The sequence below is a fragment of the Triticum aestivum genome, chromosome 5B (genome assembly GCF_018294505.1).
Source record: "Triticum aestivum cultivar Chinese Spring chromosome 5B, IWGSC CS RefSeq v2.1, whole genome shotgun sequence".
Classification (NCBI taxonomy): Eukaryota; Viridiplantae; Streptophyta; class Magnoliopsida; order Poales; family Poaceae; genus Triticum; species Triticum aestivum.
In genome coordinates this window covers 323,648,221-323,720,309 of record NC_057807.1, presented here as the reverse complement: position 1 = coordinate 323,720,309, position 72,089 = coordinate 323,648,221, and the positions used below count along the sequence as shown (strand labels likewise).

General features: G+C 45.2%; 2 protein-coding genes across 4 annotated transcripts; both read left to right on the top strand.

The window, feature by feature from the left end:
• The first annotated feature begins 25,308 nt into the window (after positions 1–25,308).
• On the top strand, positions 25,309–30,322 carry LOC123111641 (uncharacterized). 3 transcript variants are annotated; one of them, XM_044532466.1, is made up of 5 exons: positions 25,309–25,704; positions 25,779–25,889; positions 25,970–26,023; positions 26,260–26,328; positions 27,313–30,322. In XM_044532466.1, exon 5 carries the CDS (start codon positions 28,097–28,099, stop codon positions 29,078–29,080), a length of 984 nt encoding a protein of 327 aa, XP_044388401.1. In that variant the 5' UTR covers positions 25,309–25,704; positions 25,779–25,889; positions 25,970–26,023; positions 26,260–26,328; positions 27,313–28,096; the 3' UTR covers positions 29,081–30,322. The 3 variants fall into 3 exon arrangements, with proteins under 3 accessions (XP_044388401.1, XP_044388402.1, XP_044388403.1); XM_044532467.1 differs by having other exon boundaries at positions 26,257–26,328; XM_044532468.1 differs by having other exon boundaries at positions 25,309–25,889; positions 26,257–26,328.
• On the top strand, positions 30,129–35,132 carry LOC123111640 (uncharacterized). The gene is made up of 2 exons (XM_044532465.1): positions 30,129–33,851; positions 34,834–35,132. Exon 1 carries the CDS (start codon positions 30,129–30,131, stop codon positions 31,539–31,541), a length of 1,413 nt encoding a protein of 470 aa, XP_044388400.1. The 3' UTR covers positions 31,542–33,851; positions 34,834–35,132.
• The last annotated feature ends 36,957 nt before the right edge of the window (positions 35,133–72,089 follow it).

Here is a 72,089-nt window from a genome sequence, read left to right as displayed (position 1 = left end):
CAAGTGCCTAGAGCCTATATCAAGCATTAGAATTACTTGGAACCTCATAAATTTAACATGCAAGCTCAAAAACAGGGTCACCAAGATAGCAAGGATTTGCAATGAATAAAGCACTAGAACAAAAACTAATTGGACCAATGGAGGAGACACATACCAAGCAACAATCTCCCAAAGCAGTTTTGTGAATGGAGCTTTGAGCAAGGAGATCGAAAATCGCAGCAAAATGAGCTAGAACTCGTGCTTCAGCTAGATGGGGATTTTTTTTGGGTAGAAGATGGAGTGTGTGGGTGCTGACATAAGTGGAGGGGGTCCACCAGGGGCCCACAAGACAGGGGGCGCCCTATAGAGGGGGGCGCCCTCCACTCTCGTGGCCTGGTGCTTGCCCCTCCTGCAGTGTTTTCAGTGCCTAAAATCCTCAAATATTCCAGAAAAAATCATACTAAATTTGCAGGGAATTTGGAGCACTTTTATTTTCGGACTATTTTTTTATTGCACGGATAAGTTAGGAAACAGACGGATAATACTATTTTTGCTTTATTTATTCTAAATAACAGAAAGTAAAAAGAAAGTACAGAAGGTTGTGCCTTCTAGTTTCATCCATCTCATGATCGTCAAAATGAATCCACTAACAAGGTTGATCAAGTCTTGTTAATAACTCATTCCGAATAGCACGGAACCGGAGAAATTTCGAAGTGACACTAAGTTACCTCAACGGGGATATGAAAATCCCCAACAATAATAGTATCATACTTTTTCTTGACAGTAGGGAGTGGAAATTCAAAACCTCCAATAATAATTGATGGAATTTTCTCAATAGTATTTATGCTATGAACTTGGATTTGCTTCCTCGGAAAATGTACCGTATGCTCATTTCCATTAACATGAAAGGTGACATTGCCTTTGTTGCAATCAATAACAGCTCCTACAGTATTTAAAAGGGTCTACCAAGAATAATAGACATACTATCGTCCTCGGGAATATCAAGAATAACGAAGTCTGTTAAGATAGTAACATTCGCAACAACAACAGGCACGTCCTCACAAATGCCGACAGGTATAGCAGTTGATTTGTCAGCCATTTGCAAAGATATCTCAGTAGGTGTCAACTTACTTAATTCAAGTCTACGGTACAAGGAAAGAGGCATAACACTAACACCGGCTCCTAAATCACATAAAGCAGTTTTAACATAATTTCTTTTAATAGAGCAAGGTATAGTGAGTACTCCAGGATCACCAAGTTTCTTAGGTATTCCACCCTTAAAGGTATAGTTGTCAAGCATGGTGGAAATCTCAGTTTCAGGTATTTTCCTCTTATTAGTGATGATATCTTTCATATATTTAGCATAAGGGTTTGTTTTAAGCATATCAGTTAAGCGCATGCGTAAGAAAATAGGTCTAATCATTTCAGCAAAACGCTCAAAGTCCTCATCATCCTTTGACTTGGATGGTTTAGGAGGAAAGGGCATGGGTTTCTGAACCCATGGTTCTCTTTCTCTACCATGCTTCCTAGCAACAAAATCTCTCTTATCATAACGTTGGTTTCTTGATTGTGGGTTATCAAGACCAACCGCAGGTTCAATTTCTATATCATTGTTATTACTAGGTTGAGCATCTACATGAACATCATTATTAGCATTATCATCAGGTTCATGTTCATCTCCGGATTGTGTTTCAGCATCAGAGATAGAAGTATTATTAGGATTCTCAGGTATTTCTACATTAGGTTCACTAGAAGTTTGCAAAGTCCTATCATTCTTCTTTTTCTTCTTCTTAGAAGAACTAGGAGCATCTAGATTATTATTCTGAGAATCTTGTTCAATTCTTTTAGGGTGGCCTTCAGGATACAAAGGTTCCTGAGTCATTCTACCAGTTCTAGTAGCCACTCTAACAGCAAAGTCATTTTTATTATTTAATTCAGCAAGCAATTCATTCTGAGCCTTAAGTACTTGTTCAGCTTGAGTAGCAATCATGGAAGCATGTTTACTAGTGAGTTTAAGTTCACTTTAACTCTAGCTACATAATCATTCAAGCGTACTATCGTATAAGCATTATTCTTCAATTGTCTACCAACGTAATCATTGAAATTTGCTTGTCTATTCATGAAATCATCAAATTCATCTAAGCAAGGGCTATGAAATTTAGTAGATGGGATTTCATCTTTATCATATCTATAGAGAGAATTTACCTTTACTACCTGTGTCGGGTTATCAAGACAATGTGTTTCTTCAACAGGCGGTATATTAAGACCATGTATTTCTTCAATAGGAGGTAAATTCTTAACATCTTCAGCTTTAATACCTTTTTCTTTCATTGATTTCTTTGCCTCTTGCATATCTTCAGGACTGAGAAATAGAACACCTCTCTTCTTCGGAGTGGGTTTAGGAATAGGCTCAGGAGTTGGCTCAATTGGTTCAGGAATTTCCTCAGGAATTGGCTCAGGGAGAGTCCAATTATTTTCATTAGTCAACATATTATTCAATAGTAATTCAGCTTCGTCGACTGTTCTTTCCCTGAAAACACAACCAGCACAACTATCCAAGTAGTCCTTGGAAGCATCGGTTAGTCCATTATAGAAGATATCAAGTATTTCATTTTTCTTAAGTGGATGATCAGGCAAAGCATTAAGTAATCGGAGAAGCCTCCCCCAAGCTTGTGGGAGACTCTCTTCTTTGATTTGCACAAAATTATATATTTCCCGCAAGGCAGCTTGTTTCTTATGAGCAGGGAAATATTTAGCAGAGAAGTAACAAATCATATCCCGGGGACTACGCACACAACCAGGAGCAAGAGAATTATACCAAGTCTTAGCATCACCCTTTAGTGAGAACGGAAATATCTTAAGGATATAAAAGTAGCGAGACTTCTCATCATGAGTGAATAGGGTGGCTATATCATTCAACTTGGTAAGATGTGCCACAACAGTTTCAGATTCAAGGCCATAAAAAGGATCGGATTCTACCAAAGTAATAATTTTAGGATCAACAGAGAATTCATAATCCTTATCAGTAACATAGATAGGTGAAGTAGCAAAAGCGGGGTCAGGTTTCATTCTAGCATTAAGAGATTGCTGCTTCCATTTAGCTAATAGTTTCTTAAGATCATATCTATCTTTCCAAGCAAAAATAGCTTCAGCAGCTTCTTTATTCATAACATAACCCTCAGGAACAACAGGCAATACATAATCATTTGGAGAATTTTCATCATCACTATCATCAATAATAGCATCTTCAGTAATTTCATTCTCTCTAGCCCTAGCAAGTTGTTCATCAAGAAATTCACCTAATGGCACAGTAGTATCATGCACAGAAGTAGTTTCATCATGCATAGCAGAAGTGGCATCATCGATAACATGCGACATATAGGAATTCATAGCAGTAACAGGTTTAGGTGTCGCAAGCTTATTAATAACAGAAGGAGAATCTAGTGCAGAGCTAGATGGCAGTTCCTTACCTCCCCTCGTAGTTGAGGGATAGATCTTGGTTTTAGCGTCTTTCAAGTTCTTCATAGTGATCAACAGATATAAATCCCAAGTGACTCGGAGAATAGAGCTATGTTCCCCGGCAACGGCGCCAGAAATTAGTCTTGATAGCCCACAAGTGTAGGGGATCGCAACAGCTTTCAAGGGTAAAGTATTCAACCCAAATTTATTGATTCGACACAAGGGGAGCCAAAGAATATTCTTGAGTATTAGCAGTTGAGTTGTCAATTCAACCACACCTGGATAACTTAGTATCTGCAGCAAAGTATTTAGTAGCAAAGTAGTATGATAGTAATGGTAACGGTGGTAAAAGGTAAAGATAGTAATAGCAATATTTTTGGTGTTTTGTAGTGATTGTAACAGTAGCAACGGAAAAGTAAATAAGCCAAGCACAATATATGAAAAGCTCGTAGGCAATGGATCAGTGATGGATAATTATGTCGGATGCGATTCCTCGTGTAATAGCTATAACATAGGGTGACACAGAACTAGCTCCAGTTCATCAATGTAATGTAGGCATGTATTCCGTAAATAGTCATACGTGCTTATGGAAAAGAACTTGCATGACATCTTTTGTCCTACCCTCCCGTGGTAGCGGGGTCCTAGTGGAAACTAAGGGATATTAAGGCCTCCTTTTAATAGAGAACCGGACCAAAGCATTAACACATAGTGAATACATGAACTCCTCAAACTACGGTCATCACCGAGAAGTATCCCGATTATTGTCACTTCGGGGTTGTCGGATCATAACACATAATAGGTGACTATAGACTTGCAAGATAGGATCAAGAACACACATATATTCATGAAAACATAATAGGTTCAGATCTGAAATCATGGCACTCGGGCCCTAGTGACAAGCATTAAGCATAGCAAAGTCATAGCAACATCAATCTCAGAACATAGTGGATACTAGGGATCAAACCCTAACAAAACTAACTTGATTACATGGTAAATCTCATCCAACCCATCACCGTCCAGCAAGCCTACGATGGAATTACTCACGCACGGCGGTGAGCATCATGAAATTGGTGATGGAGGATGGTTGATGATGACGACGGCGACGAATCCCCCTCTCCGGAGCCCCGAACGGACTCCAGATCAGCCCTCCCGAGAGAGATTAGGGCTTGGCGGCGGCTCCGTATCGTAAAACGCGATGAAACTTTCTCTCTGATTTTTTCTCCCCGAGACGGAAGATATGAGTTGGAGTTGAGGTCGGTGGAGGTCCAGGGGGCCCACGAGATAGGGGGCGCGCCCTACAGGGGGGGGGCCCCCCTGTCTCGTGGACAGGCCCTGGGGCCCCTGGTGTATTTCTTTCGCCCAGAAATTCTTATTAATTCCAAAAAGTGCCTCCGTGGATTTCCAGGTCATTCCGAGAACTTTTCTTTTCTACACATAAAACAACATCATGGCAGTTCTGCTGAAAACAGCGTCGGTCCGGGTTAGTTTCATTCAAATCATGCAAGTTAGAGTCCAAAACAAGGGCAAAAGTGTTTGGAAAAGTAGATACGTTGGAGACGTGTCACTCATCAGCGCCGCAGAGGGCTCTCCTGGGCATCCCTATGGCTTCCTCACCCTCCGTCCTGCATGGGCGATGCAGCTCAGGGGGTGCCTCCGCCACCTCCTCCCCAAGAAGGCGCCTTGGCTCCAAAGCGCACAGCTCCTGGACGTGACCCACTGCATCCAGCGCCCGCACGGCAAGAAAGAAGTTGTCAAGAAATCCCTCGGCCTCAAGAAGGCGCTCACGTGCTCCCTGCACCAGCACGGCAAGACTGCATCCCTGCACCAGCACGCCAATACCTCGCGCTGCCTCTGGCGGCGGCGCGCGAGAACTATCAAGAGCAGGCCTCATGTCTGCAAAAAGCTCCGGTGGCCATGGCAGGCTATCGCGCCTTCACCACCAAGCTGCGTAGCGTCGCCTGGCCCAGCAAATTCAAGCCGGACCTGCATCCTCGCTGTGACGGCACTGCCGACCCTGCAGAGTTCTTGCAGCTCTACGAACTAGGCGTCGAGGCAACAAGCGGAGACAAAAAGGTCATGGCGAACTGGTTTCCCATGGCGCTCAAGGACGGTGCCCGCACCTGGCTCCTGAGCCTGCCTCCCGGCTCGATCTGCTCTTGGAACGAGATGCGCAGCTGTTTCATCGCCAACTTCCAGGGCACTCGCGACCGCCCTCCGGCCGTGGGTGACCTGTGCCGCATCAAGCAGCACCTTGAGAGACCCTGCAGAAGTACATCCAGCTCTTCAATGGCGCTCGCCTCAAGATTCCCAGGGTGACAGAGAGACCATCATCTCAGTGTTCTCTGATGGCGTCCGCGACGTCAAGATGAAGGAGGAGCTTGCCATCCACAAGGATCTGTGCACTTATCTGAAGTTATTCAACCTGGCGACCAAGTGCGCAAGGCTGAGGAGGGACACCTCTCCCTCCTCAAGCTTCCAGCTGCTGGCCCAGAAGAGAAGAAGGCTAAGGCCAAGGACGTGAAGCGCAAAGGATTAGTCGTGCTCACAGCAGAACCAGACATGAAGCACGGCAGGGACCAGCCGGAGTCATCCCAGGGTAGCCGATTATGCGCCTACCACAACCTCTACACCCACAACACCAACGAATACCAGGAGCTCAGAGCCGTTCGAGAGGGACACATCGGTCAGCGCCCCGAGCGCAACGACCGGGGCTACGGCCGAGGAGGAAGAGGCGGAGGACGATGGGACGACCTAGGCCCTCGCCAGGAGTGGCGTGATTGACCTCGCGAGGATTGCTGGCAGGACCAGCCTCGTGAGGGAGCCTAGAGGGATCAGCCTCGTGAGGACCACCCGCAGGGCAATGCAAGTCTTCCTCCGCTGCCACCGCCAAGAAGGAATGATGACCACCATCAGGACGAGGGGGTTGGGGGCTTCCAAGAGCCGCGTGCTATCGCTTGCATCTTGGGCGGTGCCCAGGCCCCATCCTCTCAGCGCATCTTCAAGCAGTTTTCTCGTGAGGTGAATGCAGTCCTACCCAAGCTTGAGGCAACGCGCCCGCTCAGATGGTCCATGCACGCCATCACTTTCAGCTCAGCAGATCAACTCAAGTGTGCGGCCATAGCTGGTGTCCTTCCAATGCTTTGTTCCCCAGTCATCAGCAACGTGCAGGTCACCAGGACCCTAATCGACAGCGGCGCAGGCCTCAACGTCCTGTCCGTCGAGATGTTCGACAACCTTCAAGTGCCATATGATCAACTCCAGCATACCAAGACTTTCTCCAAAGTTACCGACGGCTCCACCACCCCGATAGGGCAGGTCCGCCTCCCAGTCACTTTCAGACAGCGCAACAACTACCGTACCAAGCTCATCGACTTCGACGTCTCCCATATTGGCCTGCCATACAATGCCATCCTCAGGTATCCGGCCCTGGCCAAGTTCATGGCGGTGACCCACCATGGCTACAATGTCCTCAAGATGCCAGGAAGCGGCGGAGTCATCACAGTCCCCTGCGAAGAGAAGGATGCGGTATGCTCGTCGAGCGTGCCTTTCAAGCTGCATCAATTGAGGACCCAGACAACAAGAGCGAGAACCCTCCTGAGGTAGTTCCCAAGAAGAAGAAGAAGACATCGCCCGGCTCAGGCCCTCAGGAGATTGGCATCTCCGGAGGTGTCGCGTCAGGATCTGCGCCCGTGCAAGGGGCACCTCCCTCCATCGCATAGGAAGGCGCGCTCAGCGCCCTCCTCGGGCAGGGCTCGGGTGCTCTCTTCTGGAGGGCCTCGGACTTTGCCAAGATCATGAGGGAGGCGCTCGGGCACCACTTGGAGGCGTGCTTCGCAGCACGTTTCCCTCAGGAAGGCATGGGGCAAGGAAGGACCAACCCTTAGGAGTTCATCACCAAGGCCACTCAGGAGCTTCAGGAATCAAGAGTCATACGCGGCGATCGCCGCCTGCCTGGCGTAGCTCCCCATCCATGCAAGGATGGCGGGCTGTGCGTCTGCATTGACTTACCAGGGCTCAATTGGGCTGCATCTCAGGACCGCCACTGGCCTTCGCGTGCGGGGCGTTGTGAGGGTCCGTCGCACAGCTACGTTCGCATGCCTTTCGGCTTGCAGAACGCGGCTGCCACCCACCAGCGACACCTGCGAAGTATTCTGGCGGCTCAGGAGGCCAGGCATCACGCGGTCTTGGCGGAGATGGAAATGGTCCTCGAGGAACCGCCTGGGCCGCCAGAGCCTCCCGAGGCTCAGGGCTCCGGTGGCTCGTGAGGGCCGGTCTCTTCACCGCGCATCTTCGGCTACATCAACACCCCTCCCCCTCTACAACAGTGCCAGGTGACATCTTTCGAGTTCATTTCAGCTGGGAGCACCCTCAGGGCTGCATCATTCCCAGGTCGCGTGTGTCTGTCCCTGCGGCATGTATCCCTTTTGCTTATGTCTTTAGTTTACCTTGCTGGGGGGCGCCCCTCGGGCTGCATCATCCCCTAAGCTGCTCGGTCCTGACCCAGTGGCATGTACCCTTCCTGCTTTTATCTAAGCTGATTTGCCTTTCATGCTTAACCTGCCTGTGGTTATTGCCTGCTCGATTGACACCTACCTCTGCAGCTGCTTACGCTGGCATGGCGCTTGTGCATGGGTCCGTCTCTTCAACACCGACAAATCTGAGTTGTCGAGCTCTGGCCCGCGGCAACCCCACAACCGTCACCTCACCAGGCCCTCAGTGCCCTCACCGCTCTCTCGGAGCGACCAATGGCCGGCCAGCAATCATAATGGCAACTCGTGCTTCTCTCGTGTTGGTTTTACAGGAACCCCCTGAGGTCAACAGCGGGTGTCACCACGAGCTCTCCCTTTCTTTCCCATGTGATCCACTTGCACGTTAAAAGGGGGGCTCCTGAGCATCATGACTCGGGAGCTCTTACTGGCTCTCTTGCCCTCACCCCTGGCCTTATCCACGACATCGCGACCTGTCATACCAGCGGCGGCTGAGCTCGTTCGAGGGCCGGGACCTAAGGACGTAGAGCACTAAGGAGAGTGTGGGGAAGAGAGGAGAAGCTCGCTAGGGACTAACCCAGCTGCATCCCAGCTGCCGACGTCTAAGTCAAGCGCGGCACGATGGAACGACTCCATGCCTTCGAGATAAGTTTCGCGCCTACGATAGCTAATTGATGCGACACAGAATCTCCACCTAATGTGGCTCTATGGAGGAAACGTTGCCTTCCTTTTTCATCTCTCGGCGGCTGCTTATGCGCTCAAGCGGACCTCCTGAGCATCGCGCCTCAGGGGCTCTTACTGGACCTCAGGCCGCTCACCTCCTGGCCTTGACCACGGCACAGCGACGGCTGAAGCCTTCCTGGGGAGCGGGACCTGTCAGCGTAGAGCACCGAGTCGTCGCGATATTAGAAAGGGAGAACCAAGCCGGAACAGGACAAGCGTTCGCACTGTTTCCTAATAAGGATAATATCGAGAAAAGGCATCGCGGACCCTTTACATGCCCCCACGGGGTATTTTCTCGATTCCTCGCAGGGAACAAAAGACGCGAATCCTAAGGAGCCCTAACTGCACGCGCCTCCATGGCCGACGCCATCATCAACAGTGGGCCACGGGAGGCCGGCGCCAACCCCATCCAGATCAGCTACGCCGACGTCCTGATGCAGTCTCCTTGTTCCGGGCACGACGCGAGCTCGGGGGCACGTAGCTGTCATTGCTCGTCTTCGGAGTCATGAAGAGCTCGGGAGAGTCGTTGGACTCCCAAGCACTGCCGCTACTGCCAGAGGAGCCGTTGGGGAAGCGGGTGGCAGGCCTAGACCTTGCCACGTCGGTGTCCTAGCTGCCTCCTCTGGGGCAGCACTCTAGCCGGCGGCCTTCTGCGTCAAAGACCTTGAAGAGCATCAAGGAGGCGTCGTCGTATTCAAAGTGAATCACGAGGGCACCCCCTGTTCGGCAGACCCGGGCAATCTCGCCCCAGCCTCGGGTCATGAAGACCTTGCCCGAAGTGAAGACTTCAACCTCCGCTCCGGTCGCCGGGGCACCATAGTCGACGTGCTGCAGCCAAAGCTCTAGAGGACCCCTCGGCGGCATCTCAAAGGCGAAGAATGGAGGGAAGCGAATCCAGGTGCTTGGAGGCATCGCGGCGTGGAGCACAAGCGCGCGAGAGGAGTCCGTGGCGTGGACTCCGGGGGCAACGGCGCGTGCCGCCATGGCTCTTCGACCTCGCCTCCAGCGCGGGCAGCGGCGCTCGCCGTCTCCTTCTCCAGGGCCCTTGGCCCGGGCGTACAGGGGTAGCGGGAACCTAGGAGGCGGCCGCTCGCACCAAGGCCCCGTCATCTCCGGCCTCTCGACCCCATTGCGGTGGCCCGGGACTGGTCGTTCTTCGGCGAGAGTGGGTCAGGCCCCTCCCGGGGGGCCTTTCCTTTCTCTTCGGCAGAGAACCGGCGGATCGGTGCCATTGGCGCCAAGAGCAGAGGAGGAGCAAGAGAGAAGAAGCAGGCGGAGCAGGGAGAGATGGACAACGGGGGCTCACGCCTCTCCGTACTTATAGTCCAGGAGAGGCCAACTGACGGCCTCCACAATCACAGCTAATGATGACACTTTTTGCATGCGGCAGGGACTCGTCAAATCGGGCAGTTGCCGAGGCAGCGTGGGAAGCGGAGACGCCCACGTCCAATCAGTTGCCACGCGTCAACCAAGGCAGCAGGCTGTTTGGGCCCGCGGCACTCTGCACTTGCCGTTTGGCTTTGCTGCTAAACAAGTCCGAGCGCGCCTTGGGCCCGGGGGCTACTGTTGGCGTTCTGGGAATTGGGGTCCCCAGACTTGCCTGCTTGCGGCCTGCGGCGTGGCTCAGCAGTGGCCCAATATGGCCCTTCTTCATCAACCTAAGTTCAAGACCCTCGTGAGGGGCCAAGCCTCGTGGGGTGGATGATGCATGGCCTCCCCAGGGGCGGCCTCGTCAGGCAGGCTCGCGAGGAGGCGGAGAGATCAAGGCAAGGGGTACCTCGCGAGGTGCACCTGACGCAAGCCATGACGACCAAGACCAGGCGGGTGCCAGCCAGTGCAGTGTCCTCGTTTCCTCTTTGGTGCAAAGGGGGCAAGCACAGGAGCGGAGTACCGAGGCATCAAGCAAAGGTTTCCATATCGGTGCAACGAGACCAAGACCAGCAGGACAGCAAGACGGAGGTCACCATGGAGCTCAAGACGGCATCATCGCCAGTGCCTTTGGCAGTTGAAGACCACCTTTAGTCAGGATAGCTTGTACTAGCTGTCCCCTTTCAAAATGGTCGTTGTTAGCTCCCTTCCCGCTCAATATTTGGGAAGAGGACCAGGGCCTCTATAAATAGAGATAGCCACCACAGTAGAAAGAGGAGGAGGATCGGAACCAAGCTGATCCACACGTCACCACCACAAGAACACCTCTCCTCGCGAGGTTGTTCTTCCTCTGTACTGTCTATCATCAGCCAAAGAAGCAATCCACCACACCACACACAGGAGTAGGGTATTACACCACAATGGTGGCCCAAACCTGTATAAACCTTGTGTCCCTTGTGTTGTTCATCGTGTTAGCTTAGAATCGTGGCGAGGTTGTGGGCGTAGATCGGTAGGGAGAAGATCTTCGCGCGCAACCCAGAGTTAGAACCTTACAGGTTTTGCCAGAGCCTGATATCCGACAACATCCGTCGTACTCTTGATCCAATTGAGGAAGAGGGTGAGTTTTGTCAGCACGACGGCATGGCAATGGTGAAGATGATGTTACCGGCGCAGGGCTTCGCCTAAGCACTACGATGATATGATTGGTGTGTGTAACTATGGAGGGGGGCACCGCACATGGCTAAGGCAAAAATTGGTGTGTTCTAGGGTCCCCCCTGCCCCCATATATAAAGGAGGAAGGGGGAGGCCAGCCGGCCAAGCTGGGCGCGCTGGGAGAAGGGGAATCCTACTAGGACTCCAAGTCCTAGTAGGTTTCCACCTAAAGCAGAAGGGGGGATGAAGGGAGAGGGGGGCCGCACCCCCAACCCCTTGTCCAATTCGGACTGGGCTTGGGGGGGCGCCTCCGCATGGCTGCTGCCTCTCCTTCCGACTAAGGCCCACTAAGGCCCATCAACTCCCGGGGGGGGGGGAGGGTTCCGGTAACCTCCTGGTACACTAGAAAATACCCAAACTTCTTTGGAACCATTCTGATGTCCGAATATAGCCTGCCAATATATCAGTCTTTATGTCTCGACCATTTCAAGACTCCTTGTCATGTCCGAGATCTTATCCGGGACTCTAGACAAACTTCGGTCATCAAAAACACATAACTCATAATACAAATCGTCATCGAACGTTAAGCGTGCGGACCCTACAGGTTCAAGAACTATGTAGACATGATCAAGACACATCTCCGATCAATAACCAATAGCGGAACTTGGATGTTCATATTGGCTCCTACATATTCTACGAAGATCTTTATCGGTCAAACTGCATAATAACATACGTTGTTCCCTTTGTCATCGGTATGTTACTTGCCCGAGAATCGATCATCAGTATCTTCATACCTAGTTCAATCTCGTTACCAGCAAGTCTCTTTACTCGTTCTATAATGCTTCATCCCACAACTAACTCATTAGTCACATTTCTTGCATGGCTTATAGTGATGAGCATTACCGAGAGGGCCCAAAGATACCTCTCCGATACACGGAGTGACAAATCCTAATCTCGATCTATGCCAACCCAACAAACACCTTTGGAGACACCTATAGAGCATCTTTATATCACCCAGTAACGTTGTGATGTTTGATAGCACACAAGGTGTTCCTTCGGTATTCGGGAGTTGCATAATCTCATAGTCAGAGGAACATGTGTAAGTCATGAAGAAAGCAATAGCAATAAAACTTATCGATCATTATGCTAAGCTAACGGATGGGTCATGTCCATCACATCATTCTCTAATGATGTGATCCGGTTCATCAAATGACAACACATGTCTATGGTCTGGAAACATAACCAGCTTTGATTAACGAGCTAGTCAAGTAGAGGCATACTATGGACACTTTGTTTTGTCTATGTATTCACACATGTACTAAGTTTCCGGTTAATACAATTCTAGCATGAATAATAAACATTTATCATGAAATAAGGAAATATAAATAACAACTTTATTATTGCCTCTAGGGCATATTTCCTTTAGTCTCCCGCTTGCACTAGAGTCAATAATCTAGTTCACATCGCCATGTGATTTAACACCAATAGTTTACATCTGTATGTCATTAACACCCACAGTTCACATCGCCATGTGACCAACAACCAAAGGGTTTACTAGAGTCAATAATCTAGTTCACATCGCTATGTGATTAACACCCAAAGAGTACTAAGGTGTGATTTTGCTTGTGAGAGAAGTTTAGTCAATGGGTCTGCTAAATTCAGAGCCGTATGTATTTTGCAAATTTTCTATGTCTACAATGCTCTGGATGGAGCTACTCTAGCTAATTGCTCCCCCTTTCAATATGTATCCAGATTGAGACTCAGAGTCGTCTGGATTTTGTAAAGCTTACATCGATGTAACTCTTTACGACAAACTCTTTATCACATCCATAACCGAGAAATACTTCCTTAGTCCTCTTAGGTAACTAAGGATCACTTTGACCGCTATACAGTGACCCGCTCTTGGATCACCATCGTACCCCCTTGCCAAACTCATAGCAAGGCACATAAGTGGTCTGGTAAATAGCATGACATACTTTATAGAACCTATGACTTAGGCATAGGGAATGACTTTCATTCTCTTTCTATCTTCTATCGTGGTCGGTCTTTGAGTCTTACTCAACTTTACACCTTTTAATACAGGCAAGAACTCCTTCTTTGACTGATCCATTTTGAACTCTTTCAAAATCTTGTCAAGGTATGTACTCATTGAAAAATCTTACCAAGCGTCTTGATCTATCTCTATAGATCTTGATGCCCAATATGTAAGCTGCTTCACCGAGGTCTTTCTTTGAAAATCTCCTTTCAAACTCTTCTTTATGATTTCCAGAAAATTCTACATCATTTCTGATCAACAATATGTCATTCACACATACTTATCAGAAAGTCTGTAATGCTCCCACTCACTTTCTTGTAAATACAGGCTTCACCACAAGTCTGTATAAAACTATATGCTTTGATCAACTCATCAAAGCATATATTCCAACTGTGAGATGCTTGCACCAGTCCATATATGGATCGCTGGAGCTTGCACACCTTGTTAGTACCTTTAGGATCGACAAAACCTTCTAGTTGCATCATATACAACACTTCTTTAATAAATATCCATTTAAGGAATGTAGTTTTGACATCCATTTGCCAGATTTCATAAAATATGGCAATTGCTAACATGATTCGGACGGATTTAAGCATCGCTTCAGTTGAGAAAATCTCATTGTAGTCAACACCTTGAACTTGTCGAAAACCTTACCGTCAGTATCAGTCTTCTTCTTGAAGATCCATTTATTTTCTATGGCTTGTCGATCGTCGGGCAAGTCCACCAAAGTCCACACTTTGTTCTCATACATGGATCCCATCTCAGATTTCATGGCCTCAAGCCATTTCACGGAATCTGGGCTCATCATCGCTTCCTCATAGTTTGTAGGTTCATCATTGTCTAGTAATATGACTTCCAGAATAGGATTATCGTACCACTCTGGTGCGGACCGTACTCTGGTTGACCTACGAGGTTTGGTAGTAACTTGATCTGAAGTTTCATGATCATCATCATTAGCTTCTTCACTAATTGGTGTAGGAATCACCAGAACTGATTTCTGTGATCAACTACTTTCCAATTCGGGAGAAGGTACAATTACCTCATCAAGTTCTACTTTCCTCCCACTCACTTCTTTCAAGACAAACTCCTTCTCTAGAAAGGATCCATTCTTAGCAACGAATATCTTGCCTTCGGATCTGTGATAGAAGGTGTACCCAACAGTTTCTTTTGGGTATCCTATGAAGACACATTTCTCCGATTTGGGTTCGAGCTAATCAGGTTGAAGCTTTTTCACATAAGCATCGCAGCCCCAAACTTTAAGAAACGACAGCTTAGGTTTATTGCCAAACCACAGTTCATATGATTTCATCTCAACAGATTTTGACGGTGCCCTATTTAACGTGAATGCAACTGTCTCTAATGCATAATCCCAAAATGACAGTGGTAAATCAGTAAGAGACATCATATATCGCACCATTTCTAATAAAGTATGGTCACGACATTCAGACACACCATTACGTTGTGGCGTTCCAGGTGGCGTGATCTGTGAAACTATTCCACATTGTTTTAAATGAAGGCCAAACTCGTAACTCAAATATTCACCTCCACGATCAGATTGTAGAAATTTATTTTCTTGTTATAGTGATTCTCCACTTCACTCTGAAATTCTTTGAACTCTTCAAATGTTTCATACTTGTGTTTCATTAAGTAGATATACCCATATCTGCTCAAATCATCTGTGAAGATCAGAAAATAATGATACCTGCCACGAGCCTCAACACTCATCGGACCGCATACGTCGGTATGTATTATTTCCAATAAGTCATTAGTTCATTCCATTGTTCCGGAGAACGGAGTTTTAGTCAGCTTACCCATAAGGCAGGGTTCACAGGTATGAAATGATTCATAATCAAGTGATTCCAAAAGCCCATCAGCATGGAGTTTCTTCATGCGCTTTACACCAATATGACCTAAACGGTAGTGCCACAAGTGTGTTGCACTATCATTATCAACTTTGCATCCTTTGGCATCAATATTATGAATATGTGTATCACTAAGATCGAGATTCAATAAACCATCAACATTGGGTGTACGACCATTGAAGGTTTTATTCATGTAAATAGAATAACAATTATTCTCTGTCTTAAATGAATAACTGTATTGCAATAATCATGATCTAATCATATTCATACTTTAACACAAACACCAAATAACATTTATTTAGGTTCAACTCTAATACCGAAAGTATAGGGGGGGTGTGATGATGATCATATCAACCTTGGAACCACTTCCAACATACATCATCACTTCACCCTCAACTAGTCTCTATTTATTCTGTAACTCCTATTTCGAGTTAATAATCTTAGCAACCGAACAAGTATCAAATATCCAGGGGCTACTATGAATACTAGTAAGGTACACATCAATAACATGTATATCAAATATTGCCATCCTTCTTATCCGCCAAATGTTTGGGGCAGTTCTGCTTCTAGTGACAATTTCCTTTGCAGTAGAAGCACTCAGTTTCATGCTTGGGTCTAGCTTTGGGCTTCTTCCCTGGAGTGACAACTTGCTTGTCATTCTTCTTGAAGTTCCCTTTCTTTCCCTTTGCCCTTTTCTTGAAACTAGTGATCTTGTTTAATCATCAACACTTGATGTTTTTTCTTGATTTGTACCTTCGTTGATTTCAGCATCATGAAGAGCTCAGGAATCACTTTTGTCATCCCTTGCATATTATAGTTCATCATGAAGTTCCAGTAACTTGGTGATGGTGACTAGGGAACTCTATCAATCACTATTTTATCTGGAAGATTAACTCTCACTTGATTCAAGCGATTGTAGTACCCAGACATTCTAAGCACATGCTCACTAGCTGAGCAATTCTCCTCCATCTTTTAGGCGAAGTACTTGTCAGAGGTCTCATAACTCTTGGCACGGGCATGAATCTGAAATACCAATTTCAGCTCTTGGAACATCTCATATGTTCCGTGGTGTTCAAAATGTTTTTGAAGTCCCGGTTCTAAGCCATAAAGTATGGTGCACTAAACTATCAAGTAGTCATCATATTGAACTAGCCAAACGTTCATAACGTCTACATCTGCTCCTGCAATAGGTCTGTCACCTAGCGGTGCATCAAGGACATAATTCTTCTATGCGGCAATGAGGATAAACCTCAGATCACGGACCCAGTCCGCATTATTGTTGCTATCATCTTTAAACTTAGTTTTCTCTAGGAACATATAAAAAACATAGGGAAGTGCGAGCTATTGATCTACAACATAATTTGCAAAAACTATCAGGACTAAGTTCATGATAAATTAAAGTTCAATTAATCATATTACTTAAGAACTCCCACTTACATAGACATACCTCTAGTCATCTAAATGATCACGTGATCCAAATCAACTAAACCATGTCCGATCATCACATGAGATGGAGTAGTTTTCAATGGTGAACATCACTATGTTGATCATATCTACTATATGGTTCATGCTCGACCTTTCGGTCTCCAGTGTTCTGAGGCCATATCTGCATATGCTAGGCTCGTCAAGTTGAACCCGAGTATTCTGCGTGTGCAAAACTGGCTTGCACCCATTGTATGTGAACATAGAGCTTGTTACACCCGATCATCACATGGTGTCTCGGCACGACGAACTGTAGCAACGGTGCATACACAGGGAGAACACTTGTACCTTGAAATTTAGTAAGGGATCATCTTATAATGCTACCACCGTACTAAGCAAAATAAGATGCATAAAAGATAAGCATCGCATGCAACAAAAATATGTGACATGATATGGCCATCATCATGTTGTGCTCATGATATCCATCACCGAAGCATCGTCATGATATCCATCGTCACCGGCTTGACACCTTGATCTCCATCATAGTAGCATAGTCTTCTTGCCAACTATTGCTACTACGACTATCGCTACCGCTTAGTGACAAAGTAAAGCAATTACATGGTGATTGCATTTCATACAATAAAGCGACAACCATATGGCTCCTGCCAGTTGCCGATAACTCTGTTACTAAACATGATCATCTCATACAACAAATTATATCACATCATGTCTTGACCATATCACATCACAACAAGCCCTGCAAAAACAAGTTGGACGTCCTCTACTTTGTTGTTGCAAGTTTTACGTGGCTGCTACGGGCTTCTAGCAAGAACCTTTCTTACCTACGCATCAAAACCACAACGATTTTTCGTCAAGTGTGATGTTTTAACCTTCAACAAGGACCGGCCGTAGTCAAACTTGATTCAACTAAAGTTGGAGAAACAGACACCCGCCAGCCACCTATGTGCAAAAGCACGTCGGTAGAACCAGTCTCATGAACGTGGTCATGTAATGTCGGTCCGGACTGCTTCATCCAACAATACCGCCGAATCAAAGTAAGACATTGGTGGTAAGCATTATGACTATTATCGCCCACAACACTTTGTGTTCTACTCCTGCATATATCATCTATGCATAGACCTAGCTCGGAGGCCACTGTTGGGGAACGTAGTATTTCAAAAAAAATCCTACGATCACGCAAGATCTATCTAGGAGATGCATAGCAATGAGACGGGAGAGTCTGTCCACATACCCTCGTAGACCGGAAGCGAAAGTGTTTTAGTAACGCGGTTGATGTAGTCGAACGTCTTCGCGATCCAATCGATCCAAGTACTGAATGTACGACACCTCTGCGTTCAGCACACATTCAGCTTAATGACATCCCTCGTACTCTTGATCCAGTTGAGGATGAGGGTGAGTTCCGTCAGCACGACGGCATGGCGACGGTGATGATGATGTTACCGGCGTGGGGCTTTGCCTAAGCACTACGGTGATATGATCGAGGTGTGTAACTGTGGAGGGGGCACCGCACACGGCTATAGAAAAACTTGGTGTGTTCTAGCGTGCCCCCTGCCCTGTATATAAAGGAGGGAGGGGAGGCTGGCCGGCCATGCTAGGCGCGCCGGGAGAAGGGGAATCCTACTAGGACTCCAAGTCCTAGTAGGTTTCAATCTAAAGGAGAAGGGGGAAGGAAGGGAGAGGGGGCCGCGCCCCCAACCCCGTGTCCAATTCGGACTGGGCTTGGGGGGCGCGCCACCTCCTCGCTGCTGCCTCTCCTTCCCACTAAGGCCCAGCAAGGCCTATCAACTCCCCGAGGGGTTCCAGTAACCTCCCGGTACTCCAAAAAATACCGAACTTCTCCGGAACCATTTCGATGTCCGAATATAGCCTTCCAATATATCAATCTTTATGTCTCAACCATTTCAAGACTCCTTGTCATGTCTGCGATCTTATCCGGGACTCTGAACAAACTTCGGTCATCAAAAACACATAACTCATAATACAAATCATCATCAAACGTTAAGCGTGGGGACCCTATGGGTTTGAGAACTATGTAGACATGATCAAGACACATCTCCGATCAATAACCAATAGCGGAATCTGGATGCTCATATTGGATCCTACATATTCTATGAAAATCTTTATCGGTCAAACCGCATAACAATATACGTTGTTCCCTTTGTCATCGGTATGTTACTTTCCTGAGATTCGATTGTCGGTATCTTCATACCTAGTTCAATATCGTTACCGGCAAGTCTCTTTACTCGTTCTGTAATGCTTCATCCCACAACTAACTCATTAGTCACATTGCTTGTAAGGCTTATAGTGATGAGCATTACCGAGACTTCCCAGAGATACCTCTCCGATACACGGAGTGACAAATCCTAATCTCGATCTATGCCAACCCAACAAACACCTTTGGAAACACCTGTACAACATCTTTATAATCACCGAGTTACGTTGTGACGTTTGATAGCACACAAGGTGTTCCTCCGGTATTCGGGAGTTGCATAATCTCATAGTCAGAGGAACATGTATAAGTCATGAAGAAAGCAATAGCAATAGAACTTATCGATCATTATGCTAAGCTAATGGATGGGTTTTGTCCATCACATCATTCTCTAATGATGTGATCCCCTTCATCAAATGACAACACATGTTATGGTTAGTAAACATAACCATCTTTGATTAACAAGCTAGTCAAGTAGAGGCACACTAGGGACACTTTGTCTTGTCTGTGTATTCACACATGTACTAAGTTTCTGGTTAATACAATTCTAGCATGAATAATAAAGATTTATCAAGATATAAGAAAAATATAAATAACAACTTTATATTGCCTCTAGGGCATATTTCCTTCAGGGCGCACCATGGGGGGAGTCCTACTAGGACTCCACTCCTAGTAGGATTCGCCCCCCCCCCCCACCTTTTTCCTTTTTCCGGAGTACCAAAGGGGGAAAAGAGAGGGGGTAGGAGGCCGCCCCACCCCTTGTCCAATTCGGATTGGCAAGGAGGGCCGCGTGCCACCTCCTATGGCCGGCCCTCTCTTCTCCACTAAGTACCATGTTGGCCCATTACTTTCCTAGGGGGGGGGTCTGGTAACCTCCTGGTACTCCAAAACTTCGCAAAAGCATTCCGATGTCCGAATATAACCTTCCAATATATCAATCTTTACCTCTCGACCATTTTGAGACTCCTCGTCATGTTCATGATCTCACCGGGGCTCCGAACAAAACTTCGGTCACCATAACACATAACTCATAATACAAATCGTCATCGAACGTTAAGCGTGCGGACCCTACGGGTTCGAGAACTATGTAGACATGATTGAGACGCATCTCCGATCAATAACCAATAACGGAACCTGGATGCTCATATTGGTTCCTACATATTCTATGAAGATCTTTATCGGTCAAACCGCATAAAAACATACTGAAAGATCATGGATGTCGCCTAGAGGGGGGGTGAATAGGCGCTTTTAAAATAATTACGGTTTAGGCTTGAACAAATGTGGAATAAACCTAACATATAATTTTCAAGCACCAAACTTACAACAACAAGGCTCACCTATGTGCACCAACAACTTATGCTAAGCAATATAAACAACTAAGTGATAGCAAGATACATGACAAGAAATAATATGGCTATCACAAAGTAAAGTGCATAAGTAAAGGGCTCGTATAAGAGATAACTGAGGCACGTGGAGACTACGATGTATCTTGAAGTTCACACCCTTGCGGATGCTAATCTCCATTTGGAGTGGTGTGGAGGCACAATGCTTCCCAAGAAGCCACTAGGGCCACCGTAATCTCCTCACGCCCTTGCACAATGCAAGATGTCGTGATTCCACTAAGGGACCCTTGAGGTCGGTCACCGAACCCGTACAAATGGCAACCCTTGGGGGCGGTCACTGAACCCGTATACTTTGGCAACCCTTGGGGCAGTCACCGGTACCCGTCAAATTGCTCGGGCGATCTCCACGACCTAATTGGAGACCCCGACGCTTGTCCGGAGCTTTACACCATAATGATTGAGCTCTGAACAACACCAATTGTCTAGGGCGCCAAGGCACCCAAGAGGAACAGGCTCTATGGTGCCCAAACACCCAAGAGTAATAAGCTTCTCAAACTTCACTTCCACGTATCACCGTGGAGAACTCAAACCGATGCACCAAATGCAATGGCAAGGGCACATGGAGTGCCCAAGTCCGTCTCTCTCAAATCCCACCGAAGCAACTAATGCTAGGGAGGAAAATGAGAGGAAGAACAAGAAGGAGAACTCCAAGATCTAGATCCAAGGGGTTCCCCTCACATAGAGGAGAAAGTGAGTGGTGGGAATGTGGATATAGATCTCCTCTCTCTTTTCCCCCAAAAACTAGCAAGAATCCATGGAGGGATTGAGAGATAGCAAGCTCAAAGATGGTCAACAATGGGGGAAGAACACGAGCTCAAAGGATAAGGTTCAATGGAGAAGAAGACCCCCTTTTATAGGAGCTCCCGAATCCAACCGTTATGTGCTCAGTCCGTGCACGAGCGGTACTGCCGCTCAGGGGAGCGGTACTACCGCCCGGGCGGTAGAACACAGAGAGCGGAGCAAAACAGAGGGTGAGGCAGAGCCGTATGAGCGGCACTACCGCTGGAGCCAGCGGTACAACCGTTGGCCGCAGCGGTACTGCCGCTTGGCCTAGCGGTACTACCGCTAGGACCACGCACAGCGCCTCATGAGCACATGGAGAAGGGACAGGGAGGAGGGCCATTGAGCGGCACTAGGGGCGGTGGTAGCCGCGGTACTACCGCACATGAGCGGTACTACTGCTCCTACTGCAGCTACTACTGCCACTGAACCCGACACTTGAAACCACATCTCGAGTCGAGGCGGTACCAGCGTGGAACCGGATCCATACTACCGCGTATGGCCATGGGTGGTACTACCGCTGTGAGATAGCGGTACTACTGCTCGTGGCGATACGCAGTACTGCCGCTCCGGCCCAGCGGTACTACCGCTGGCGCCATCCTTATGCCATTTCCACGTAAACAAGTACACTCCAAGGAAAACCAAAACTGCCATAACTTCTGCAAATGAGCTCTGAATTGAGCAAACTCAAGCTTGTTGGACACAAGACAACGAGAGCATCAAAACAGCGACATAACCTCCAACATCGAAAACATCATAGAAGATGCATGTGAACTCCTTTTCAATGAACTCGAGCTTGTCATCAAGATGACCAAAAGTTATAAGACACGCAAAGAAAACCAAACAAGAACCAAGAAAGATGATGCAAGGATACAATGGTTTGATCTCTCTACGAATGATACGATCAAGCTACTCATCGAGAGCCCCCCTTGATAGTACGGCAATCGATCCTATAACCCGGTCTCCCAACTACCACCATGAGACTGGTAAAATAGAAAACCTATCTAGGGCAAACCTTTGCATTGCACATGGTCCACTTGAGTTAGATGATGATGATCTCAACTCCCTCAAGTTGGACCACCTTTCTTGATTGTGTTGGTTCGATGAAGATTAGTTGATTGCTCCCCCATACTCCACTATGGGTGAACCACTCTTTCGCACATCTTCACAAGTCCATTGTCGCCACAATGGATGGCAAGCTTCAAGTATTTGATCTCTTAGTGATGCTCCACTTGAACTTACACACCGCAACCTAACCCCACAATGAACTCTCACGAATACCATGGGTTAGCACACAAAGCTTAATGGACAATGCTTACCATACCATGGGATCACTTGATCCCTCGGTACATCTTGTATGCTTTTGTGTGTTGAAACTTTCCAACTCTCTTCATTTGGAAGATGTCTTGAAGGTAGACATGAATGATCACGCAATATTCTTCTTCAAGACATGCTTGCAATAAGCTCAACACTCACATGACCAATCTTTGTATAATTCCTTAATAGCACCTTGGTCAACTTATAAACTCCTTGAAACCAACACATGGACTTCAAGAAAAGCCTATGGACAAATCCTTCAAATATAACTCAATGCAACCATTAGTCCATAGAGAATGTCATCAATTACCAAAACCACACATGGGGGCACCGCATGTCCTTTCACATGTGTTGCTCCCTTTGTAATCGGTTTGTTACTTGCCGGAGATTCGATCGTCAGTATCTTCATACCTTGTTCAATCTTGCTACCTACAAGTCTCTTTACTCGTTCCGTAATGCATCATCCCGTAACTAACTCATTAGTCACATTGCTTTCAAGGCTTATAGTGATGAGCATTACCGAGAGGGCCCAGAGATACCTCTCTGATACACGGAGTGACAAATCCTAATCCTGATCTATGCCAACCCAACAAACACCTTTGGAGACACCTATCGAGCATGTTTATAATCACCCAGTTACGTTGTGACGTTTGATAGCTCACAAGGTGTTCCTTCAGTATTCGAGAGTTGCATAATCTCAAAGTCAGAGGAACATGTATAAGTCATGAAGAAAGCAATAGCAATAAAACTTAATGATCATTATGCTAAGCTAACGGATGGGTCTTGTCCATCACATCATTCCTTAATGATGTGATCCCGTTCATCAAATGACAACACATGTCTATGGTCAGGAACATAACCATCTTTGATTAACGAGCTAATCAAGTAGAGGCATACTTGGGACACTTTGTTTTGCCTATGTATTCACAAATGTATTAGTTTTCCGGTTAATACAGTTCTAGCATGAATAATAAACATTTATCATGATATAAGGAAATATAAATAACAACTTTATTATTGCCTCTAGGGCATATTTCCTTCAATTTGATTATAGGCATGAGATGAATTAAGCATGGAGTACAACAAGTAAATACAATCAATCAAAGAACAATTATCATAGTTAAAGTCCTTAAAACCCAAAAGAGTGGGCTCATCACTAGTTAAAGTTTTGACCTCGCAAATCCCACTTTTATCAAATTTTTTCATTAAGATCTTAACCCTCCAAATTATTGGGATGCCTTATAGCTAAAGTTGACTCATCTCTAGTCCCTTTGTTATCAAATTTTATATTAGCAAACAAATATTCAATAGGAGTCACACCAATCACTTTAAGATCTTCATCATCATTATCACAAAAATTAGAAGAACATACTTTTTTAGCCATTCTCTCTTAGCACGCATCCTATCGGTTCTCTCCCTACTTTCATTAATAGAAATTTGGATAGCTTTCGGAGACACATTAATATCAAGATTGGGTGGCATAGATCTAATCATAAAAGAATCAATCACATGAGAAATCATATCAACATTTCTAGCTAAATCATCAATCTTGAGCAATTTTTCTTCTACCATAGCATTGAAAATCTTTTGGGGGTTAATAAAATCTTTAATATTATTCTCAAGATCAGAGGATATCTTATTATAATTTCCATAAGAATTGCTATAGGGATTACCATAATTATTAGAGGAATTACTAGGAAACGGCCTAGGACTAAAATTGCCTCTATACGCGTTATTACCAAAATTGTTCCTACCAACAAAATTCACATCAATAAATTCGTTATTATTCTCAATCAAGATAGACAAAGGTATATCATTAGGATCAATATGAGCACTCTTTCTAGCAATCAATTTCATAAGTTCATCCATCTTTCCACTCAAAGTATTTATTTCTTTAATAGCATACACTTTTTTATTAGTAGAAGATCTTTCGGTATGCCATCAATAGTAATTTTCCATAATATCATCTAGGAGTTTACTAGCTTCTCCTAATGTGATTTCCATAAAAGTACACCCGCGGCAGAATCTAAAAAATTTCTAGATGCAAATTTGAATCCAGCATAACTTTTTGTATAGTCTTCCATAAACTTAAATCATGAGTAGGGCAATTTCTTATCATTAACTTCATCCGCTCCCATGACTGTGCAACATGTTCATGATCAAGTTGCTTAAAATTCATTATATCATTCCTAATGGAGATGATCTTAGCGGGAGAAAAATACTTGGAAATAAAAGCATCCTTATACTTATTCCATGAATCAATTCTAACATATAAGGTGGCTAGCCGACCCGCTCACTCGAGGCTCCCTAGATTTCGAAGCATTCTGCCCGTTCAATCTCGCCTGGTCGGATCAATGCTGTTGTGTTAGCCTTTGATTTTTTTACAGCGTATTTTGACTCAGCGGTGTGTTCGTGTCGGACGATGACTGGTGGGCTTGGGCAGACCTTCCATTGGCTGGGTTAGATTTGCTCGCGTGAGCCATTCCTACTGCATCGCGCGTCTCGTCATGCCCAGGCCGTGTCGTGCATCGGGGGAGACCCGCGGAAGGGCTAGCCGACACATATGCACCCGGATTCTGTGCACTCACCTGTGCTGTCACGATGACGGGTGGACCGGAGCGGCACCGGTCCCGCTGGTCGGCTGCACTGACTGGGCGACCCACCGTGTAGATTAGATTCGATCGGGTCAACCGCTCTTGGTGACCTCTTTTCGCGCGCTACGCGCGTCGTGGGTTGCAGGGAGTGGCTGCGAAGGGGTCAGCCGACGCATGTGCACCCGGCTTCTGCACCCGCGTTGGTGCTATTATGATGACGGGTGGGCCGACGCTGTTCTTGGTCCCGCTTATCAGCTGCATTGGATGCATGTCTCATCGGTTGCACTCGGGATAGGGCAATCGCGTGCGGGGTCCTTGCGTCATCAGTTGCGGGCTCGTGTGGGGTCCTCGCATGCAGAGTAGGTCGTTAGTTGCAGTCCTTTCAGCGCTCTCTCCCCTCATTGTGGCCATGCCCAATGGATGTGCAAGCACCATGCGGTGGGCCCCCATAGGGCGAGGCATGCCGCGTGCTCTTGCTGCGGCAGTGGAGAGAGAGACGCTTTGCTCTGCATTGTTTTCCTTTCTTTCTGCACCAGCCAACCTGCAAGTTGCAAAGTAGAAGAACAAACAGAGGAGAAAGAGAGAAAAGAGGGGAGACCAGCGTCCATATGTCGCTCCCGGTGATGACCCCACGCTCGACTGCACGCTGCCCGATCGTGGCATCCGCGCGCACGACCCTGGTGACGGCTGGAGGGAGGCCCTGGGAGCTGTCATTCGTGCTGCTGGCGGGGAAGGGGATTTGGGGGTGGGGCACCGCGGGACGGGTATGAATGTGGTGGGAGCGCCGCCGGGGGCGCGGGTCGTGGGCGGCGAGCGAGTGGGAGAACACGCTACTCTCGTTTGGCCATGCCGTCGAGCACGCGGTCATTGCCTTCGTCGAGTTTGACATCCAGGTATATACAGACACAAATGTAGCTAGCCTCTGCTTGAATTTCCTATCATTAGTTCGCATTTGATACACTACTAGCTTGTTTAAGCTTGGACTCTCCTCGTACGCTCGTCTCTGCTTCATTCGGCTGTACTCTGCTGCGATCCATTGTGATGGATCTTGTTTGGTCGATGGGTGACGCTGGTTCAGGTTTGTCCTGCTCGTCTTCTTGTGTTCTTCACCTCTCTTTTTTCTTTGCCCTTGCTTATGGTCGTTTCATCCACGTGCAGATTGTTTCGGCTTGCCTGCGTCGAACCGTGTGTCTTTCTGTCCTTCACATTCAGGTTTGTGCACGCCACTTCTACTTGCCTATAAGATGTTTGATGAAATGGACGCGTATTGTTTCAATGAAATGCGCCTGTGCTAACGTTTGTTCTATGGTTTAGGCTATTTTCTTTGTTTTCTTCATTGCTAGCTCTGGTAATTAGGTTCTTTTCTTTTTCTGAACCGCGAGTGTTTCTTGGTTGCATCTGCATCGTTGCATGTCGTGGTTGTGTTCTGACCGGTTCTTTTCTAGTAGGTTGTACGATCTCACCCGTTGCTGCGGCTCCATTCTGCTCATTGCTTCGTCTCCATTTTCCTCATCAAGGTTTGTTATTCTCTCTTGTGTCATACACCTTGATGTGTTGACATCAGCTATAATAGTTCTGTTCCTATCAAAAAAGAACTGTACAAATAATTAGTGATATATTTTGTATATACTGCTTCCATCTCCTAAATAGAAAGGTATAAAGGTTAATTTAGGTGTCCCAACACAAATAACTTGAATTTTTCTAGAATAATCCATGTAAATGTGAATCCTGCTCAGGGAACCATGGCAACTAAATCCCCTAACAAACATACTCTGAAACATCAACAAAAAATACATGAATTTTCCATACCGCGGCAGCTATTTAATTAAACTGTTTATCATGCTCATCAATCTCTGGTATAATAAGTGTTGCTTATGAAATATTGCTAGCTTGATGGGCCATTGTTAGGAAGACACCAAAATATATTCAAATGATTAGTAGGCTAAACAACCAATAGGATAGCCAAAGAGTTGGTTGTTTGTGTACATTAAACACCCAGCTAAAGAATGGGTTGACAGCACTGATTGACTCTATTGGCGCTTCAATGCTGTCCAGATTCATCATTTTTTACCATTGATTGTTTCGGATGGTATTTTAGAGGCTTCTTATTAGTGACTTTCAACTTCGTACAAAGCATGAGTGAATTTCTTGTTTGAAATATTGAAATGTTGATTATGGACACTAATTGGCACTGTGACCTTGATACTTTATAGAATTACATCAATGAATTTCTTGTTTTCTAGTTACTTGCTTTGCTCAATGTATATCTTGGTCTGTTATTGTGTGAATTTGCAAATGTAAAACTGAGCCTTTTCGTCCTTGGTAATTTTGATTCTTGTCATGTTCAGGATTCACACGGTTACAAAAACACATTTATAGTTTTTCTTGGTATTTAGGTTTGAGTTGCACAACAACAACAAAAATTGATGATTCCTTACTTATGGATGGCAATATATTTATTTTCGTTGGTTTTAATGGAAGCTGGGCCGATCTTTTCACAGGAGGAACAGGTAGCGAGAGAAGAGCTCCCCCCCTCGGCGGCGTCCACTCCGGAGCCGTCGCCCACTCCGGAGCCGTCGCCCACCAAATCACGCCGGCGGCCGCTCCGGCGCCGGCGTCCACCTTCTCCTCTCCGGTGCGCATGGCCTCTGGGTCGCGCAGCCCCCCGTCGGTGTCCTCGGCAATGCTTCGGGAGTGTCCGGTTGTGTCGGGCTTGGGTCTCTCAGGATCTCCGGGCTCGGCGAGCGCGTCTTCCGCGGCTGGTGGCCGGGGGCCGGGGGACATGCCGGCTCAATTGGAGGGCTGGCGTCGGCCGGGCCCTTCGCGTAAAGCCATGTGGCGCAGGCGCCGTGCTCTCCGGCAGCAGCAGGCGGGTGGTGCCCCGCCAAGGTCGTCGTCCCCGTCCTCGTTCGAGTTGTGCCAGATTCCGCCGGATCTGCACGGGCTGTGCTTCCGGTGTTTTGAGGAAGGACATCGGCGACAAGATTGCATCAACGAGCCGCTCTGCATCAGATGTGGTCGGGCGGGCCATGTCTCGTCTCAGTGCGCGGTGCCGCGGAGTCCTATTTCTGCGGCGGAGCTTCGCCGGGCGGTGATTGACAGGGTTGCCAGACGGGAGGTGGTGCCTTGACAGGCGCCGGCCATTAGGAGGAGGTTGTCGGAGCCTAGGCAGAGCACGCCGTCGGTGTCGCTCTCGCCAGTTGCGCCCAACCCCTTCCCTGGTTGGCCGGCGTCGCGCCTCCGTCTGCCCCATCGGAGATTTGCAGTCTGCAGAGGTCTGGGGACATGGATGATCTGGAACGCCGTCTGCAGCTTGCCGTGGTGATGTACGTCGGAGGGGCCAGACCGCTGGTGACCTGTGAGGATGCGGCTGTTGCGATCTCGGCGCAGCTCGGCATTCCAAGGTTTCGTTTTTCGATTCACAAGTTTCACCCGGAAGATTTCTTGGTGGTTTTCGCTGCTCATCAGTTCAGGAACATGGCGCTGGCGGTGCCTTCGATCGAGCACAGAGGTGTGAAGCTATTCATCAAGCCATGGTTGAGGCAAGCGCAGGCAACGTCAAGGCTGATGAGAGTCCAGGTGGACATCATGATTGAGGGCATGCCGTCGCATGTCTGGTCGCAGGCCACGGCAGCAGAGATTTTGGGCAGTGGTTGCTTGATTGAGAGCTTGGCGCCGGAGACGGCCAGCAAGGAGGATCTTTTGTTATTCAAACTACGGGCTTGGTGCGTAGACCCTGACGACGTCCCGGTGTTCCGCAGAATTTGGGTTCCGGAGCCGGACGGAGATTTGGCGAGCACGGCGGCGAGACGGCCATCCTTTCGCCAGTTGTTGGAGTACCCTGCGTACGTGCACATAGGGCGGATGCGTGACTGCACGCCGCCGGAGCTCTGGAGGAGGGGGTCCGGCTCGGATGACGCTAGCGGACAGAGTGGCCTCCCGGACAGCTCCAATGGCTCGTTCCATGGCGGAGAATGGGTGGTGCAGCCTTGGTCCCGCGGCGTCCGTGACAACAGGGGGCCGGCGAGCGGCGGAGCCGGTGGGGGTGCAGGACGATCCTACCGGGCGGTTCTGGAAGGCAGAGTGGGTCCGTCGGACTGGAGGCTGCCGCACATGGGCATGGGGCCCGCTGCCCCCAACGTGGCCTACGTTGCGGGTCAAGCCAAGGAGTCGGGGGTGGTCAACAGAAATTCAAACGGCCCAACAGGAGGTCAGGATAAGCTGGTGGAAAGCCAGGGCGCGGTGGGGTTGGCAGGCACGGAGAACTAGGTTGATGTGCGGTTGGCGAAGGATCCAATGCCGTCCAAGGGATTGGCCAGGGAGTTCAGCTCTAGGATCGAGGAGGATCGTCTGCCTGGCGCTGGTGGGGTGCTGCCGGTGCAGGATATGACACAGGAGGAGGGCCTGAGTGCTGCTGTGGTGGTGGGCCAGGAGAGGCCGGTGCCAGAGGGTCCCAGCGCAGCTGCGCAGGTGGCCTTGGTCGAATCGCAGGTCCCACATGATTCTCTACGGCAGGTGGGCGCGGTGGCTGGGGCCTGGCTGGAGGGTGACAAGTCCTGTTCGCCGCATGGAATCCTGGGCGGGGAACCATCGCAGGAGAATCTGTCGAATGGCTGGGCACCAGTGCCGGAGCTGATTGTCGCCAACCCAGAGAGGCTGGGGATCGGTGCGGACGGGACAGCTGCCTTGTCGGAGCCGGGCCATGTGGAGCCGACCCAGGGGGATTTGATGGAGGTAACCAAGACAGGTGCACATGCACTGGTGAAGGATGGCACGGAGGGAGATGTGACTACGTCCGATGCCCACGCAGACAAATCGGGGCAGGACGGCGTGATGGTTGTGCATGGCCAGCCTATCGGCATGCAGAGCGAGGGTTCGAACCTGACAGACAAGGAGGCGACTGCACTGGGCAACATAAAATCATTCTGTGCGGGTTTGCTCAAGAAACTGGCACCACCATTGCTGAGGGAAATCGAAGGGATCCGTGGGGTGCGTGCGGGACAAGACCCGTTCACCCCAGGGCGTAACACACGCTCGTCCGGGGCCATTGGCCAAAACAAGAAGAGCAAAGCGACGGCAGCCGAAACGGTTCTTCTCAAGGCGTTGGGGATCTCATGCGAGGATCTGGCAGTCATGGAGGACGCGCTAGGTCAACTAAGGGAGATGTTCGACTCCCCAGTCCAGGAGCAGCATTTGAGGGCGATAGCAGCGATTTTTGGCAAGGTTGTTCCTACAAACCTGGCCAGCGAGATGGAGCAGTGTGCATGGGTAGCCATCTAGGCGGCGGGCGCTGGTGACTCGGAGTTCATGTGTTCCGATGTCATACACAGCGATGGAGTTGGTCTGTTGGAATGTTAGGGGCCTCAACAGCCCGGCGAAGAAAAAAACGCTGAGGGAGTTTGTAGACACGGTGCACGTGGCTATCATATGTATCCTAGAGTCTAAACTGGAGAGGGTGGATCAATTCACAATTATGCAATGCTTAGGGCCATCTTATGATGGTTTCACGTACTTGCCGGCTTCGGAGACTAGGCATGGAATTATTGTTGGATGGGACTCATCCAGAGTGCAATTGTCGAATGTTGCGATTGACACAAACTTTCTCACGGGATTTGTGTCCCCTAGGGAGGGGCCAACGTGGTGGCTTTCGGTGGTATATGGACCACAATCAGATGTGCAAAAAATCGCGTTCTTGGAGGAGTTGGTTGATCGGAGAGCTCTTTGCCCGGGGCCTTGGTTGGTCATAGGTGACTTTAACCTAATCCTGCACGCCTCGGACAAGAGTAACAACAGGATCGATCGTAGAATGATGGGGATGTTGAAGAGATTCATTGATGACTGCGCTCTCAAAGAGCTGTTTCTCCATGGAAGGAAGTTCACTTGGAGTAACGAGAGGGAGGTGCCTACCCTGACCAAGATTGACAGGGCGTTCGTGTCGGTGGATTGGGAGCTTGACCATCCAGAGTGCTTGCTCCAGGCCATGTCTACGTCAGCGTCAGATCATTGCCCTCTTTTCCTGGCGCTGGAGGAGCATCTTCAACCGAGGAGGAGGTTCAGATTTGAACTATTCTGGACCAAACTGGACGGGTTTCTCGAGGCGGTGAAGGAGGCCTGGGTGTGTGATGGGGAAATAACCAACCCTTTTCATCGCCTGGACGTGTTGCTGAGGAACGCGGCTAAGTCCCTCACGGCTTGGGGTCAACGGAGAGCGGGAAACATCAAGCTCCAAATCGCATGCGCAAACTTGGTTATCTTGCGCTTTGATTGCGCTGTAGAGTCAAGGAGGCTGTCGGAGGGAGAGAGATGGCTCAGGGCTACGCTCAAGCAGCTGGTGCTCGGCTTGGCATCTTTGGAAAGAACGACCGCGCGGGGAAGATCCCGGATAAGATGGTTGCAAGAGGGAGACGCTAATACCACTATGTTTCACATGATTGCAAATGGTCGGAAGACCAAGAATTTCATACCAGCATTGTCAGTTCAGGGGCAGGTGATCACAGACCAACTGGGCAAAGAGAAGGCGTTCTTTGAGGAGTACAAGAATCTGCTTGGGAAGGACAGTGCGAGGGAGCACTCTATCGACCTGGAGTTTCTGAACTTGACCAGTGTGGACCTTGCCGATCAGGACTTGGTATTCCAGGAAGAGGAGATATGGGAGGTGATCAAAGACATGCCCGCGGATAGAGCGCCAGGGCCGGATGGATTCATCAGGATCTTCTTTCATAAGGCATGAGAGATTGTTAAGAAGGATGTGGTGGCGGCCATGAACAACCTGTTCTTGAACAATGGTCATGGGTTTGGCAAACTGAACCAGGCGCTGATTGCGCTTATTCCCAAGTCGCGGGAGGCCTGCAGGGTTAAAGACGTTTAGACCGATTTGTCTGCTTCACAGCGCGCCAAAAATTGCCTCCAAGTTGTTGGCTACGAGGTTGAGCAAATGGATGCCGGAGCTAGTAAATATAAACCAGTCGGCCTTCATTAGAGGGAGAAGTATACATGATAACTTCTTATTGGTTAGACAGATGGCGAGGAGGTTGCACAAGAGGAAGGTCAAAGGGGTGCTTCTCAAGCTCGACATCACCAGAGCGTTCGACTCGCTGTCTTGGCCCTTTCTTTTTGAAGTGTTGAGAGCTAAGGGGTTCTCGGAGAGGTGGAGATCTTGGGTGGCAACGTTGCTATACACGGCTACTTCCAGAGTGCTGGTGAACGGTTGTGCGGGGGAGAAGTTTTCCCATGCGTGCGGGCTCAGGCAGGGGGACTCGCTCTCGCCGCTTCTGTTTGTGATTGCAATGGAAGTGCTCACGGCTATCATCTGCAAGGCGCATGAGGATCAGGTGCTGGCGAAAATCAACGGATGTGGCCCGACGCAGCGGCTTTCGCTGTATGCCGACGACGTGGTTCTTTTCGTCAAGCCAACGAGATCGGACCTGGCTTTTGTGAAAGAGGTGCTCAACATTTTTGGAGAAGCATCAGGTCTGAGGGTGAACTTTGAGAAATCTTCAGCGATCTTGATCTGAGGGGAAGGGGTGGATGAGGAACGGTTGCGGGACACTTTGCCTTGGCAAATCGAGAAGTTTCCGTGCAAATACTTGGGGTTGCAATTGAGCATTAAAGGTCTAAAGAGATCGGACTGGCAACCCATCATTGATGCAGCTCTACGAATCCTGCCTGGTTGGCAAAGGGGTATGGTGACTAGGCTGGGTAGACTTATTCTGGTCAATCAGGTCATGCGAGCGCGTCCAACGCATCACATGATTATTGTTGAAGCTCCTAAATGGGCGGTGGAGAAAGTGAACAAAGGATGCCGGGCCTTCTTCTGGGCCGGATCTGAGGAGACACATGGAGGGAAATGTGTTGTGGCATGGGACAGGGTGTGCAAACTGAAGAACTTTGGCGGGTTGGGAGTGGTTGACCTGCACAAACATGGCATTGCGCTAATATTGAGATGGGAATGGCTGAAGAGAACTGATCCATCGCGGCCATGGCAGGGGCTGTGCAACATGGTCGACAAGCAGGCCCAGGAGGCATTCACGAGCTTGGTCAGCTGGCAGATCGGCGATGGATCACAGACGCTTTTTTGGAAAGATAGATGGCTTCATGGTTACACGGTAAAGGAGATTGCGCCGCTTCTAGCGAGGAAAGTCAGGACACAGGTGGCCAACAGGAGGTTGGTGAGAGAGGGGCTCTTTATGCACGAGTGGATCAATGACATTAGGGGAGAGCTGGACACAGAAAGCCTGGCACAATTCATTAGATTATGGGAGGCTTTGCTGGAGGTTCAGTTGGCACAGGAGGTGGAGGATAGACCAATCTGGGCTTGGAACACCTCTGGAACCTACACGGCGGCATCAGCTTATAAGATGATGTGCGAAGGGGGGATCAGGTTCTAGTCGGCGGCCGCAATTTGGAAGTGCTGGGCGCCGCTAGGATGCAAAATTTTCATGTGGCTCGCCATTCTGCATAGGCTCTGGACGTCTGACCGTCGCGTGCGGCATGGGCAGCAAGATGAGATATCTCATTGCCATCTTTGCGACCAAGAAGAGGACACAATTGAGCACATCCTGATGCAATGCGTGTTCGCTAGGCAGGTTTGGCATCTTTGCTTCATGGAGACGGAGACCAATTTGTCGCTCATGCCCACGGGACAGGATCCGCTCCAGGAATGGTGGAATTAGGCTAGGAAGCGGGTCACAAAAGCGCAGCGCAAGGACTTTGATGCTATGGTGATGCTCGTGTGCTGGTGCATTTGGAAGCAAAGGAACGAGCGAGTGTTCGGTACGAATGATATTTGTAATGAGCGAGGTACGTTTGAGGTAATCATGAGAGAGCGACACCTTTGGGCGATCGCTAGAAGGGGTGGAGTCCAACTGAATCGCGAGTAGTCAGATAGGCGGTGTGGAGTAGGGGTGGGTAGGCTCGCCGTGTGTGAGGCCTGCGATTGTAAATAAACTCTTGTAAATATCTCTCTGCCGTCTATAAAGCTAAGGTACGCCATTGGCGTACTCTCGAAAAAAAAATTCATTGGTTTTGAAGTCGGAAGAAGGTACCATCACAACTGATATTTAGGTTTAGTAGTTCCACTCATTTTTATTCTTAGAGATACTCCTCCAATGCGATTTTGATGCAGCAGTGGATACTTTCACAACTTTAACCTTATGTCAGATTTGCTTTGTCTTATTTCAGTGTGTTTGTTTGCCATCTTTATGTGCTCAAGCCCAAAAGAAATGCTAATCTTGCAGTTTTAATAAACATACATGCTACAACACGGGAAAAAACAAGGGAGCTTTTAACTTCTTGCATGTTAGAGTGGGTAAAAAAGAAAAGCAAGAGAACTTCTGAGTTCTAAACATTAGATCTAGCTTTTTATGTTGTTTGTCTAATTATTTTCTACTCCATATATTTTCAGGGGGTCTTGTAGATCACGGTATGTGACCGAACAGTGACAGTTGTCTCTAATTATGAAGTTTATATAGTATAATCTTCTTGGTTGATGATTTTGTAGCCTGCTCTTAGTTGTACCGTATTAATTCTTAAAACTGGATCTCGTTAAATTAGTTAAGTCTAATGAGTTCGAAAACAAATCTAGGATATTGAAGTTGTGTGTGGCACCCCCGAGAAAGATTCCTACTCCAGTCAGCCACTTACACGAGAATCTAGTGCCGCATGTGACTCATTCACACATGATTTTTTGTTATTTTTTCCCTTTTCTGCAATGATGGTAGTTCTCCGTTGAATTTACAAGCCGCAAAGGAGTGAAGGGTAGAAAATATTTCCATTGTCATTGAATTAGTGGGATTGTCACCAAGTTAGTGCTTCAGATTATTTCTACTTTAGCGTAAGAAGCCAAATCATGTTCATTTTAAATCTTGAAAAACTTGTTGTTTATTGTCACTTCTATATCTGTTATAAACTTTTGTTCCTGGTGTGATACTTGTCAATACTGGTTTGCCTTTCCATTGCAACATACCAATATTTTCTTGTTTCTTCAATTGATTTCTCATTTCATGTTTGCACTTCTATTACAGCATAACATGATGTCGTAAACATGGCGTTGGGCATTCATTGTCCAGTTCCCTTCAAAAAAGAAGAGATGGCTATAGAGAGTGGCTCCATCACTAAAAAGATGACAACCGTTGTGCAAGGCATTGATTGTTCAGCTCCTTCAAAAAATGAAGGAATTGTAGTGCATCTGACCTATAAAGGGGTTGTGAAGGACAAAATGTTATGGATCTAGAGGAGTGGGAGGGGAGAGTTTACCAAACGTATCAAGGACAAAAGCATGACCTAGAGTTTACCAAATGTATCAAGGATAAAAGCATGACCTGGATTCCCAAGTTCCAGATAACATAGCAAAATTGTAGAGAGAGAATGCATGTATTTTGAAAAATCTATTACATAGTTTGAGGCTATGTTTCTTCCACTTTTCATTATTAAATGGATCCTTATCATTGCCAAATTGTCAATAATTTGTTTTCAAATAACTCTTGGATTGAAATGGGACCTTGCATCATTTGGTGCAACCGGTAATGTTATTATACATCTTCTTATTGTAGACAGTAACCCTCCATTCATATTATAGAGATCAAGCTATATATGTGCTTGCCCACAACTAAACGAACTAAATCATGGATTTTCTTTTCAATGTGAACATGGATTCAGTAATCAAGCTATAAAACCAAATAAGGATGTGTATATATATCACTCATTGTACACAACAACACAGTATTTTTCTGGCTAAAGGATATTTCATTTATTATCATACGTGCTTGCCCAGACATATATGTTGTTTTAATGAGATTATGTACTATCAAATTAAAATGTGCATATTCATCTCATTGTACACAACAATCCACCATGTTTCCTATTAGAGGGGATTAAACCATGGAGTTTTTTTCATCGCGGACATGGTTTTAGCGTGCCTCTGCGCCATTTGGCGCAACGGGTCCACTAGTACTATTTATAGGCAAGGATGAATACCAAGTTTTAGCACAATCTCGTAGTGAGAACAGAAATAGCTTCAATTTAAAAATATCATTATCCACATCTTTTTTCTTTTGCATATCACACAATTCAATGAAAGTATTTAGATGGGATGCAACATCTTCATTAGGACTACCAGAAAATTGTTTTTTCATAACAAGATTCAGCAAAGCGGCATTAATTTCATAAGATTCCGCACTAGTGGCGGGATAAATCGTAGAACTGATAAAATCATTACTATTAGTGTTGAAAAAATCACACAACTTAGTATTTTCTTGTGACATCGTGGAAAAGCAAGCAATCTAGCACACAAGCAAGCAAAAAAAGCAAACGAAAAGACGAACGAAAAGAAGCAAAAAAGGCAAATATTTTTGTGTTTTCTGAAAATGTTTTAGACGTGGGGGATATGAAAATGAGAGGCAAATGGCGAATAATGTAAATGAAAGAGATGAGAGTTTATGATAGGTACCTGGTAGGCTTGACGTAGATCCTCCCCGACAACCGCGCGAGAAATTCTTCCTACTACTTCTTGAGCTTGCGTTGATTTTTTCCCTTGAAGAGGAAAGGGTGATGCTGCAAAGTAGAGATTAGTATTTCCCTTAGTTAAGAACCAATGTATTAGTCTAGTAGGAGGAACACACAAGTCTCCAATGATAGCACCTACATAAACAAACAAATACTTGCACCCAACGCGATAAAGGGGCTGTCAATCCCTTCATGGTTACTTATAAGGATGAGATCTGATAGAGATAGGTATAAAAGATAAATAAAAGTCCAAAATAAAGTAAAGGTAAATACATTGTATCAAGGTTTTTTTGTTTTTTGTTTTATAGATCTTAAAATAATATGATAAAAATATACCCGGGGGCCATAGTTTTCACTAGAGGCTTCTCTCTTGAAAAACGCATACAGTGGGTAAACAAATTACTGCTGAGCAACTGATAGAAAAGCGCAACTTTATGATGATATCTAAGGCAATGATCATGAATATAGGCATCACGCCTGTGACAAATAGGCCGAAACGATTCTGCATCTACTACTATTACTCCACACATCGACCGCTATCCAGCATGCATGTAGTGTTTTAAGTTAACAAGAACGGAGTAACACCTTAAGCAAGATACATGATGTAGAGGGATAGATCCAATCAATAAGAAATAAACCCCATATTTTTATCCTTGATGGCAACAGTACAAATATGTGCCTCACTACACCTTCTGTCACTGGGTGAGGATACCGCAAGATTGAACCCAAAACAAAGTACCTCTCCCATTGCAAGATAAATAAATCTAGTCAGCCAAACCAAATCAATAGATCGAAGAGAAATACAAAGCTATCTTAATCATGCATAAAGGAGTTCAGAGAAAACTCAAATAATATTCATAGATAATTTTCTCATAAATTCACAATTCATCGAATCTCAAGAAACACTCTGCAAAAGAAGATTACATCGCATAGATCTCAAAGGACATTGAGGAGAACATTGTATTGAATATCAAAGAGAGAGAAGAAGCCATCTACCTACTAGATATGGACCTGTAGGTCTGTGGTAAACTACTCACACATCATCGGAAGGGCAACAAGGTTGATGTAGAGGCCCTCCGTGATCGAATCCCCCTCCGACAGAGTGCCGGAAAAGGCCCTAAGATGGGATCTCATGAGGACATAAACTTGCAGCGGCAAAAAGTATTTTTGGTGTGCCCTCTGGTATATGGGGAATATTTGGGTATTTATAAAGCTGAGAATAGGGTTGGAAGAGCCACTAGGGCCCACAGGCTCATAGGGCGCCCCCTTAGGGCGCACCTGGTGAGCTTGTGGCTCACCTATGGGCCTTCTGGCCTCCTCCCGAAGCTTCCTAGGTGTCTTCTTGTCCAAGAAAAATCGTCAAAAAGTTTTGTTCCGTTTGGTATTGATTTTCTGTAAGGACAAAAACAAGGAAAAAATAGGAACTCGCACTAGGCACTAGGTTAATAGGTTAGTCCCAAAAAATGATATAAAATAGCATAATAATGCATATAAAACATCCAAGATGGATAATATAATAGCATGGAACAATAAAAAATTATAGATATGTTGGAGACGTATCATTGACTTCTTAAGGCAGACTTGTTTAACTTATGTCTGTACGCAGATATTGTTGCTTGATACGTCTCCAACGTATCTATAATTTTTGATTGTTTCATGCTATTATATTATCTGTTTTGGATGTTTAATGGGCTTTAATATGCTATTTTATATTATTTTTGGGACTAATCTATTAACCGGAGGCCCAGTGCCAGTTTCTGTTTTTTTGCCTATTTTGGAGTTTTGCAGAAAATGAATACCAAACACAGTCCAAACGAAATGAAACCTTCACGATGATCTTTGTTGGACCGAAAGCAAACTAAAAGACTTGGAGTTGAAGTCAGAAACGCCACGAGGTGTCCACGAGTCAGGAGGGCGCACCCCCACCCTCGTGGGCCCCTCGTAGCTCCACCGACGTACTTCTTTCACCTATATATACTCTTATACCCTAGAAACATCAGGGGGAGCCACGAAACCACTTTTCCATAGCCGCAACCTTCTGTACCTGTGAGATCCCATCTTGGGGCCTTTTCTGGCGATCTGCCGGAGGGGGAATCAATCACGGAGGGCTTCTATATCAACACCATTGCCTCTCCGATGAAGTGTGAGTAGTTTACCACAGACCTTCAGGCCCATAGTTATTAGCTAGATGGCTTCTTCTCTCGCTTTGATTCTCAATACAAAGTTCTCCTCGACATTCTTGGAGATCTATTCGATGTAATACTCTTTTGCGGTGTGTTTTCCGAGATCCGATGAATTGTGGATTTATGAACAAGATTATCTATGAATATTATTTGGTTCTTCTCTGAATTCTTATATGCATGATTTGATATATTTGCAAGTCTCTTCGAATTATCGGTATAGTTTGGCCTACTAGATTGATCTTTCTTGCAATGGGAGAAGTGCTTAGCTTTGGGTCCAATCTTGCAGTGTCCTTTCCCAGTGACAGTAGGGGCAGCAAGGCACGTATTGTATTGTTGCCATCGAGGATAAAAAGATGGGGTTTATATCATATTGCTTCAGTTTAGCCCTCTACATCATGTCATCTTGCTTAATGCGTTACTCCATTCTTATGAACTTAATACTCTAGATGCATGCTAGATAGCGGTCGATGTGTGGAGTAATAGTAGTAGATGCATAATCATTTCAGTCTACTTGACACAGACGTGATGCCTATGTTCATGATCATTGCCTTAGATGTCATCATAATTATGCACTTTTCTATCAATTGCTCGGCAGTAATTTGTTCACCAACCGTAATATATGCTATCTTGAGAGAAGCCACTAGTGAAACCTATGGCCCCCGGGTCTCTTTTCCATTATATTACATCTCTTTTCCATTATATTGCATCTCTTTAAATCTTGTTTACTATTTTGCAATCTTTACTTTCCAATCTATACAACAAAAATACCAAAAATATTTACTTTACTATCTCTATTAGATCTCACTTTTGCGAGTGACCGTGATGGGATTGACAACCCCTTTATCGCGTTGGTTGCAAGGTTCTTGATTGTTTGTGCAGGTACTAGGTGACTTGTGTGTTGTCTCCTACTGGATTAATACATTGGTTATCAAAACTGAGGGAAATAGTTACGCTACTTTGCTGCATCGCCCTTTCCTCTTCAAGGGAAAAACCAACGCAAGCTCAAGAGGTAGCAAGAAGGATTTCTGGGACCGTTGCCGGGGAGACCTACACCAAGTCAAGTCAAGACTTGATCTCCCGACAACTTGTTGATTTCTGGCGCTGTTGCCGAGGAGATCTACGTCAAGTCAAGCCATACCAAGTATCCATCATAAACTCTTCTCCTTCGCTTCACATTATTTTCCATTCCCCTCTCGTTTTCCGCTCCCCCACTTCTAAAACGATTTTCAAAAACCTTTGCCTTTTGTTAGCCCCTCTTCCGTTTGATCTTTTGCCCGCTTGTGTTACCATGTGCCTTCTTTTTTCTTGCATCTTCGCTTGCTAAAAGTTTATGGATCCCCATCCACTTGCTAATATTTTTAAGAGATCCAATTATGATAAAACAATTGCTAGTGAGTTGAGTGCACTAGATTATCTTTATGAGGTTTTGCTTGAAATTCGTGAATCGAAAAATTATGATGAAGTGCTTTATGAAGTGATTCAAGATAGATCTTTGAATAAAAAGCATGATTACAATGATGTTATTATAAATTCTGTTTATGTCAATTGTGCTAATGATATGCAAAACCCTAAGCTTGGGGATGCTAGTTTTGCTAGGTCCACTACTTGTTACAATGATCATGATTGGGGTGATTCTTCTTATGATCTTGAAAATTTATTTAAGCCCCATGATGAATATGAGATTGATAATGTTTGAAATATTGAAAGTGTGTTTGGAAGAGTGTAAAATTTACATCCCACGTATTTGGAGAATGTTCAATCTTATGAAATTTTTGATAAAACTGGGTTTGGAGAGGTCATGACTCTAGTTAATGTTAATGCCACTATTTGGAAGAGCGTCAACTTCGCATGCATGTGGATCATGTTGAGAATATGTTATGTGATAGATATATTGTTGAATTTGCTTATGATCCTACATGTAATTATTATGAGATAAGAAAATATGGTCGTAGAAATTTTCATGTTATCAAATTACCTCTTTTCATGTTGAAATTGCTATCGTCTCTTTCTTCTTCCTTGCACATGCTAGTTTTTGCTTGCCTTGATAATTTGTTTGCTTATAAAATGCCTATGCATAGGAAGTATGTTAGACTTAGATGTGTTTATCATGTGTTTCAGGATTCTCTCTTTGTGCTTCAATTCTTGTCCTTCATGTGAGCATCATTAAAATTATCAATGCCTAGCTAAGGGCGTTAAACGATAGCGCTTGTTAGGAGGCAACCCAATTTTATTTTTGTTCTTTGATTTTTGCTCCTGTTTAGTTGTAAATAATTCATCTATCCTCTGTTTATATGTGGTTTTATGTTTTAATTAGTGTTTGTGCCAAGTAGAACCTTTGGGAAGACTTGGGTGAAGTCTTTGCAATCTTGCTGTAAAAAACAGAAACTTTTGTGCTCACGAGAATAGCTATCATTTTTTACGGAAGAGTGCTTTTAGGTTGATTCATTTTTCAGATGATTAATAGAAAAATTCCTCACGCCCACCAATTTGTTTCATAATGTTTATAGTTACAAAAGTATTCGAAAGTTACAGATTGCTACAGACTATTCTGTTTTTGACAGATTCTGTTTTTCGTGTGTTGTTTTCTTATTTTGATGAATCTATGAGTAGTATCGGGGGGCATGAACCATAGAGAAGTTGGAATACAGTAGGTTCAACACCAATATAAATAAATAATGAGTTAATTACAGTACCTTAAAGTGGTGGTTTATTTTCTTATACTAACAGAGCTCATGAGATTTTCTGTTGAAGTTTTGTGTTGACAAGTTTTCAAGTTTTTGGGTAAAGATTTGATGGATTTTGGAATAAGGAGTGGCAAGAGCCTGAGATTGGGGATGCCCAAGGTAAAATTAAAGGACAACCAAAAGCCTAAGCTTGGGGATGCCCTGGAAGGCATCCCCTCTTTCGTTTTCGTCTATCGGTAACTTTACTTGAGGTATATTTTTATTCACCACATGATATATGTTTTGCTTGGAGCGTCTTGTATGATTTGAGTATTTGATTTTTATTTTACCAAAATCATCCTTTCTGTACACACCTTTTTGGAGAGACACGCATGAATCGGAATTTATTATAATACTCTTTGTGCTTCACTTATATCTTTTGAGCTAGATAATATTTCTCTAGTGCTTCGCTTATATCTTTTTAGAGCATGGTGGTGGTTTTATTTTATAGACATTATTGATCTCTCATGCTTCACTTATATTATTTTGAGAGTCTTTTAGAACAGCATGGTAATTTGCTTTCATTATAAAATTAGTCCTAATATGATGGGCATCCAAGATGGGTATAATAAAAACTTCCATATAAAGTGCATTGAATACTATGAGAAGTTTGATTCTTTATGATTGTTTTGAGATATGAAGATGGTGATATTAGAGTTATGCTAGTAGATTAGTTGTGAATTTGAGAGATATTTGTGTTAAAGTTTGTGATTCCCGTAGCATGCACGTATGGTGAACCGTTATGTGATGAAGTTGGAGCATGATTTATTTATTGATTGTCTTCCTTATTAGTGGGGGTCGGAGACGAGCGATGGTCTTTTCCTACCAATCTATCCCCCTAGGAGCATGCACGTAGTACTTTGTTTTGAAAACTAATAAATATTTGCAATAAGTATGTGAGTTCTTTATGACTAATGTTGAGTCCATGGATTATACGCACTCTCACCCTTCCACCATTGCTAGCCTCTCTAGTACCGCGCAACTTCCGCCAGTACCATACACCCACCATTACCTTCCTCAAAACAGCCACCATACCTACCTATTATGGCATTTCCATAGCCATTCCGAGATATATTGCCATGCAACTTTCCACCGTTTCGTTTATTATGACACGCTCCATCATTGTCATGTTGCCTTGCATGATCATGTAGTTGACATCGCATTTGTGGCATAGCCACCGTTCATAATTTTTTATACATGTCACTCTTGAATCATTGCACATCCCGGTACACTGCCGGAGGCATTCACATAGAGTCATATTTTGTTCTAAGTATTGAGTTGTAATTCTTGAGTTGTAAGTAAATAAAAGTGTGATGATATTCATTATTAGAGCATTGTCCCGGTGAGGAAAGGATGATGGAGACTATGATTCCCCCACAAGTCGAGATGAGACTTCGGACGAAAAAAATAAAAAAAGAAAGAGGCCAAAAAAAGAGAAAAGGCCCAAATAAAAAAATGAGAGAAAAAGAGAGAAGGGGCAATGTTACTATCCTTTTACCACACTTGTGCTTCAAAGTAGCACCATTATCTTCATGATAGAGAGTCTCCTATGTTGTCACTTTCATATACTAGTTGGAATTTTTCATTATAGAACTTGGCTTGTATATTCCAATGATGGGCTTCCTCAAAAGTGCCCTAGGTCTTCACGAGCAAGCAAGTTGGATGCACACCCACTTAGTTTCTTTTGTTGAGCTTTCATACACTTGTAGCTCTAGTGCATTCGTTGCATGGCAGTCCCTACTCACTCACATTGATATCTATTGATGGGCATCTCCATAGCCCGTTGATACGCCTAGTTGATGTGAGACTATCTTCTCCTTTTTGTCTTCTCCACAACCACCACTCTATTTCACTTATAGTGCTATGTCCATGGCTCATGCTCATGTATTGCGTGAAGATTGAAAAAGTTTGAGAACATCAAAAGTATGAAACAATTGCTTGGCTTGTCATCGGGGTTGTGCATGATTAAATACTTTGTGTGATGAAGATAGAGCATAATCAGACTATAAAATTTTGTAGGGATAGCTTTCTTTGGCCATGTTATTTTGAGAAGACATGATTGCTTTGTTAGTATGCTTGAAGATTATTGTTTTTATGTCAATATTAAAAAAAATTCTTGAATCTTTCGGATCTGAACATTCATGCCATGATAAAGAATATTACATTGATAAATATGCTAGGTAGCATTCCACATCAAAAATTCTATTTTTACCATTTACCTACTTGAGGATCGACATGAATTAAGCTTGGGGATGCTTGATACGTCTCCAACGTATCTATATTTTTTCATTATTTCATGCTATTATATTATCTGTTTTGGATGTTTAATTGGCTTTAATATGCTCTTTTATATTATTTTTGGGACTAAGCTATTAACCGGAGGCCTAGTGCCAATTTTTGTTTTTTTGCCTATTTTAGAGTTTTGTAGAAAAGGAATACCAAACGGAGTCCAAACGGAATGAAACCTTCGCGATGATCTTTCTTGGACCAAAAGCAAACCAGAAGACTTGGAGTTGAAGTCAGAAACGCCACGAGGCGTCCACGAGGCAGGAGAGCACGCCAAGGGGGCTAGGGGCGCCCCCACCCTCGTGGGCCCCTCGTAGCTCCACCGACGTACTTCTTTCACCTATATATACTCTTATACCCTAGAAACATCAGGGGGAGCCATGAAACCACTTTTCCACTGCTGCAACCTTCTGTACCTGTGAGATGCCATCTTGGGGCCTTTTCCAGCGATCTACCGGAGGGGGAATCGATCATGAAGGGCATCAACATCAACACCATTGCCTCTCCGATGAAGAGTGAGTAGTCTACCACAGACCTTCGGGCCCATAATTATTATCTAGATGGCTTCTTCTCTCTCTTTGATTCTCAATACAAAGTTCTCCTTGATGTTCTTGGAGATCTATTCGATGTAATACTCTTTTGCGGTGTGTTTGCCGAGATCCAATGAATTGTGGATTTGTGAACAAGATTATCTATGAATATTCTTTGGTTCTTCTCTGGATTCTTAGATGCATGATTTGATATCTTTGCAAGTCTCTTTGAATTATTGGTTTAGTTTGGCCTACTAGATTGATCTTTGTTACAATGGGAGAAGTGCTTAGCTCTGGATTCAATCTTGCGGTGTCCTTTCCCAGTTACAGTAGGGGCAGCAAGGCACGTATTGTATTGTTGCCATCAAGGATAAAAAGATGGGGTTTATATCATATTTCTTGAGTTTATCCATCTATATCATGTCATCTTGCTTAATGAGTTACTCCCTTCTTATGAAATTAATACTCTAGATGCATGCTGGATAGCGGTCGATGTGTGGAGTAATAGTAGTAGATGCAGAATCGTTTCGGTCTACTTGACACGGACATGATTCCTATGTTCATGATCATTGCCTTAGATGTCATCATAATTATGCACTTTTCTATCAATTGCTCAGTAGTAATTTGTTCACCAACCGTAATATATGCTATCTCGAGGGAAGTCACTAGTGAAACCTATGGCCCTCGGGTCTCTTTTCCATTATATTACGTCTCTTTTCCATTATATTGCATCTCTTTAAATCTCGTTTACTATTTTGCAATCTTTACTTTCCAATCTATACAACAAAAATACCAAAAATATTTACTTTACTATCTCTATTAGATCTCACTTTTGCGGGTGACCGTGAAGGGATTGACAACCCCTTTATCGTGTTGGTTGCAAGGTTCTTGATTGTTTGTGCAGGTTCTAGGTGACTTGTGCATCGTCTCCTACTGGATTGATACCTTGGTTCTCAAAACTGAGGGAAAGACTTACGCTACTTTGCTGCATCACCCTTTCCTCTTCAAGGGAAAAACCAACGCAAGCTCAAGAGGTAGCATTGCTTCCACTGACTCATTTGTATTCGAGCTTATATATTTGAGCCCTCGAGGCTCCTGGCTTTTAGTATGAAGCTTGTACTATTTTAATTTGTGTCTAGAGTTGTGTTGTGATATCTTCCCGTGAGTCCCAGATCTTGATTGTACACATTTGTGTGTGTGATCAGTGTACGTTTGAATCGGGGGTGTCACAACTATCAACCAAATCATCCCAAAAGCTTTACTTGGCACAAACACTAATTAAACATAAAAACACAATCATAACAATATCATAATTTTATGAACATTCAAAAATAGAAGAAAAAAAAGGGGGAAACGATAACTATTGGGTTGGCTCCCAACAAGCGGTATTTTTTACTCCCCTAACTAGGCGTAAGGCATTCTTTCAAGTATTATAATCTTCTGTTTCCAAATACTTTTTAATCAAGTCTTACAAAACTTTTCTCATTAGTTCTCTACTCTCTTGTTCTTCTTTTCTAGCAGGAGAGCTTAAATAGTTTAAGGGACTTTGTTCGGTAATTTTGACGTTCATTACTTCAAACTCCGAATCATATCCATAGAGATCTTCATATAGAACATGTATTTCATCATTAATAGGATCTCTAGCCGTTCTTTCGAACCACTCATTACTAAACCCATCATCAATCCCCTTAGTTATCCACTCAAATTTATCACAAGTGTGATGGTACAAGGTTTTAATAATTTCTGCATAAGGAACTCTTCTCCTAAGGTTTTCACCATACATAAAATAATCTTTAGATTCCAACCTACGTATAGTGTCTTTATTATGGAGCATCTTTTTATAGGAGGATGCTCAAAATCTATCTTATAAAAAGCAAAGATGTCCCTAGCTTCTCGAATTATATATTCCAATTCATGCATAAGGATAATTGTGGAAATCTTTTTAATTTTAGGATCTTGGATGTTGGTAAGTTCATATAATATATTTTGTAAGGCCGGATGAAGATGCAAAAAATCTATTCTAACTTAACCACAAGCATCAGAGTAGCATCACGTAGCAATTTGTTTTTTCAAGAATAGATCCTTTAATTATTGGTATGACTCCCGTGCAATTAAAGAATTCTTGAATGATATTCTTCCCAATAATATTCCTGTTACCTGCTACTTCTTGAGCATGCGTTGATTTTTCCCTTGAAGAAGAAAGGGTGATGCAGCAAAGTAGAGATAAGGATTTCCCTCAGTTAAGAACCAAGGTATCAATCCAGTAGGAGGCACAAGCAAGTCTCCAATCTATGCACCTGCACAAACTAACAAACACTCGCACACAACACGTAAAAGGGGTTGCCAATCCCTTCACGGTCACGAACAAGTGTAGGATCGAAAGTATGTCTAGAGGAGGGGTGATTAGACTACTTGACCAAATAAAAACCTAGCTTTTCCCAATTTTAGTTCTTGGCAGATTTTAGCAACTTAGCACAAGTCAAGCAATCTTAATACAATTCATGCAAGCATGCAGAGGGTATATAAGCAGCGAAAAGTAAAGCATGCAACTTGCAAGAAAGTAAAGGGATGGGATTGGAGTGTGCAAATGCAATTGGAGACACAGATGTTTTTGTCGTGGTTCCGATAGGTGGTGCTATCGTACATCCCCGTTGATGGAGACTTCAACCCATGAAGGGTAACGGTTGCGCGAGTCCATGGAGGGCTCCACCCACGAAGGGTCCACGAAGAAGCAACCTTGTCTATCCCACCATGGCCATCGCCCACGAAGGACTTGCCTCACTAGGGTAGATCTTCACGAAGTAGGCGATCTCCTTGCCCTTACAAACTCCTTGGTTCACTCCACAATCTTGTCGGAGGCTCCCAAGTGACACCTAACCAATCTAGGAGACACCACTCTCCAAAAGGTAATATATGGTGTGTTGTTGATGAACTCCTTGCTATTGTGCTTCAAATGATAGTCTCCCCAACACTCAACTCTCTCTCATAGGATTGGATTTGGTGGAAACATGATTTGAGTGGAAAGCAACTTGGGGAAGGCTAGAGATCAAGATTCAAATGGTTGGATTGGAATATCTTGGCCTCAACACATGAGTAGGTGGTTCTCTCTCGGAAAATGAATGATGGAAATGTAGGCACGTTCTGATAGCTTTCCCCACGAATGAGGAGAGGGTGGAGGGGTATATATAGCCTCCACACAAAATCTAACTGTTACACACAATTCACCAAACTCAGTGTGACTGAATCATAAAACTCAGTCAGACCGATTTAGTTCATAATGTGACTGTTAGGAATTTCAGTGGGACCAACATGTCAAGTCGGTGGGACCAATATCATTAGGGTTAGGGCATAACATAATCTCAGTTTGACCGATTACACAAACTAGGTGGGACTGACTTTCATAATAAGCTAATCAGAGAGTTGGTCAGGCAAACTCGGTGGGACCGATTCACTTGTCTCGTGGGACCGAAGCGTTACAAAAAGGAAACAGGGAGGTTGCATTGCAGACTCGGTGGGACCGATCACTCATCTCGGTTAGAATGAAACGTCACAAAGGGAAACAAAGAGTTTGCAATCCGAGAAGGTGAGACCGAGATCCCTATCAGTTGGACCGAAGTGACTAGGGTTTCTGGCAGTGGCTATGTCAAATGAACTCAGTGGCGCCGGATGGATCAAGTCGGTGGGGCCGAGTTTGACTTTTGGTTTGGGACATGTGTGGATATGAGAAAGTGGTTGAGGGCTTTGGAGCATATCACTAAGCATTTTGAGCAAGCAAGCCATTAAGCAACACCTCATCCCCTTTTAATAGTATTGGCTTCCCTATAGACTCAATGTGATCTTGGATCACTGAAATAGAAAATGTAGAGTCTTGAACTTTAGAGCTTGAGCCAATCCTTTGTTCTTAGTATTTTTAGGGGTCCACATTCCTAGTCCATGCCATGCCAAACATTGAACTTTCCTGAAATATTTATCTTGAAATAGCATTAGTTCAATGAGCTATATGTTGTTAATCATTACCAAAACCACCCAGGGATAGTTGCACTTTCAACAAGAATGAGATCTAATAGAGATAGGTACAAAAGATACATAAATGATAAAACTAAAGTAAATCTAAATAAATTGAAGCAAAGTATTTCTGGATTTTTTGATTTATAGATTTGAAAATGTATGATGGAAAATAGACCCGGGAGCCATAGGTTTCACTAGAGGCTTCTCTATTGAAACAAAACATACGGTGGGTAAACAAATTATTGTCGAGCAATTGATAGAAAAGCGCAAAGTTATGACGATATCCAAGGCAATGATCATGAATATAGGCATCACGTCCATGTCAGGTAGACTGATTCCTGCCTGCTTCTACTAATATTACTCCACACATAGACCGCTATCTAGCACGCATCTAGAGTATTAGGCTCATAAGAACGGAGTAACGCCTTAAGTAAGATGACATGATGTAGAGGGATAAACTTAAGCAATAAGATGAAAACCCCGTCTTTTTACCCTTCATGGCAACAATACAATAGGTGCCTCGCTACCCCTACTATGTCACTGGGTGAGGACACCACAAGATTGAACCCAAAACTAAGCACCTCTCACTACTAGGAAAATGCCTACTAATGGCGCACTGGTTTTGCCTACTAATGGCGCATTACCAGTGCGCCATTAGTAGCACGCCATTAGTATTTTTTACTAATGGCGCACCACTGGTGTGCCATTAGTATCTGGTATACTAATGGCGCACCATGCAGTGCGCCATTAGTTTTGCCCACAGTGCGCCACTAGTGTCTTCTATACTAATGGCGCACCACATGGTAGTGCGCCATTAGTAACAATTTTTTAAATTTTTTTTCTTAATCTCAGGTCACTATTTCACCTATGAGATATCCAACACATATATATACAACAAGCAACCATATAACAATCATAGCCAACACACAAGTTCCATCATATATACATACATAGCCAACACACAAGTTCCATCATATATACATACATAGCCAACACACAAGTTCCATCATATATACATACATAGCCAACACACAAGTTCCATCATATATACATACATAGCCAACACATAGTTCCATCGTTACATATTACAAAAGTTTCACATTGTTCATCCAACACCGTTATCCATCAATTCACAAAAGTTTCACATTGATACAAAATAAAAACACAAATGGAAAAGAAGCACTCCATCCATGCAAGCTTCCGTGAATTAAATCAAATCTGCAAAATGATAAACAAGAAGTTAGAAGAAGAAAAAGAAGAATACTAGAAGAAGAAGAACACTAGAAGAAGAATAAGAAGAATTTTGGAAAAGAAGAAGAATAAGAACAAGAGTATAAGCTTATTATGTAAACTTGATCATTTTGTGCTAACATAAGTTATTTTGGAGCTAACCTATAGGAAACTAAGCATATAAGCTCTAAGTTAGTATATTAGAGCCAACTTAGGTAAAATGAAGCTAACCTATGTCATTTTGGAAAAAGAAGAAGAATAAGAAAAAGACTATAAGCTTATTATGTAAACTTGATCATTTTGTGCTAACATAAGTTATTTTGGAGCTAACCTATAGGAAACTAAGCATATAAGCTCTAAGTTAGCATATTAGAGCCAACTTAGGTAAAAATTAAGCTAACCTATAGGAAACTAAGCATATTAGAGATAACATAGGTAACTAAGTATATATATATATATCATTTTGGATAACTAACCTATAGGGGTCCCAGGTTTGACCCCATGATACATGCTATCCTGGGACTAGGAGAATAATACACCTGTTAACACGTTTCTGAACATACATCCAGCAAGTTTCAGTAGACCAGAGAATATCCCTACAGTAGTGCCCTCCAACAGTAGTTCTTTCTTGTAGTAGTTTTAGGGAGTACTGCAATTTTGCAAGTTTAAAGTAAAACGTTTCAGTTAATGCAAGTACTCCTCTTGCTCTCTACTTTCTCTCTTCTCTTCTTCAGTTAATTAACTAAATTTTGCTGATGTTATTATTAACTGAATTTTACTGATTTTGTTGTTGACTTGCTGTTAATGAACAGTGGCTAAGTATGGTTGTGCTGTCAGGTTACTACTAGCAGCAACATGAAAGTAGACTTGATGACCGTGTTCGTCAGGCACAAATATGTAAGAAAGGAGCAAGTGCATCTACTTATTGGAACAAGCCTGACAGTGGGAAAGCTATAAACTTATAATGATCACGTTCAGATAAAAGATTGCGACCAAGCAGATCTGGAAAATGTATTATCAACTATAAAATATGGGTTGCAAACCAAACAACTAAGCATACTTTGTCAGATGATAACTATTGCAAACCAAACAAGTAAGCAGAGCCATGTATATACCTGTATCACTGTCTTGGAGCCAACAAACGCCTCAATTTTTCTCCAACCGCGATCGAACCTGTTACGCAGAAACACAAACAGAGAGATACATGTAACTAGCGAGGACAGACAGACAAGGTAACAAGAACTCCACAGCTCAATTAAGCCTATGCTTCTTCTTTCACTCTAGTGTACCATTGTGGCAAAGCCATATATGTATGTACAGAGGAAACTTGGATGAGTGTTTTTCCATGGTTTTTGAATGAAAACAATATGACAGCTTGCAAACAACAGGACCATTTCATTATCATGACAGTTAGTAATTTGTTAAGGCAGTGTTAAAAATTCAGACCATTCAGTTATGACAGTGTCAAAAATTCAGGCACAAATTTTTGGACAGTTAGTAATTTGTTAAGGCTTGTTTACCACTACTAAGACCATTTTTTAAATATAATCTTAATTCTCCTACTTTTTCTTTTCTTACAAGTGTTGATGCCAAAACATTGCAACCCTGTAGTTCAAGATTAGACCAAGAACCTAGAACCCTAGACCAATCTTGGCACCAGACCAAGAACCCTAGAACCCTAGACCAATCTTGGCACCAGACCAAGAACCCTAGACAAACACGACCAATCTTGGCAGAGACCAAGAACCCTAGAAATTATCTAGAGAACCAGACCAAGAACAGTACTACAAATTAATGAACCAAAGAGAAATGAAATTAAGAGGACAAGCGGGGGGTGAAGAAGAGGGGGAGGAGCGGGGCCTGACCAGTCCAGCGTTGGGGGAGAATCACTCTGGCGACGGGGTCGTTACGGTCGCCACTCCTTGTCGCGGCGGAAGGGGAGGGAGGGAGGGAATGGGGAGGAAGGGTGGAGAGGGAGGAAGGAGGAAGGAGGAGAGGTACCTGGGCGGGTGCGGCCGGTCGCCGGAGGGGTCGGGGTCGGTGGCGGGGGTGGATTCCGGCGGGGGTCGGGGTGGCGGCAGCAGGGGACGGAGGGGACGGAGGGGGCGGCGGAGGCGGCGTACGATTGGGAATTAGGTCGAGTGGGGAGGAAGGAAGGGCCGGGAGGGGAACAGGTGGAGTGAGGGGGAAGCTTACTAATGGCGCACCGCGTGGTAGTGCGACATTACTAGTTAGAACTAGTAATGGCGCACTTCGGTAGGATGCGCCATTAGTACGTATGCAAAAATGAAAAAAAATTATCACTAGTGGCGCACCTTTTTTGTGGTGCACCATTAGTGTCTTCCATACTAATGGCGCATCACCAACTGGTGTGCCATTAGTATATAGTAGTGGTGCACTACTTCCCTGGTGCGCCATTAGTGTCAATCCTATCTATAGCCCTTTTCCTAGTAGTGTCTCCCATTGCAAGAAAAACCAATCTAGTTGGCCAAACCAAACTGATAGTTCAAAGAGAAATACAAATATATTTGATCATACATAGAAGAGTTCAGAAAAGACTCAGATAATATTCATAGATAATTTGATCATCAATCCACAATTCATTGGATCTCGACAAACAAACCGCAAAAGAATATTACATCGGATAGAACTCCAAGAACACCGAGGAGAACATGATATTGAAGATCATAGAGAGATAAGAAGCCATCTAGCTACTAGCTACAGACCCTTAGGTCTGTGGTAAACTACTCACGCTTGATCGAAAGGGCAGCAAGGTTGATGTAGATGCCCTCCTCGAACCCCCCTCCGGTAGGGTGCCGAAAAAGGCCCCAAGATGGTATCTCACAAGAATAGAGGCTTGCGGCGGCGGGAAAGTATTTTGGTGGATGTCTCTAATGGTTTGGTAATATTTGGGAATTTATAGTGCAAGAATTAGGGTTAGAGGACACCCGAGGGGCCCATAAGCCCTCAGGGCGTCCCCCCTGGGGCGCGCCCAGGCGGCTCGTGGCCTCCTCTGTCCCCCTCTCCAAGTCTTCTGGATGTCTTCTGGTCCAATTAAAATCATTACAAAAGTTTTATTCCGTTTGGACTCCATTTGATATTCCTGTTCTGTAGAACTCAAAAACAAGGGGAAAACAAAAACTAGCATTAGGCTCTAGTTTAATAGGTTAGTCCCAAAAGTAATATAAAATAGCATATTGATGCATATAAAACATCCAAAACAGATAATATAATAGCATGGAACAATCAAAAATTATAGATACATTGGAGACGTATCTCTACCCACGTGATATATTTTACTTTTGAAATTCATGGGAGCTTTGTTTTCCAGAGGATCATGATTAAGGTTAAAATTTTAAGTATTTCCTCAAGAGATTCACAAGTACTATGCTCACTATCACTTTCAACAATAACTTTCTCAAATTCAGACATGATAGCAACTTCAAGCAAGCAAACGAAGCAAAGCAAATATTTTTGTGTTTTCATTTTTATGAGAAGTGGGGGAGATGAAAATGAGAGGCAAAGGATAATAAAAAGTAGAGCAAGTAGATGATAGTTTGTGTGGTCCTTGATAGGTTTTGATGATGTCTCCCCGGCAACGGCGCTAGATATTCTTCCTGCTACTTGTGAGCTATGTTGTGATTTTCCCCGAAGAGGAGGGGAGATGCAGTACAATAGAAATAAGTATTTCCCTTAGTGAGAACCAAGGTTTATTGAACCGATAGGAGAATCATGCAAAGCCTTGTGAATAGCACCTGCACACACACAAAGCAAATACTTGCACCCAACGTGGGAATGAGGGTTTCCAATCCCCTTGAACTCATTACTTGGAAGAAACCAATCTTGTATAGGTAGATGGATAAATTGCAAAGTAAAATAAAAGTAATAAAATTGTATAGGTAAAGGTATTTTTGTTTTTATAATATGATAAAGGTAGACCCGGGGGCCATAGTTTTCACTAGAGCCTTCTCTCTCGAACACATATCATACGGTGGGTGAACAAATTACTGTTGGATAATTGATAGAAAAGCGCGTAGTTATGACGATATTCAAGGCAATGATCATGTATATAGGCATCACGCCCTTGAAAAGTAGACCGACTCCTGCCTTCATCTACTACTATTACTCCACCAACCGACCACTATCCAGCATGCATCTATGTTATTAAGTTCATGACAAACGGAGTAACGCCTTAAGCAAGATGACATGATGTAGAAAAAGTAAAACCAATCAATATGAATAAACCCCATCATTTTACCCTTAATTGAAACAATACAAATACATGTCTTGTCCCCTTCTGTCACTGGGATATAGAGCACCGCAAGTTTAAACCCGTCACAAAGCACCTCTCACACTTATGATAAATCAATCTAATTGGCCAAACCAAACAGATAGATTAGAGAGAAATACAAAGCTATGACAATCAGGCATAATAAAGTTCAGTAAAGACTCAATTACTTCTCATGAATATTCAGATCATAAACCCACAATTCATCGGATCCCAAAAACACACCGCAAAAGAAGATTACATCAGATAGAACTCCAAGAACATTGAGGAGAACATGGTACTGAAGATCCAAAGAGATAAGAAGAAATCTACCTACTAGCTAAGTAGTTCACTAATATTACATTAGATAGATCGCCAAGAACATCGAGGAGAACATGGCATTGAGAATCGAAGAGAGAGAAGAAGCCATCTAGCCACTAACTATGGACCCATAGGTCTATAGTGAACTACTCATGCATCATCGGAAGGAGCAAGGATGATGTAGAAGCCTTTCGTGATCGATTCCCTGTCCAGAGAGTGCCAGAAAAGGCCTCCAGATGGGATCGCGAAAGAACAGAACCTTGCGGCGGCGGAAAAAGTGTTTCGGGTGGCTCTGTGTTGGTTTGGGAATATTTATGAATTTATAGAAGTGGAATTAGGTCCAACGGAGAGGCGTGGGCCCACAAGCTCAGGGGGCACGCCCCTCGAGCTTGTGGCCCTCTTGTATCTCATCTGGCCTTCTCTCGAAGCTTCTAGGGTCCCTTCTGGTCCAGAAAAAAATAATCCAAAGATTTTTTTTCTTCTGTTTGGACTTTGTTTGATACTGATTTTCTAGAAAGCCATAAACAGGCAAAAAACAACAACTTACACTGGGCACTAGGTTAATAGGTTAGTCCCCAAAAATGATATAAAATATCATATAAATGCATATAAAGCATCCAAGATTAATAATATAATAGCATGGAACAATAAAAAATTATAGATACATTGGAGACGTATCAATCATCATAATTATCCTTCATAGCAAAAGTAGCATCATCAATAACTTGCGACATATCAGATTGAATAGCAAGTGGTGGCGTCACAAGCCTACTCAAAACAGAAGGTGAATCAAGTGCAGAGCTAGATGGCAGTTCCTTACCTCCCCTTGTCTTAGAGGGTGCGATCTTGGTTTTAGCATATTTTGATTCTTCATAGTGATGAATAGATATAATTCCCAAGTGACTCAAAAATAGAGCTATGCTCCCCAAAAATGGCGCCAGAAAATAGTCTTGATAGCCTAGAAGTATAGGGGATCATGACAGTATTCAAGGGTAGTATTTCACCCAAATATATTGATTCGGCACAAGGGGAGCCAAAGAATATTTGCAACTATTAGCAGTTGAATTGTCAACTCAACCACACATGGGGAACTAAATATCTGCAGCAATGGTTTAGTAGTATAGTAGTATGATAGTTTGATTGCTGTAGTAACAAGAACAATAGTAACGGTAACAGTAATAGTAGCAGTTTTGTAGTGATTGCAACATTGGCAACAATGAGAGTAACTTAGCAAAGATCAATATGCGAAAAGTGTAGGCATTGGATCGGTGATGGATATTTGTGTTGGATAACATTCATCATGTAACAATCTCAACCTAGAGCGATACACAATAGATCCAATTCATCAATGTAATGTAGGCATGTATTTCGTATATAGTCATACATGCTTATAATAAGAACTTGCATGACATCATTTTTCCCACCCTCCCGTGGCAGTGGGGTCCATAAGGAAACTAAGGGACATTCAGAACAAAGCATTAGCACATGGTGAATACATGAACTCCTTGAATTTCAATCATCCCAAGAGAGTATCCCAACTATTGTCACTTTGGGGTCTACGGATCAAAACAATAACAAGTACATATTGATAACCAACAAGTATAGTGGATCACAGTTTTCGAGGGTAGAGTATTCAACCCAAATTTATAGATTCGACACAAGGGGAGCCAAAGAATATTTGCAAGTATTAGAAACTGAGTTGTCAGTTCAATCACACCTGGAGATTAATTATCTGCAGCAAAGTGATCAGTACCATAGTAATATGATAGGTTTGATGTAGTGGTAGCAGGAACAGTAATGATAAAAATGATAGTAATAGTTTTGTAGCAGTAATGATAGTAAGAACAGTAGTAGTAACTTAGCAAGATCAATATGTAGGAAAATCGTAGGCATTGGTTAAGTGATTTGTTGGATGATATTCATCATATAACAGTCATAACCTAGGGCATTGCGGCACTAGCTCCAGTTCATAAATATAATGTAGGCATGTACTCCGTAAATAGTCATACGTGCTTATGGAAAGAACTTGCATGACATCTTTTGTCCTACCCTCCTGTGGCAGCAGGGTCCTATTGGAAACTAAGGGATATTAAGACCTCCTTTTAATAGATAACCGGAACAAAGCATTAGCACACGGTGAATACATGAACTCCTGAAAGTGCGTTATATCGACTAGAGGGGGTGAATAGGCAATTTTTATGAATTCTTCACTGAGGAATTTGCTGGTAAGGAAATTCCTTAGCGAAGAACTACTTGCAGCGGAATAAGTACTCAGAAGTAAACATAACAGAACACAAGCATAGTCATCATGATGAAATGAAGACAAGCACAGAGTACAGAAAGCATAAACACAGGATAACACAGGATGAAGACGGACAAATTGAAGAAATTGAACTGAGGAAATTGAGAAAGTCCTCAGTCAAAGTCTTCAAACAGATATGAACAAGCACACAACAAGTGAAATGAGGAAATGAAAGAGTTGAGGAAATAGAACCAGTAAGCTTGGTAAAGACAATGATTTGGTAGACCAGTTCCAACTGTTGTCTCAGTTGTACATCTGGTTGGAGCGGCTAGGTATTTAAACCAAAGGACACACAGACCTCACCGTATTATCCTTGAGCTAAATTCACACAGACCTCGCCCAATCACTCGTGGTAAGTCTTCAGGTGACATCCGAACATTCACAAACTCGGTCACTCGGCGATCCACAATTCCTCTTCGATGCTCTAAACCTTGACGCCTAACCGTCTGGAAGAAGCACAGTCTTCAAAGGAAACAAGCATTAGATCCACGCAGGATCAATCTCTTCAGTGATGCTCAATCACTTTGGGTTTGAAGGTGTTTGGGTTTGGGTTTTGGGTTTTTCCTTACTTGATGATTTTCGCTCAAAGTCCTCGGAGGATGGGATGCTCTCAAATGACAAGTGTCAGTTTCTCTCGGAGCAGCCAACCAACTAGTGGTTGTAGGGGGCGGCTATTTATAGCCGGGGAGCAGCCCGACATGATAATACATAAATGCCCTTCAATGATATGACCGTTAGGTGGATAGATATTTTGGGACAGCTGGCGCGTAGCACAGCAACGGTCGGAATTTTGACTCTCAAATTCCTCAGGGCTATCATGTTCCTCACTGTGTAGGCAATCCGCACTGGTGAATTCCTAACTCCTCAGTCAGAACAAATTCCTCAGAGACCAGGAGAACTTTGTCTCTGTCACTGAAGAATATGACTGAATTGTATGAGATTTCCAATGGCTTCACTCGAAGGGATTGGTAGGTGTAGGATTTTGAGTTGAGCATCACATGGAATTTTTTTCCTTAGTATTTCCTCGACTCCCTTTAACAGTACGGTGTTTCCTATGACTCAAGAAAGAGAAAATGAAACTACGAAAACAAAAGTCTTCATGCTTCATGTTCTTCGAATGATTGCTAGGTCTTCAAGGTCACACCAATTTCTTCACTTTCAAAGTCTTCAAAAAGTCTTCAGAAATCCAAAGTCTTTAGTCGAAGAACTTCATTTCTAGGGGTCGACTTTCTTTGTAAATATCAAACTCCTCATAGACTTATAGACCTGTGTACACTCACAAACACATCAGTCCCTTAACCTATAAGTCTTCAATACACCAAAATCACTAAGGGGCACTAGATGCACTTACAATCTCCCCCTTTTTGGTGATTGATGACAATATAGGTTAAGTTTTCAACAGGGATAAACATATGAAGTGTAAATACTGATATTGAGGAATTTGATTGCAAGATATAGAAGAACTCCCCCTGAAGATGTGCCTAGTGAGGAATTTGCTTTTGAAGCGATGCACACTTGAAGAGTAAAATCATCGAGATCTCCCCCTATACGTTGTAATTCATACACGCATTTGACATATAATATGAGGAATTTGAAATGCATGCTGAAATATGGTGACTGAAGTAATTCAGCATGCGTGCAATGACATTAATGAGGAATAAGCATGCAGAAGAACTCAGCAAAAGTATCAGACCACCATAGAGTTTAAGTTTACAACTCGATCCAGCAAAGTCATCAAAAGAACGAGAGTTGTAACTTAGCAAAAAACGCCCATATAAGATAGACCCGCTTGAAGACTAACTCAAATTTCTCCTCCTTTGTCATCGAATGACCAAAAGGGTTGAAAATGAGGACTAACGCCCATGAAGAATATCATGATGATGAAGGAGCGCCAGCATTGTTGGGGTCTTGTGTCGTTGTAGGGCCTGCCGCAGTGTCGTCCAAGTATTCATACTCGTCCATGTCGCGTGATGAAGAATATGAATTGGCTACCAATGGAGGGACCTTGACCCTCTTGTATTTCTTTGATGGAGGAGTAGACCAGTCAAAATCGTCCTTGAAGCCCATTTGCTTCAGATCTTCTTCATCATATAGATGTGACAGAATAGCCCAGGTGCGATCAAAGACTTCATGGAGGTAGTAATGGTTTTTCTTCACTATATTATGTGTAGAAGTCATGTTGTGAAGAATAGAGCCAAACTGATGCTTAACCCATTTGTGGTTTCGATCCACCTTCCGGTGAAGACTAGGAAGCAGCTCACAGTCAGTCATCACACAAGGATCAGTGGCTTGAGGATTTGACTTGGGGGCATGGCAACAGAATCATGAGTGGCAGAGTCATCATTGGTGGAATAAGATGTAGCTTTGCGAAACTGACCATCCAATGGACGAATGCCTTCATCAACAATAGCAGTGGCCTTGCCCTTTTCATCAGCTAAGGAAAATGTCTGCTTGAGGACTTCAATAGGGGGCAAGTAGCTGCCATGGTTGAGTGTATCAGCTTTGTAGTTGAGTGAAGACCTTGTTCTGATGAATCTCATAATCCAAGGAGCATAAGGCTTCAGCTCAAACGGAGATTGTGCAACATTTGCCAGAGTCCTCATGAAGAAATCATGATAATTGACAGGAATGCCATGCATGATGTTAAATAGCAGATTCTTCATGATGCAAACAATGTCCTCATCAGATGAGTCGTGGCCTTTGATAGGACTCAAAGTCTTCGTCAGAATGCGATAGACTGTTCTTGGCACATACAGTAAGTCCTTCACGAGGAATTCGGACCTTGGGGCTTGACCGGGCTTCAGAGGCTTCATTAGCACTTTCATGTAATGAGCAGTAAGTTCAGGTTCTTGGTACAGATAACGAGCACCTTCAGGTGGAGGACTGATTGGCAGGGCATGAAGTAATTCAAAGGTCGGTGCCTTATAATGAGTATTCTCGGTCATCCAGTCCAACACCCAAGTGTTGATATCATCAGCATCACCTGTGATGTGTAGCGTTGCGTAGAACTGAAGAATAAGCTCTTCATTCCAATCAACAATGTCAGTGCAAAAGTTGAGCAGTCCTGCATCATGAATCACTCTGAGGACTGGAGAGAAGCAAGGCATTGATTCCATGTCCATGTGAGGAATATGTGCGTGTTCGAAGACTTTGTCTTTGTTGAAAAGCAGTGAAGAATAGAAGTTGGCCTGGCTGGCAGTCCAGAAGCGCTTTCTTCTAAGACGAGCAGAGTCATATGGGTTGAATTCAGTGAAAAAAACATGATCGCTGAAGAAATCATCAGCCTTGAATTTTTGCTTCTTTGAGAAGGGATCCTTTGGCTTGGGGTGAGGAGTATCGGTCAATTGCATCACCACCTCAGGAATCGCAATCTCAGGTTCCACAGGCTGAGGAATTTCAGGCTCTTCTTCAGTTGCAGTCTGGGTCATCAATTCTTCATTTACATTTTCATCAGCACTAGTGGCTGGAATTTCTTCATGGACAAATGGGGTTGCATTTGGTTCTTCAGATCCCATTTGTACTTCAGTAGCAATAGGGGACTGAGGAATTTGTTTAAGTGGAGTGAACAGTGGAGAGTTGGGGTGCTGACTTTCCCAAAAGTCATCATTCATCACGGGTGTGGTACAACCAGTGTCCACATCTTCATCTGCCATTTCTTCAACATCGACCTCTTCAGCAGTAAATTGAGGCATAGGCGAGGAGACAACTGGTGTTGAAGGGATTGCATCCACTTCAATTTCTTCATCCAACTGCTCTGACGAAGCAGCAGAAGGAATGTCTTCATCTGATTCACTTGGAATCACATACTCTTCATCAAAAGGAACAAGGTCCTTTGATGGCATGGATGAGATAGGAACAGCGTGAATTGGGTTGTCAACTGAACTTGTCAAAGGCTTCATCTTCTTTGGAGCTAAAGAATCTGATGAAGTTGATGCCTTCCTTTTCTTCATTGTTGCACGCTCTGCAGCCTTGGTCTTCTTCACATCTGATGCAGATGGAAGGATTGGAGTTGGCGTTGGTGTTGGTGCAGGAGGAGCAGAAGGATTTGGTTCATTTTCTTCAGGCACAACTGATGCAGTTGCCCTGACTTCTTCATTTTGTTCAGGCGAACAACTAGTGGATGCCCTGGCAATTTCATCAGCGGCTGGAATGCAGTCATCATCCCTGGTACTTTCGTTTTCTTCAGCACCCTGATTATCATCAGCAGTGCTGGCATGTTCTTTAGTAGGTTGAATAGATGCTTCAGCAGGAGGGACTTCAATGCACACAGGAGCAGCACTTTAAGTGAAAGTCTTCGTCAGCTTGACGAATCGGACCTTGGCGCCCGTCCAGTCAGCCTTGTAGGCTTCAAAATCTTTGCTGAGCTTATTGATTTCAGCTTGCAGTGCAAGAAGCTGCTCAGGCGAAAGATTGAGGATGTTGTCCTTTAGGTAGCGCTGCTTTTTGTATTGCGCTTTCTTCAATGACCTTGCTTGGTCATACTTCCATTTTTCTTCTCCAATGAAAGCAGTCAAGACATGACTTTGACCAGGAGTGAGGTTCATATCTGGCAAAGGTGTGTTCTAGTCCTTGTGCCATAGATCAATGAAGTCTAGGATCAACTTTAGATCCAGTAACATTGGCACATTGCTGCCTTTGGCTCTAGCGGCCTTGACCCGCCTGTCTCTGATGATTTTGGCGAGTTCTTCATTATCAGCCTCATCATCATCAGATGGCACTTGAAAAGCGACCTGATTCTTGTGAGGACTTGATCGAGGGCCTCGTCCAGCAGTAACCTTTTTCTTCAGCAGAGAGGGGCCAGTTGAAGAATTTGGTGCAGCTGAGGAACTTGCAGACGCTCCTGAGGCAATTGAGAAGCCTGTAGTCCTTTGGCACATGGCGAGATGCACAGGTGCAGAGCATTTGGTTGGAGCAGCTGAGGACTTTGTCGGAGGAGCTGAAGACTTTGAAGGAGGAGCAGGTTGAGGAATTGGCTATGAGGGCATTGAAGAATCTGTCCTTGAGGGCATTGAGGGTGAAGCACTTGGCTTGTGAGCAGGCTTCTTAGCCATGGCCTTCTTTGGCTTGCTTGCAGAGGCCTCAGCAGCAGTAGCAGAGTCTTCATTAAATTTCCTCACTGCTTCTCTTGCCTGTTTGGACAGCTTGGCCTGGCGCTTTGCCCATTCATCAGGATAATCCTCACCGCGCTTGAGGCTTGTGGGGTCTGCCAATTGGCCAGGTCTTAACGGAGGTCTTGGGAATGGAGGGTTGAGAGCGAATTTTTTCATATACTTGGGAGTAACATATCTGTACTCCCTCCATTCCCGTGCCCATCTCCTCTCTATCCTTTGTATGCACACCTTGCGCTGATTTTTGTCCTCCTTGCCAAATTTGGCCTCATCGGGAGTGCAATAATCCTTGTATATGCCATCGGGGATTTCGAAAGCAGTATTGACCTCAGGACTCTTTCCACCCTTCTGTGGCTTCTTACCATCAGCCATTTTCTTCAGCTAAGGAATATGAACAATGGAATTTTCTGAAGAAGTATGCAACTTTTCTTCGAGGAACGCTGCAAATGAATTAAGTTGATGAGAACCTAGTGATTCAGCAGCAGACATGAGTACCTGTGAACAGAGTATAGTTGCGAGGAATTTGGAGAGGTCATATGCGTTCTCAGAAGGTTTTTCAAAAAGAATAAGTTTGAGGAATTTGACCATATGAGTCTTGAATAATTTCACTAAGTGTTCTTTGTCTTAGGTTCTAGAGTTGTATAGATCGAAGATCCGCACAATTGAGGAATCTTGAAGAAAAAATATTGCTTAGAGAAACGAATCAAGAGCAGTTGCCATGTGAGGTGTTCAGTGTGTGAAGATTTGAAGAATAAACACCTTTGAAGATTTCTAAGAAAAAAATTGAATCAAAGAGGGCAGTAAAAGTAACTTTTAATTACCCTGATGAAGAACACGACGAACTAGGAAGTGTAGATGTGAAGTTCGTCAGTTCAGATCTTCCACGCCCTAACTCGGCAGAGGAAAACAGCTACGGCGGGGCAGAATGAATAAATCTGCAGCCGGCGCGAGTACGGCGGCGACGAGGTCGAGGCAGTGAAGCTCTTCCTCACCGGGGACGATGAAGTAGCGACGGCGCTAGGGTTTGAGAAGCACGAGCGGGAGTGAGAACAAGCGGAGTAAAAACGAAGTGAGGAAGGGGAGGGGGTATTTGTAGTCGGAGTGAAAAACTGTACGCCCGAGGAAATCGGACGAACGTGCCCCTGACCCTTCTCATTTGCTTGACATGTGTCACCCACATACTATGAGGTGGCGATCGTGAGATCATGGGTGAATAGAAAAGTATTATCGTGGGATGCGGAACTGTTTGAGCGGCAAAACCGAAAATTTAGATAAGATAAGTTAAAAGTTCCGTCCACAATTTCTTCAGCTGACAAGGACACGCTGAAGATTTTGAATGAGTGTCAAATAGAACGCACATGAAGAATTTGTGAAAAGATTGGATTGAGTTTAGCATAGATGGGGAAGGGTCCGATCACATTCACTTAGCAGAGAAAATCAACTTGAACAAATAACAATGAGTGAATGTTGTAGAGGACATAAACTCATATATATATATATATATATATATATATATCCAATGAAGAAAAACGATAGAAATAGTGAAGACAATGCAAAGTTGAAGAATTTGAACAACTGAGGAATTTCAAAAACTGAGGAAAAACTCGAATTGAAGATTTTCAACTTTTGGTGGTGGCGTAACCCACCGTATAAGAAAGCTGATTTCAGACACCGCGTACAATTGTCGTAGGGCTGTGAGAATCAATTTCTTTGTTAATTTCTTCACACTTAGAGGGTTAGTCTTCATTGATTGAAGAAAAACATTACTTTGTGTGTTGCGCATCAAAGTCATCAATTTTGCATAAATGTTAGGATGAGTGTCCTTTTCAAAGAACATTTGAATTTCTAGGATATTTAGCTCACACCTCAACTTGCTAAATCTCTTCTCATCCAAGGGCTTAGTGAAGATATTGGCTAGCTGTTCTTCAGTCCGTACATGCTCAATAGAGATGTCGCCCTTCCACACATGTTCACAAAGAAAATGATGACGAATCTGGATGTGCTTTGTCTTCGAGTGCTGAACTGGGTTGTGAGCAATCTCTATTGCACTCTCATTGTAACATTAGAGAGGCACATTCTTCATGTTGACGCCGTAGTCCTTGAGAGTTTGCTTTATCCACAGCAATTGAGCACAGCAAGAACCAGCAGCAATGTACTCAGCTTCAGCTGTAGATAGTGATACGTAGTTCTGTTTCTTCGAGGACCAACAGACCAAAGATCGTCCGAGGAAATGGCATGTGCCAGATGTTGACTTGCGGTCCACACGATCACCAGCATAGTCAGAGTCTGAATATCCAATGAGATCAAAAGCCGAGCCCTTGGGGTACCATAATCCAAGTGTTGGTGTGTGAGCTAGATATCGAAGAATATGCTTCACAACCTTATGGTGTGATTCCTTCGGTGTAGCTTGAAATCGGGCACACATGCAAACACTAAGCATAATATCTGGCCTAGATGCACATAAATACAATAAAGAGCCAATCATGGAGTGGTATACCTTTTGATTGAAGTCGATACCATTTTCATCAGTGCATAGATGGCCACTTGTGGGCATTGGAATTTTGACCCCTTTGCAGTCTTGCATGCCGAATTTCCTCAATACATCTTTGAGGTATTTCTCCTGAGATATGAATATGCCATTGCGCTGTTGACGAATTTGAAGACCATGCCCGAGGGGCCTGCTTGAGGCAATACAGGGCCTTATTGAGTCTGAAGACTTTGTCAGGATGTTTCAGATCTTCAAAACCTGTGTGTAGCCTTGACCTACAAGCCGTGCCTTATTCCTCACCACAAGGCCATTTTCATCTTGCTTGTTGTGGTAGATCCACTTTGTGCAAATGATGTTGTGCTTGCGAGGATCTGGACGATTGACTAGTTCCCAAACGTTGTTGAGCTCGAACTGATGTAATTCTTCTTGCATAGCTTGAATCCACTCAGGCTCCAGAAATGCTTCATCTACCTTAGTGGGCTCTGTGATAGAGACAAAAGCAAAGTGCCCACAAAAGTTAGACAAATGTGAAGCTTTTGAGCGTGTGAGAGGACCTGGTGCTTCAATGTCATCGGTGATTCTCTCAATTTGCACTTCGTTTGCAATGTGAGGATGAGCGGGTTGTCGTCAAGGAATTTGATATGCATTTTCTTCAGTACCATTTTCCTCAGCACCATTTTCTTCAGGTGCTCCAGCTCGACGTTCTTCATGTTCTAGAATGAATTCTTCAGCAGATTCTTCGATAGGAATGATATCCTCAGTAGCCTTGAACTTGATAGATTCCTCAGTTGCTAGTTCATCTATCACAGAAGGTAGGTGCTCTCTTTGCGAGCCATTAGTTTCATCAAACCGCACATCTACAGTTTCAACAACTTTGTGAAGAACAATGTTGAAGACTCTGTAGGTGTGCGAGTCCTTTCCGTAACCAAGCATAAAACCCTCATGTGCTTTCGGTGCAAATTTAGAATTGTGATGAGGATCTCTAATCCAACATTTAGCACCGAAGACTTTGAAATAACTCACATTGGGCTTTTTGTCAGTGAGGAGTTCATAAGAAGTCTTCTTGAAGAATTTGTGAAGATATACTATGTTGATGACGTGGCATGCAGTATCAATTGCATCAATCCAGAAACAACGAGGCGTCTTGTAGTCATCAAGCATAGTGCGAGCCATCTCAGCAAGAATTAAGTTCTTGCGCTCCACGACGCCATTCTGCTGAGGAGTATAAGGAGTAGATAACTCATGAGTAATACCAAGTTCATCAAGATACCCATTGTCGGTGTCAAAACCGGCGAATCTCAGGTAGGGGGTCCCGAACTATGCGTCTAGGCGGATGGTAACAGGAGACAAGGGACACGATGTTTTTACCCAGGTTCGGGCCCTCTCGATGGAGGTAAAACCCTACTCCTGCTTGATTAATATTGATGATATGGGTAGTACAAGAGTAGATCTACCACGAGATCGAAGTGGCTAAACCCTAGAATGTAGCCTATGGTATGATTGTTGTTCGTCCTACGGACTAAAACTCTCCGGTTTATATAGACACCGGAGAGGGCTAGGGTTACACAGAGTCGGTTACAATGGGAGGAGATCTTCATATCATATCGCCAAGCTTGCCTTCCACGCCAAGGAAAGTCCCATCCGGACACGGGACGGAGTCTTCAATCTTGTATCTTCATAGTCTGGGAGTCCGGCCATCCGGACACCCCCTAATCCAGGACTCCCTCAATAGCCCCTGAACCAGGCTTCAATGACGACGAGTCCGGCGCGCAAGTTGTCTTCGGCATTGCAAGGCGGGTTCCTCCTCCGAATATTTCATAGAAGATATTGAACACCAGGGTAGTGTCCGGCTCTGCAAAATAAGTTCCACATTCCTTCGTAGAGAGAATAATATTTGTATCAATCGGATCTGCTGACGTATTCCGTGGCGTGACATCATGCCACAGCCAGGCTCTTTATTCATTTTATTGTTCCACCTCAGCGCGTTTAGCGAGGCGGTTTCCTTGGCACATCTTGTCAATGCAGAGATTGTGTCCCCTTATTCCGGGATTCTCATCAATACGGGTGTGGGTAACCCAACCGCGCCATTAACCGTGGCACTTGGGAGATAAGCGAGTTTTATTAGGCTGGTGGGGGGCCCATAGTTTTGGCCGCCCATATAAGGGGATAAGAATCCGCCCTTTCCATTCACGCCCTCTTCCTCCTCTGCTTATCCGTCCCTGCGCGCTCGAGCTCCAGTGCCCAAGCCCGCACTTCCCACCTCAACCTTCTCCAACCATGTCTGGAGCGGGAGGCAGATGGATGGCCTCCTCCGTCACGGAGGGACAAATAAAAAACGTGAGGAAGGCCGGATACTTGTCTAACGACATCGCGCATCGTCTTCCAGATGTGGGGCAACTCATCCCCACCCCCAGGCACCATGAGAGGGTTGTTTTTCTTCCCCATTTCCTCCGCGGACTAGGTTTTCCTCTTCACCCGTTTGTCCGGGGCTCATGTTCTACTACGGCCTGGACTTCCATGATCTGGCCCCGAACTTCATCCTCAATATCTTGGCGTTTATCTTCGTGTGCGAGGCCTTCTTCCGCATCCAGCCCCACTTTGGCCTATGGCTGAAGATCTTCAGCGTCAAGCCGAAGGTCGTGCAAGGCCGACAGGCAGAATGCGGAGGCGCCATGGTGGGCAAGATAGCCAATGTCACCTGGCTCGAGGGTGCCTTCGTGGAAACCATCAAAGGGTGGCAATCTGGGTGGTTTTATATCACCGAGCCGCGTGACACTAAATGGGCAGCGGCCCCCGAATTTCGATCCGGCATCCCCACCCGGCTCACATCTTGGAAAGAGACGGGCCTGTCGTGGGGCAATCTGGAAGAGGTGACCGGACTCCAAACCTGCGTCCGAGACTTGGTGACCAAGAAGGTCAAGCTTGTTAACGTGGTCCTGGTCATGCTCTTCCGCCGGATCCTCCCGTGTCAATGACGGGACTTCAATTTGTGGGAGTTCGACCCGGCCCGGCACCAGAGTCTATCCCGGCTCTTCGAAACGAAGCACGAGGATGCCTGGAAGGTGCTTTTCAAGAGTTCTGAGGTCTCCCCTCCTGTCACCGAGGATCGCGGATTCTGCGCCAAACGTCAAGCCCCCGAAGTAAGCTTACATTTAGTCCCTTACGGGATACCCGAATTTCATAGTGCGACTTTATGTGGGATCTAAACTCCCGTTCCTTCGACAGGACTGGAAGAGGACATCCAGACAGTTCGACCGTCCGGCCCCTTTGCCCGAAGGCCCAGTAGACGCACACTTAGCGAAGCTACTGGTTCCGGCACCCCACGTGGTGCCGGAGAAGAAGGCCAAGGAGAAGGCTACGGGGACCCGAAAGAGTTCCCGGCGCCCGGTGTCGTCGGATTTGCCCGATGGCCCCAACGCACCCTCCGCCTCCGAAGACGAGGAGGAGGAGGAAGAAGAAGATGCCGCTCCCCCTCCAACAGGGGGAGGAAAGAAGATAAAGGCCGCCCCAACTGGGGAAGCCGGAGGGTCCAAGAAGGGGAAGTCCCTTCTGCCGGACTACGCCCCCGACGCTGAAGACGGCGGGGAGGACTGGCCATCTAGGGTCAAGCCCCTGGCAAAATCGTAAGTGTCTGGCTACCCGAATGACTTATTGCACTCCTTTATTATTTGATAGCTTCTAACACTGAAGCTAATCATGCAGTCCACCCAGAGCTCAGCTTGGCGATTCGTCGAGTGGATCTCTGAATTCGTCGGATGTGAATAGCGCTTCACTTCCGACGGCCTCCTCCCCTCTCCCTACAGACGACGCTGAGGTGGAGTCCCGTAGGGGACAAAACCAGGAGGAGGTGGTCCTGGAAGCGCCACAAGGCGACCTTCCGGACTCCCAGCCCAAAGGGGGTAAAGCCCTGGAGGGATCTAAGTCCGGCCCCGGGCCGGACACTGCGCCAGAACCATCAGTGGTTCCAGAGCCCGACAGGTGGCGCCTTCATAAGAAGGGAAAGCCCGTGACGCTGGTGACTTCCGTCCACCCGGAGGCACTGGACAATTTGCTGGAGGCGCTTAACGGCGCCTCCGTCGATGAAGAACACCACACTGTTATGAGTGCGGTGATTCAGAAGGTTCAGTCCGCCAAGAGCGGGCTAACGGAAGCCTGCACAAGCCTGTTAACGGGCTTTGAGATAAGTGTTCAAAAACATATATAAAAAATGTTACCGCATAGACAGTAGCCCCTGATGCTCACTTCGGTGTTCGGAAAGAAAGCCGAACTGAGGATCTCAAAAGATATACGCAGGAGTCTAATAGAAATATGTCAATAGGGGAATGCAGGCTGCGCTGCTAACCTCTGCCGCACTGACTGCGGAGGTCAATGCCTTGAAAGAAAGCCTCAAGCGGTCCGAGAGCGAGCTCGGCCGTGCCAAGAAGCAGCTCGAGGATAAAGAGGGTACATAGTACCTCCTGTAAATGTATATAGAAATACCTGGTTGCATAATAATAACAGGACCAACGTTAATGTTGCAGGAGCCACGACCGAGGTGGCGACCCTGAAAGATGCGGTCTCGAAGGCCGAAAAGAGTGCAGCCCTGGAGCGCACCGAGCGAGAGAAGCAGGAGGCGCGGGTGGTGGAGGTGCGGCAAAAGCTCCAGGCTCTCGTGGAAAAACACGAGAGTTTGGAGCGTGACTCGAAGACTTGAGAGTCCGAGCTTGCCTTGGCTCTTGAGAGTGCCAAGACCGCTAAGGCCGAAGCCCAGAAGGCCCTTCTGGAGATCGTGGCGATGAGGAAGATAGCGACGGGTAAGGCCTTCTTTATGCAAAGCAAAAATATAAAAGTTAATTATCTGCTACTTACCCGAATCCGGAGCTCTCTAGGAGCGTTTGCCGATCTACCCCGTAGTGTGTCTGATGCCGCCGCATACTACCAAGCCGAAGAGGGGAGCTCGACGGAAAAGGTGTTCTGGTCTCAGTATGCTGAGGCCGGACATCCGGTGCCCCTGGGCGACCAGCTGAAGCAGCTGGTTGAGCTCCACAAGGTGGTCGAACAGGCCATGAAGGGCCTCATAGCTCGGCTGTGGCCTGGAGAAGTCATGCCTGGGAGCTACTTTGGTCTGGTGCGGCGGCTGGTGGACGCATGTCCACGGATTGAGGTCGTCAAGTGCTCCGTTTGTATTGAAGGTGCCCGTCGGGCCCTTGCCCGTGCTAAGGTGCACTGGGGCAAGCTAGACGCGGAGAAGCTGTTGACGGACGCGCCACCGCCGGGCAAGGAGTATCGTACGCCCGAGATGTATTATAATGGCGTTCTGAAGGGTGCCCACCGCATAGCGGATGAGTGCTCCAAAGATGTAATTTTTGATTAAACTCGCATTTGTTATCCTGTACGCTGAAGCTTTGTTCATATGCATTAAGCAACGCTTGTTAATTTAAAATATTACCTTCTGTGCAGCCGTTTATCAAATCTAAGAGATGCAAGTCGTCAGCTTCGACCCCTGTGCCACGAGTGCTGGGGTGTTCGGGATAAACCTGAGCGCTCTTGTTCCCATTCTTGGATCCATCTAGGGAGGCGTTCAGCACAACGAACCAGGCCGTCGGACTTATAATGCTTTATCACTCTCACTTAGCCATAGAATTCTATAATTTTAAATTTCGGCGAAGCCCCTAGTATTCGGAAGACCGAGTTCGGGGCGCTATCCACGCCGAGGCCAGAAAAGTCCGGTTCCTCGCTCGAAGCGGCATAAGTCTTTAAGGACTCGAAAAAACCTCGCGAACAGCGACCGGTCTCTCGCACTATCATGACAGTCAGTTTTAGCTTTCTCTACTGAGGTGTTAACCCAGCTCAACTGGGGCACAATCGCAGTAGTTCTCCCAGCGCTACCTTAGCCAACAATGCGGAACGTAAGGTACCAAAACATGGGAGCCGGGCAAACCCAACTATTGACCAAAGACATGATTCGGAGCCGATGCATATAGTGCTATAAGTTCGGGGTGCCGCACTTGTTAGAGTGTTCGGTCTTATGACACCATGTTATGGGGTGTTGTAAGCCCCTGGTGTATTATCCGTACCAAAGTGTACGGTTGCATAGTGTCATGACTGAACATATTTGCATATAAAAATAGATAAGTACAATAATAGGTAAGAGCTATATATTGTTCATTAAAAAAAGGGCTGCTGCAAAAGCAGAACGATACAAAAAGTGCGGTAAGCAAGAGATGGGAGTATTTGACATATTCCCCTCCAGGGGCAAGCTGCAGGATTGTAAGAGAAACAGGTATTAAACTCGTTATAGAGACCAGCTGGACTTTTAACGTGGCTTGCTTCCTCCCTGGCTATTGCATCGTTGGTTCGGCGAGAGTATTGCCGGACAGGCCTTCCGAATAGTTGGTTCCTGAAAGTGTGTGAAAAGGAAAATGGCGAAATAGGGAGCCCCTTAGTGCGGTTGAGCCGCATTCTGGGCGTGCCGTAGTTGTGCCGCATCTTGAGGTCCTAGCATCTTGAGCTTGAGATATGCGTAGTGCGGCACCGCATTGAATTTGGCAAATGCGGTTCGCCCGAGCAGGGCGTGATAGCCGCCGCGGAATGGGACTATGTCGAAGATTAACTCCTCACTCCGGAAGTTATCCGGGGATCCGAAGACCACCTCGAGTGTGACCGAGCATGTACAGCTGGCTTCTACCCCTGGTATGACACCTTTGAAGGTTGTCTTTGTGGGTTTAATCCTTGAAGGATCGATTCCCATTTTTCGCACTGTGTCCTGGTAAAGCAGGTTCAGGCTACTGCCGCCGTCCATTAGGAATCTGGTAAGGTGGAATCCGTCGATAATTGGGTCTAGGACCAGTGCGACGAATCCGCCGTGACAGATGCTGGTGGGATGGTCCCGTCGATCGAAGGTGATCGGGCAGGAGGACCATGGGTTGAACTTTGGGGCGACTGGCTCCAGCGCATAGACGTCCTTGAGAGCACGCTTCCGCTCCCTTTTGGGGATGTGGGTTGCGCATATCATATTCACCGTCCGAACTTGTGGAGGAACCCTTCTGTCCTTTGTTGTTCGGTGGCCGGGGCCCCTCCTCGTCATCGCTATGTAGCCCCTTGTCTCTGGTCTAGGCACTTAACTTGCCTGCCTGCTTGAACACCCAACAATCCCTGTTGGTGTGATTTGCTGGTTGTTCGGGTGTGCCATGTATTTGGCACGAGCGATCGAGTATCCGGTCTAAGCTGGATGGGCCCTAAGGGTTTCTTTTGAATGGCTTCTTCCGCTGACCCGGTTTAGAGCCTCTGAATCCGGCATTAACTACCGTATCTTCAGTATTGTCACCGTTAATGCAGCGCTTATGCTTGTTGCGACGTGACCTGCTGTTGTTATCCTTGGTATCCGAATTGTCGGGGCTCTTGGTTATGTTATTGCTACGAGCTAGCCAGCTGTCTTCTCCCGCGCAGAAGCGGGTCATGAGTGTCGTGAGGGCTGCCATAGACTTCGGCTTTTCCTGTCCTAGGTGCCGGGCAAGCCATTCATCTCGGATGTTGTGCATGAAGGCTGCGAGGGCCTTGACGTCCGGACAATCGACTATTTGGTTTTTCTTGGTTAGGAACCGTGTCCAGAATTGTTTGGCCGATTCCTCTGGCTGCTGGATTATGTGTCTTAGGTCATCGGCGTCTGGTGGTCGCACATACGTGCCCTGGAAGTTGTCAAGGAATGCGGATTCCAGGTCCTCCCAACAACTAATTGACTCTGCTGGCAGGCTATTAAGCCAATGTCGAGCTGGTCCTTTAAGCTTGAGCGAGAGGTATTTGATGGCGTGTAGATCATCACCATGGGCCATGTGGATATGAAGGATATAATCCTTGATCCATACCGTAGGATCTGTTGTGCCATCGTATGATTCGATGTTTACGGGTTTGAAGCCCTCGGGGATTTGATGATCCATTACTTCGTCTGTGAAGCATAGTGGGTGTGCGGCACCCCTGTACTGGGCTATATCGCGACGCAGCTCGGACAAGCTTGGTCTGTTGTATTCGGCCGGGCCATACTTATTATGTCCGGCGTGACGGCTAGCGTCACGTGAAGCGGGGCGCCCATGCGATCCGTAGATCGATCTTGTTTGCCTTGCCTTACTCTCCAAGATGTCTTGCAGGTCTGTTGCGTCTCCCCGTACTCTAGTATGTTTTGAGCGGTGTCGGGGGGGCGGCCTGGGTTGAGGGCCTGAAGGCCTCTCTATCGCGGCCACGGGGTGGCCGATCGGGCGCATCATACGCTGGTGATGTAGGTTTAGTTGCTTCCTCCTCAAGTTGGGGTAGCAGCCTGTGCTTCGGGTAGCTCTTGGATGGGCATTCTAGTTTAT

Coding starts and splice junctions, on each gene's coding strand:
- LOC123111641 (XM_044532466.1), top strand. CDS start 28,097: ATGGATGATCTGGAACGCCGTCTGCAGCTTGCCGTGGTGATGTACGTC.
- LOC123111640 (XM_044532465.1), top strand. CDS start 30,129: ATGTCATACACAGCGATGGAGTTGGTCTGTTGGAATGTTAGGGGCCTC.